Source organism: Saccostrea cucullata, unplaced genomic scaffold (assembly GCF_032062105.1).
Source record: "Saccostrea cucullata isolate Sc308-1 unplaced genomic scaffold, CSIRO_AGI_Scuc_v1 ctg1690, whole genome shotgun sequence".
Classification (NCBI taxonomy): Eukaryota; Metazoa; Mollusca; class Bivalvia; order Ostreida; family Ostreidae; genus Saccostrea; species Saccostrea cuccullata.
The window spans coordinates 15,853-86,068 of record NW_026938776.1 but is presented as its reverse complement, the minus strand read 5'-3'; the positions used below and the strand labels follow the sequence as shown (position 1 = coordinate 86,068).

The 70,216-nt window shown below is 33.8% G+C and overlaps 1 protein-coding gene and 1 long non-coding RNA gene across 3 annotated transcripts; one reads left to right on the top strand and one right to left on the bottom strand.

Moving 5' to 3' along the window:
• Positions 1-11,677: 11,677 nt before the first annotated feature.
• LOC134251233 (uncharacterized) lies at positions 11,678-44,987 on the top strand. The gene is made up of 15 exons (XM_062733619.1): positions 11,678-11,878; positions 15,259-15,348; positions 25,579-27,533; positions 30,099-30,182; positions 30,611-30,712; positions 31,058-31,886; positions 32,475-32,608; positions 35,326-35,474; positions 35,758-35,860; positions 36,099-36,175; positions 38,158-38,364; positions 40,030-40,140; positions 40,492-42,566; positions 42,839-42,916; positions 43,936-44,987. The coding sequence occupies exons 3-14, from the start codon at positions 25,610-25,612 to the stop codon at positions 42,885-42,887; spliced, it is 5,844 nt and encodes a 1,947-aa protein (XP_062589603.1). The 5' UTR covers positions 11,678-11,878; positions 15,259-15,348; positions 25,579-25,609; the 3' UTR covers positions 42,888-42,916; positions 43,936-44,987.
• Positions 44,988-49,609: 4,622 nt separating this feature from the next.
• On the bottom strand, positions 49,610-56,745 carry LOC134251231 (uncharacterized). Of its 2 annotated transcripts, none has more exons than XR_009988691.1 (5): positions 56,173-56,745; positions 55,145-55,399; positions 54,711-55,048; positions 51,547-52,364; positions 49,610-50,716 (listed from the first exon to the last, which is right to left on the bottom strand). It is a non-coding gene; the product is annotated as an uncharacterized LOC134251231 (long non-coding RNA). The 2 variants fall into 2 exon arrangements; XR_009988690.1 differs by having other exon boundaries at positions 55,145-55,402; positions 56,173-56,744.
• Between the last annotated feature and the right edge of the window lie 13,471 nt (positions 56,746-70,216).

Sequence of the window (70,216 nt, the reverse complement as noted above, 5' to 3'; positions counted from 1 at the left end):
AACCTTTTAAGAGGTGGCTCTAAGGTTTTATAGATTACATTTGTATTTCGCGTGAAAAGATCTTATTTTAGGTACCAACATATTTGACCTACATAAAAGAAAACTTAACCTTTGCTAAGTTGCCATACGGGGGCATCAGTGTTTCACAAACACATCTTGATATTATATTGAAATAAAAAAAAGAAGAATCTCATAAATCTCTGAGCCAGAAAAGTTGAAACTTATATGAAAACAAGATGTTTGTGAACTGAAACGCTGTGCTACCGCCAGTACCGGCGGCAACAAAATTTTTAAAAAGCTATTTTTGTTGCATGTGCGCGCTCTTGCAAGCTCACGTGCATGCGCATGCTTTTATGATAATTATGTTCCCCAAACGAAGTTGGGGAACATATTGTTTTTACTCTGTTTCTTATTATTATGTTCCCCAAACGGAGTTTGGGAACATATTGTTTTTACTCTGTTTCTTATTATTATTATTATTATTTTTTTTTTTTTTTCTTATTTGTTCTCCGGTACTTTTTTGTCCGCGAGTGTTCTCAGAAACTGTTCACCCAACTGAGCTAAAACCTTTTTAGGGTTAATAGGTGTGTAGTGTAGGTGTGCGGAACGAAGGTCATTTTGCGCGCATACGCCTGCACGTGCGTGCGCGTGAAATGAGTTAATTGACTGATATACTTAATATAGCTATAACTTTTACATTTTTTGATGAAATGCTTTGAAACTCATTACATAAGGATATATTAAAAGTGTTGATAATATGACACTGTCAAATTAGCATGAACTCACGCGCATGCACGTGCGCCTTGCTCTGATTGGCTGAAACAAAAATCTCAATATCTCTTTTGTTTTTTGACGAAATGCTTTGAAATTTTTAACATTGTCATGAATTAGGATATCCTACAATATAGTATGGAAAAAATTCATGAAGTCACGCGCATGCACGTGCGCTGCAATCTGATTGGCTGAAACTTTAAATGGCTATATCTCCTTTACTTTTTGACGAAATGCTTTGAAATTTAAAACATAGTCATGCATTAGGATATCCTGCAAGATGATATACAAAAATTTTCAAGAAATCACGCGCATGCACGTGTGCTGCAATCTGATTGGCTGAAACTTTAAATGGCCATATCTTATTTGATTTTTGACGGAATGCTTTGAAATTTAAATCATAGTTATGCATTAGGATATTCTACAATATGATTTAGGAAAAAATTCTTGAAATCACGTGGATGCACGTGTGCTGCAATCTGATTGGTTGAAGCTTGAAATGGCTATAACTCCCTTAGTTTTCAACCAAACAGGATGGGATTTAGAACATAGATAGATATAAGGGCCTCCTACAAGAAGGTATGGTCTTCATGCACGTGCACGCACGTGCGTGCATTAGGAACAAGTGAAATTGAAAATACACTTGAATGAGTGATTTTTAATACTTTTGGACTGAATGCTTTCATATATAGTATATTACAGGGAATATGGCACTAAAAGGGAGTTGGGGAGCGTTTGGGGAACATCTGTAACGGTTCCCGTTACAATTAGCACTAGTTATTATTATTATTATTTTTCTTCTTCTTCCTGGGTACTTTTTTGTCCGGGAATGATCTTGTAAACTGTTCGTCCGAGGTAGGTAAAACCTTTTTAGGGTAAGTAGACATGTTATGCAGATTTGCGGAATCAAGGTCATTTTGCGCGCACGTGCTTGCAAGAGCGCGCACGTGCAACACTTGAAATAACCAATATAATAGATATAGTCAGAACTTTTCTATTTTTTGATAAAATGCTTTGAAACTCATAATGTAAGGATACATTAGTAGTATAGACAAGATGGCATGGTCAAAATAGCAAGATCTCACGCGCATGCACGAACGCTTCGCTCTGATTGGCTGAAACTAAAGTCTCAATATCTTTCTTGTTTCTTGTCATAATCTTTTGAAATTTTGAACATGGTCCTACATTATGAAGATCTACAGCAAGATATATTAAAATTTTAATAAAAGCATGCGCATGCGCACGTGCTGTAATCTGATTGGCTAAAACTTTAAATGGCTATATCTCCTTTGTTTTTTGACGAAATGCTTTGAAATTTAAAACATAGTCATGCATTACGATATCCTAAAATATGATATAGAAAATATTCATGAAATCACGCGCATGCACGTGTGCTGCAATCTGATTGGCTGAAACTTCAAATGGCTATAACTCTCTTGTTTTTCAACCAAACAGGATGAGATTTAGAACTTGGATAAATATAAGAGACTCCTACAAGAAGGTGTAGTCATTATGCACGTGCTTGCACGTGCGTGCACGTGAAATGAGTAAAATCAAAAATACACTCGAATGAGTGCATTTTTTAATACTTTTGGATTAAATGCTTTGATATTATTAAAATTTAAGATAGTGTAGACAAGATAATATGGTCGTTACGCACATGAACACGCGTGCAATGCCTATTTTTTTAAATATATTTTGTATTTTTCTTGGAAGACCTTGATTAAGTCTAAATTCCATAAAGTATTTCTTATTTAATAGAGATAACAGGGAATATGGCACCAAAAGGGAGTTGGGGAGCGTTTGGGGAACATCTGTAACGGTCCCCGTTACAATTAGCACTAGTTCTTATATGTCATGCTGTAGATCTCCGTAATATATGACTATGTTCAAAATTTCAAAGGATTTTATCAAAAAACAAGAAAGATATTGACACTTTAGTTTCAGCCAATCAGAGCGAAGCGCACGTGCATGCGTGTGAGATCTTGTTATTTTGACCACGTCATCTTGTCTATGCTACTAATATCCTTATATTATGATTTTCAAAGCATTTCATTGAAAATTGAAAAAGTTACGTCTATATCATTTCTCGTGTTGCACGTACGCGCTCTTGCAAGCACGTGCACGCAAAATGACCTTCGTTTCGCAAATCTACATTATGTAGTTTACAAGATCACTCGTGGACAAAATTTTCCCCGTGTTTGTGACGTATATTGGTTTAGTGATATCCATTCCCCTGAAGGCCAGCTATCTAGAGCGGAAGCTGTCTCTGGGGTTCGAACCCTGGTTTGGTCTGTCGCACTTTCCCCCTATCTAATATTACGTTACATTTATGATGTTGTGACCATGGCTTGGAAATGACAGATAAACGAAGAAGAAGCTTAGGTTGGTGTCCATGGACAAAATGACAATCAAATTATGGGCCAGAAAGGTCAGTTAGTAGAGCATCATTGTTTTCCACGGTTTATGATAGCTTTATCGGGCCTGGGTAGTCCAACACATTTTCACCTCCCGTCTTACACATATGTTTAATTTTCATATTTCCTTTGCCTAACTAATTTTTTTTTTTGGTGTCAAAGTTTTTTTTCAGGAAAGATGCCATTTTTTTCTCTGGCAAAAACAATACCATGTGCCTGCACTAAATTCAGTAAATTGCATGCATGAAAATTAAGTGAATGAATAAATTTAATAGAAATGGAGGGGAGGTATAACATATCAGATATCAATTAAGCTAAGAAGTAATATATAATTGTTACATCTTTGTTTCTATGAGTCCTAAAGATATTGATTAATTAGCTGTCCAGATTAAAGAATTTTCTTAAGTATGAATAATGTATCAAATTGGGATTTGAACCAAGATCTAAAGATTTGTTTAGACTGCACTCTCTACCACTTGAACTTGAAAGTCACCGGTGAATGAACCTATCCAGACAAATTCATCCATATTTTCTCTCAATTTTAATGGAATATGCTGTTAAACAGAAAAAAGAATTTATTTTTGGCTAAACTTGAAATAGACAAGCTGCAAAATTTAAGTCATTTTATTGCTCAGAAAAACAGAAGTTGAGTGATTCTTTGAAAACAGGAAAATAATTCTCTGGTTTGTTAAACATTATCAGTGAAACTGACAGGGGCCAGTGAGTTTGGGGGGATTTGATTCATTGTAACTGTTAAGATGAAATAAACACTCTGGTCAAATTCTAAGTTAAGAAACTTTCTTGGTTTATTTTCAGCATCTTGTCCAAGACATTTGACTAAGATGCATTGCAGCTGAATCGGCCATTCATATCCAACATGCAATCATTCATGAAACAGTTGTGAATATTTTTAACCCAAAGATAATTGTCAATTTGAAAAAAATCTGTCTGGATGCATCAGGCAAGATGCGCATTTGTGTTCTTGTTTTAGTGTAAAAGACATGAAGCTACAGAGAGATGCATTAATGGAAAGATAAAATCCCACCTAGACTTGATATGAAGTGTGCGTGTGTTTTAATTTAGGGAATAATCAACAGGTATGTTTTCTTTGGAGGATAATTGGAAGGGAGGAATTTCCCAGTGTGGGGGATATTTCCGTGTGAGTTTAATTTGCTATGATCTGTAGCACTCAATTGAGACCTCCCTCAAAAAGTTGCGAAAAGTGGGTGAATAATTTTAACATTTTTTTTATTGTGCTACAATTCTGGATTATTTCAACTTTTTTATGAAAATTCAAATACGGTAAGATTTTTTTTTATAAGTTCAGGTATGTGACATTGTGCCCTTTTCTGTATAAATCAATATAAATTATTGCACAATATTTATGACATTAAAAACAAAATCTTAAAAATAAAAAATTTCCAGACATTATTCTATCTATTATTTTATCATTCTATCTTTTATTTATCTATGTGAACATAAATCTATCAGATATATTGCTGATTTCTAAAAAATTGTGTTATTTACTCTTAAAGAGAGATTTTACCAAGTTTCTGAGTTTTTGGCTTTACTAATTTTGCAACCTAAATATTAGCTACAAAATAAGATGATCAAATTTAATCTACTGCCATCACTTAGTGAATTTGTCATCATTGAATTTTCTTGATTTTTGAAATTCTGTAAATTAATATATACAGCAAAACTTGTTCAGTACGAACACGGATATTGCGAATTCATGGATATAGTGAAGTCATCTCGGATCCTCAATTATATAAATTTAAGGTATTCCTTAAACGGATATAACAAATTACGCATATAACGAAGTATTGAAAGCTTGAATAGTAATATGCATTCTCAATGTCTCTACCCAAGCAAGTTTGTTCATCAGGGAGCTGATTCATAAAATGAACTCCCAAGACTGAAAACTTGAATCACTCATTTCTTTTTGTAGCATATGAACTATTACATGGTTTTATTCTCTTAATTAAAAAGTATATGTATTGGAACCTCTTTGCAACCTTTAGAGCAGACATTCTTACCACTGCGCCATGCAGATGACAGTGGTTCTTAAGGTGAGAAAACAAAGAACAAAAAAATTTAACCCCTCACAGTTATCATAGCTCTTACATCTAAAAAAAAAAAAAGTTGGTTTACAGTTATGTCTTCCTTCCAGGACCTCTATAATTTTCATATTCCAGTTCCCCGAGAACAGGTTTATTTCCCGAGGCAAGTCCAAGGGTTAGTGGAGAGGATCACGAATCTTGCTTACAATCTCAAGGATAATACTGTTCAATTGTTTCATAAGAAAGATACATATTTTTAAATATTAAAATCTAGAGGATTATACAAATTACCAAGAAATTTCTTTCAAAATAATAAAAGAACTCAATTGACTAATGCAAAATGGGGTTTAGTCCATTCACATTTCTTTTAATCTTATAATCCCAGTTTGGTATTAAAAGCCACAGGCGCTTCTAAAATTTTGAAACAGTGGGAATGATGTATATAGATTTGTTATTCTGATTTAAACATATTATATTATGTCATTCTGTAATACTTGTTTAAAAATTTTAAAGAACAACTAATAAAAAGTAATTGAATCAAATGAAAATGTTTACAGTATTGTCAATGATAATATTGGAATCTTTCGCTTTCTTTTTCTCCTTCTTTCTCTCTCCCATTCTCTCTCTCTCTCTCTGCGTGTGTGACATATAGCAAATTATAAATTACAGGCAAAGGGAAAGAATCTAATATATGTTAATTTCTCAAGCAAAGATAGGTCATCTGTTAAAAGTATTCTCAGTATACTAAGGTTAACCCTTTCTTTAACGGTGTACTTTAGAATTCTGATATATTTGAAACTGTTTTGTTTTGACACAAGATGTTGCGTTGTGCACCAGAAAGCTGTGGCGGGGAGCATTATTCAGTGGGGGGGCTGTTGTTTCAGGCTGACTTTATTACTGGCTGTGGGAATCTCTGACATCTTAGAGTCTGTGATGGTTTTATTTTGGTACACGATAAACAATCTGGAGTGGTTGCCACATGGTTTCCTCTGACAATCACAATGCAGGACGCACTCCTTGCAAAAATGTGGCATCTCCAGTCGAGAGGGAGATTTGGCAACCTTTGATTTTGCTGGAGAGGTGTGAACATTATTTTCTTTCGTTATTTTGTTGTTGTTTTTTTCCAATTAATGAAAAAGTTTTCTGTTGAAACATAAAATATATACTGAAGTAAGTTTTTTCTGAATTCTTTTCATAATTATTAATTTTTTCATTATTAAATTTTCTCTCATATTTTAATATTATATATATGTATTTTTTTTTGGGGGGGGAGAGGGTCAGACAAAGGTGTAAATTAATTTGCTTGTTTTATTTTTGATTTGGTAGATGAGTGATTGAGATGAAAAATTTTAATTTACCTTTTAAAATTTTAATTTAAAGATTTATGCTACAATGAAGCAAAAAAGGATTAAGGAATGAAAATGATTAACAAGTTATGATAATCAAGAATAAAAATATTTATTGATACTTTTATGTCTGTAAAATTGAAATAATAATATAATGAAATAAATTTCCTTATTCTAATATATTTGCAATTTCTTATGAGAATGATTTGGCTCTCATAATGATTAAAAAATTACCGTAATTTCAATATAGGTTAACCCTTTCTTTAACCGCTGTACTATTAGAATTCGATATATTTGAAACTGTTTTGTTTTACGCCAATTTCAAAGATGTTGCCACTTTGCAACTTCAAAAAAATTAATGCTCCAGTAAACAATAAAATATTTATTCTATAGCTTTCTTTCAAAATAAGTGATTTATTACTGATGACTGTGGAAAACAACGTCTGCTATATCTATTAAATAATTCCTGGTTTTATTAACATTGGTACATCTTGTAAAGTTCTGGAGTGGTTGCCACATGTAAAACCGTTTCCGTACAAAATTTAAAATACACAATGTTGTGTTTTTACCATTTATTAGTAGCAAAAATGAAATAGTATGTCAAATATTTTTTATTGTCTTTGTTTTTTAAATGTAAAACATTATTTTCTCATTAGTTATTTTTTTTTTGTTAATTTTATTTACCGGTATACACAGATTGATTCTAAGAATTTTCTTGTCTGCTTGAAAAGGATTTACCGTACATAAAAAGGTTTTAATGATTCACTGTTGTTTAAATTTTTTCCCACGTGCCATTATTCTTTTCATACATTATTAATTTTTTCATTATTAAATTTTCTCTCATTAAAATTTATAATTAAACTTATATATATGTATTTTTCTTTACTGTTGCTTGATATATACATTCAATGGTCATTTGCGTGTTTTAGCAAATCCCTGGAGAAGAAAAATAAAAATGTAAATTAATTTGCTTGTTTTATTTTTGATTTTATAGATGATGTGTCCAAGTTGTTCTGAAATGAAAAATTTTAATTTACCTTTTAAAATTTTAATTTAAAGATTTATGCTACAATGAAGCAAAAAAGGCATTGAAGGAATGAAAAAATAAGATTAACAAGTTTTGATAATCAAGTATTTAATTGCTGTAAAAATATTTTCTTGATACTTTTATGTCTGTAAAATTGAAATAATAATATAATGAAATAAATTTCCTTATTCTAATTAATTTGCACAATAAGATTTTATGAGAATGGTTTGGCTCTCATAATGATAAAAAAATTAATAAAGAGGAAATATAAGTAATTTTATTTTAAGTTGTAACCAATGCAATTCATTTTCAAAATCTTGATATTAATTTTTTTCTTTAATACATGTACCTAAATGAACAGAATTCTTTTGGTTTATATGATTTGAAATAAATTGCCAATAATGAACCTTACTTTGCTATATGATCAGCACACATTCCTGGAATATGATAAGTCAGTGGAATAAATTCAGATTGCTTTGATAACAATTTTATATATGATTGATGTGTAGACATTTGCACTCAATAAATATCTGTTATACACTATGATCGCAATTTTTTGCAAAAATTGAAATTTAGTAATTTTTTTTCTTCTTTGATACAAATGGAGTTGGAAAATGTCCTTCTCTTCAATGATTTATTAGGAAGACTGATACAGTACGTGGAAATTGTATTGTACACCTAGTCTAATGGGGAAAGGGATATAACTCTAACTCTCTCTCTCTCTCTCTGAGACTTTCTCTCTCTGTGTAATTTGGATATTTTTCCTTAACAAAATATGCTAGCATATCTTTAAAAAGCATATTTTTGTGTATAATTTTTTGTTATCAACTGATTTACATACACAAACATTTTGTGGAAAACGTTAAATTCTTTATATATACATCACATTCAAAAGCTGAGATGATGCAGAGTGCATGGAGTTACAGTTGATCTTTATTTCATATTTTACCATTTGTATACTTTTATCAAAAATTTACATTTATTCTTTGACTGACAATTATAATTTTCCTTAAGGTTACATCAATTATTTATTTGTGTATACTCTTTCAATGGGGATCAGTTTACCGGAAATCGGATAAAGCATTTTCTCATCCATTCTCACTGAGGTAATACTTGCATGTTGTACTTCAGAATCTGTGAAAATGCATGGATCTATAAAAAAAAGTCAATAAAATACAAAATATTTAAAATAAATCACTGAATTGTGAGAAATACTCACTAGGAATCATTTTAAAAAATCCATTAAAAACAGCTGTTTTATGGCCCCATCCACATCTTATGGATAAAATTTGTTAAGAGGGTTCTTAACTTCAAAGCCTCTTCTTCAATTAGCCATGTCCATGTTCATTTCAAGGAATTTCATGGGGAATTGCCAGAAATCAAGGATTTGACCCCACTTTGCAGGGAACTCATTTGCAGTTTGTCACTTAAAATCTGAAAATGTTTTCCACATTGAGTTCTTTTCCACAATCTTAAACATTTTGACAGATGAAACTATAAGATAATGTACCTATTAAAATACATATGAATGCAATTTTTATATGTCAAAATTTATGTATATGATTTTTATTGTTTAAAGAATTATTAACTGTTATTGAGAATTTTGAAATTGAAGAATATATTATATATCCTCATATTAAATGTCTAAGCATTGGAACCTTGCATGCCCATTTAAAATAAAAAAGCAACATGAAATTTAGACATTTTGTGTGTTAATTTTACTTTGTTGACAGCATATCAATAAATGTTAAAAGTAACTCAACAGAAATATAAAACAGTCAAACCTTTTTATCTCCAACTCAAAATTTTGAGACTGAGAATTCGAGACAACAAGGGTAAAATATTTAAGAAATTTTTTAGGACTTTCTAATCACTGACATATCCATGGTATTCGAGATACTAGTGTTTGAGATATTGAAGTTCAACTGTAGTTTATTATGCAACTTTAATTTTTAGGAATTTTCTTTTTCGAAACAAACACAAAAAAAATTTTGATTGGAGAAACAAAGTTGATCTAAGGGCAAATATTCCCTAAATATTTGCATCATTAACATTTTTTATTCGCAAACTATCGATAGATATTTGTTCATTTGTGTGAATCATAAATTTTAGTTTGAGTTATCAATCTAAATCAACAAATCAGTTTAAGCTTTAATGTAATGAGAAATTAAAGCAGGAGTATATGTTCATTAAAGCCATATATGGTGTATGTATAATGAAAATTATTAGACTAAAATTATAAGAACTTATTATTTGTATCATTACTTTATATAAAGATAAAACTTTTCCGTAAATTACAAAATCTAAGTCAATTGCGTTATAAAGATATCACAATTTAATTTAGATTCCTTATTTTTCGCGAGAAAATACAAAAGATTTGAATAACACAGTACAGAGAAGATAAAATCGTATTATTAGTTGAAACGAGGTGTTCTCCGTGTTCAGAATTGTATGAAAAGTTTTAATTTAAATGTAAATATTAATTTTGTATTTTTCAAAAATATATTTTTTGATCAGTTACGCCATATATGGCTTTAAGAAATAATGTTTTGATAAATGTTATGAGAAAGAAAAAGAAAGACCTGAAGTAGAAGTACATGTATACAGCCCAATTTGACTCTTAAACATTGATCAAGACAGATTTTGTCCTACCAGATCAAAATTGTGCATAACAAGGGAATTTATTCGAAATTTATTTGATTGGAAAAATAAATGCTTGTAATTGAATAAACTATCATATGACATAATATATGGTAAATGTTTTACCTTAACCTTTTTAATTATTTGTTAATTAAGGCTGCATGTAAATGTAACAGATTTAAGCATGTACAGTATAGCATGCTTAATTTAAGGAAGTGACAGGGATGGACAATTTTGCTTTTTAATTACTGTAGAAGTACTTTTTTCCACGTGGTATTAATTTACGCTATGTACTCGGTCACAAATTTTCCGCAGAAATTTGTCCAAGCGTACTTAATATAAATGTAAGGAATGTAGTAACAGTCTAGGAAATCCGCATAATTTTCTATTCGTGGATTCCAAAGAAATTGAGATTCCATGGAATTATGACCCTTAATTTGGAAAAAAGTACGTCTATACAGTATTGTAAGCGTAATTCATTTTATTATATGATTGAATAATTTCCATCTCTCTGATTGGCTGAGATCCAACTATGTTAGAAAAATATTACGTTGTATTGACCTGCATGTGACGTTCCAGGTCAATACAAGGATTTATTTCCTCTACATTGATCTAAAAATAGATCGGGATATTCCAAATTGATACAAATTGATTTAGAAAGCTATTTAAACTACTATAACTTTTTTTTCATGTGAAGAAAACATAAGCGAATATATATTTTCGGGTGAGGGTGGTGAGAGGACACTCCTCCAACACTTTTACTGAACAACAAATTTTACTTTTTGGCAATCAGTTTTCCCTGATAAAAATCTATCATAATTCAAAAAAAAACGACCTTTAAGGTTATAACATTTTAATTCCTTCTCTCTTAGTATTTGGATTTGATTAAATATATTTTTTATCATTTTATTAGTGAATCATATAATAAAACAATTACTTTCAAGTAAAATGATTTAGCCATCTTATAAGTACTGTTTGACATAAGCATGTTTTACTGTAAATTTTTAGAATTACTTGTAATATATGTAATATATCAAAAATATATTTTTGAATGAAAATCACTTTCAATTAAATTCATATAAGCTGTGCTGGCATGTTTTACTGTATATTTCCATTAGAATTACTTGTAATATATGTAATTTAAGAAGAATTAAATATCTGTGCTGGCAAGTAAAGAATTTGATAAGACTAATATGCATCTTCTTAAAATTCAAAGTATTTTAATGCAGATAGGCGCATATATATACACTAAAGAGTACAGCCATCCCAGTTATTTCAAGAGGTGAAAAAAATTTGGTTTTTTGATTTATTAACAAAACGGAGCATTAGTTTAGTAATGCCTAAGGAGGGTATAAACTGTTTGTTACTGAGAGGTGAGGGGTGTTGGGTTACCTCAGCAGCTTCCTCTCTCAGCTACACACACAGCACACACAAACTTCCAACATGGCTCCTGGCAGTTAATGTAGAGAGAGGTGGAGGAATATCTTGGCACTTGGAACCTCCCTACCCACGATTTCTGATGACAACTTACACGAATCTGACAACCTCAATCTTGTAATTTGTTGTGTATTATTTTTGAAGTGTAAATATACTCTAGACAGCTGGTTTTTACAGGTAGGCAATTATTTTTTTTTTTGGCTTATACATTTGGTTTCAATGTTTATTTATGGAATCTTTCAGGATGTTTTTGCATTAGCTTAGTATCATTTTTAAGAATTAAAAGATTTGTTTTATTAAGCTGTCAAAATTCTGTCACATTTATGTGATGAATGGATGTCTATATAAAGTGTGGTAAAATTTAACACAAGTGGATGATATTTTAGCTGATAAAAATAGTTTTTCCCTCAAGCTTATAGCAAGAATATGTCTGTTAAGTCAATCAGTGGCTAACTCACTCCTCTAACATGTGCATAATCTTCCCTCTACATGTTTAATACACCTTTAGCTGCCATTATAAGGGTGATGAAGATCAACTAATTTAATTTTAAGGGTGATTTCAGTATATTTCAGTGCTGATAAGACATTCCAATGTATTGCACCTTGAATTGTGGTGCAGTCATTTGTACTTTTGTGGACCAGTTCCTGTTTTTTTTTTTATATAATGGCATCAAGTTTGGATTTCTTTGACACACCGCAGACTTCTTATTTAAAAGTGCAGTCCTTAGTTTGATTGGTTGTGACAAGTCAACCATTACTTTAGCCCAGTACTTTTGATTTCTTGCTTAGTGTTAGAATTATCAGGGAACACCCAACATACCAATGCTAACACATGTTTTCACGAGAAGGTTTTTACATGTTTTTCTGTACATTACAAGCTTTATCTTCTTAGTAGTGATTGAAATGTATAGAATCTTTGCTTTTTGGAAAAGATTAACATGTGTTGATGGCATGGCTACAAACAGAAGAAAAGGATTTGATACATTTTTGGTTCATCTTGCTCTAAACTTTTTGAGTTTTTTTTTTTTTTTTTTTTTTGGGGGGGGGGTCCATTTCATTGAGGTAATTGAGCCATGGGATGATTGGTCTTTCTTATTTCTTTTCACTTGCTATCACATTTTCTAACAGTAATACATTTATACTGATGAAATGCAATTAATAAACCCAGCGTCCTAATCCCCTCAGGGCTGATCTAGATTTCCAATTTAGTGATTAATTGAGGATTAATTAGATATTCTACACATCAGATATGTTCAGTAAACAGTTTAATTCTGGACAGTACAAGTATTTGATTGGCAGGGAGTTCAGAACTTCTGGACAGTATTAAAAAGAGATAATGGTTGCTCATGCAGTTCCATGCTCCTCTGTTGCTACTATTAAGCTGTTCGATATGGATTTGTATTAAAGTGGTCCCTCTATCAGACTGAAGAGAAGGTCTATAGGGAAACCCCACTGTGTGCTACTGGCAGCTCTTCATCCTCTGAAGGTACAAATGCTGGTTTATCAGGGCTAAACAAGTAAATTGGGGTTTTCAATGTATATTTTGATTTAAGCTCAATTTAAAATATCCCCCAATTTTTGCATATTCTGAGAATGAGTCATTATGCTAGGTTTTCTGGCATTTTTCATGATATTGAATACACAAAAATTGATAAAAGATTATAAGCCTTTTTCCCCTCCTCAGTGTATCAGATGCAGGCAAATATAAGTATGGTAAAAACATAAAAATGCAACAGTGTGTACATTATGTTAATGCTTGGATCTGATGCAGTAATGTGTATACAGAAGGCTTGTAATTGGAGAAGACAAGTGTCATTTTGAGAATGCTTCTGGCATCCTCTCTATACACAAAACATTCTATAGTAAGAGGAAAAATGGCTGCATGCTGTAATTATCTGTGAAGAAGCCAAAAAGTGTTGTACGTGTTTGTTGAAAATATCATTTGGATATTTGATTTACAGGTCAGTAAGCCAAAACAAGTTTTAATTTCTAAGGTTGAAGATTGCTGCAAGATTTTCTAACCAAAACTTGGAATTCTAAAATGGATTTTGATTATAAGCAATATTTGACCAAATTGCATAGGAAATAGGGATCTACAAGGTTGCATTTATAACTTAATCATGGGAAACCTAAAATACTTTAATAAGACCTTGACTTTTTCTTTCATGTTAATTGCAGAAAAAGAAAAGAAAAAACACCCAAAGAGCACTTACAATATACCATAAAGACCTCATATATTAAATTTTTTTTCTCAAAGTACTTTGAGAAAAAAACAGGAAGATGGGTTGCAAGGCCTGAGAGAGAGTCTAGGTGTTGCAGAAGAAGGAAGGTTGTTAGACTAATTAGTGCAGAGGTGAAGAGTTTGAGGGCAAGCTGGGGGTTCTGATATGATACTGTGATATATGAAGTCTAATGTTAATTACGCTCATCTGGCAATCTCCACATAATGTGAAGAGGCCCTCGGAATTCTTTGAATACTTCGCCAAAGCTGTGCCGACTACTGAGATGTGTGTATTTTTGGTCTGCAGTCTGTTATGTATAAGAAAAGTGTAAACAGAACCAGCAGAGGTCAATATGCTCATTAGGAGCTAAAAATAAATGGCTGAAGGATACCAGTTCCTGCAAGTATGACTAATGCTGCAAGGGTTCAACATCAGGTACTCGATGGTCATCATGAGCAAATGGGGTCAGAGTTCAAGAGAGTGGTGAAAATTACAGGGAATTTAAAGCCTCCTCATAATTTGCCTTTCTGACCCCTTAGAATCCAAAAAATAAAACATTTAAAAAATTGAAAAAAGGTTTTAAGTGTTTGAGGGATAATCCATATATTTTATTTTTTTTGCCTGAAGTATGAGCAGTTGTGAGTTCTTGTGAGTACTTGAGGGGCTAACCACAAGAGATGTGAGTTGGCAGAGCCAAGACTTTGCGCTTTTGCAGCACATTGCTGAGAAAAAGAAACGGATTTGTTCTGAGAAAAGATTGGGGCTGGCACTCAACAGTTGCTGGTGTCAGTCAGGTGAAAATGAGATCAAAGAGATACCACTAATTACCCCATCATACTGCAATCTTTAATGTGTGTCCAAATGTCTCCATTCTGTCACAAGAGGTAGATGCAGAGACTTGGCAATTCACTATAGATTGGTATTGTCTTGAATCTTTCAAATTATGACCACAGTAATTTTTATAAGCTCTTTATTATTATTAATTAATTTTAAGAGAAATACTTATTTTTATGACCATGATAAAACTATGCAAGTGTTATTAACCTGTTTAAAATAGTTTTATATTCCAAAAGACAAATTAAAATTAATTGACAAATAGAAATTCTTGTTTGAATTTAAATACAAGATACACTTGTCATACTGAAACAACAATTTCAAATCAAAATTCTTTTCATTTTAAAGCCTACATAAAATTGATAATGAAAAATGAAAAAAAAAAATATGCCTGCAATGTATCATAAAAATGTTTTGAAGTACTTGTCATAGATTGATGAATTTTTTATTGTCTGGGATAAAGCATTGTTTTTGCTATCATGTCTTTTCATTGTTTTACAGTGGCTAAATCCACACAATGTGAGTGTTCTCCCCTTGCTGTCGTTTAGAGTTGCTGCCAGCATTTGTGTCTGACAAGGAAACAGGATTAAAGTGAGTACTGAACAAAATCCAGATTTACACACAGACACACCAACAAAAACAATAACATTTTTTAAAATCTGCATCACTTTCATTTGGCTACGTAGAAAAAAATTTTAAGAACCGATGCAATATTCTTTGACTATAAGCATTGAAACAGTCTAATTGATTTGAATACACCAGGACAAACTCTTATGAAAATGGGATGCAGAGATGCTTTAAGAAGGGGTGTGTACTGATTAGTTTAATGGATTTAAGTCTTGCAAAGAGAGAGGTTATGTAAACTGCACAACTGCCTCTGACCTGCATTCTCTACATATCATTGCCTGGCTCTGATATGCACACATATGGTGGATGCTATAATGGTAATTAGGCATGTCTTTCTTTCTTTTTTGTGCAAGGTCTTATTTTCATTAGATCCCTAATAGTTGCCAAGACAAAATGACACTTGTTGAATTATTGCAGGGAATGCAAAAATATCAAAGATTTCAAATGCAGATATAAAATGTGTTCTTGTGTCTGCAGATTTAGCTTTTGTTGAATCATGTTCTATAAGATCTGTTTTCTTTGCATATATATCAACTTTTGAAAAATCTTTGTCTCCTTCTTGTTCATTCATTTGGCAATATATCATATATTAACTTTTTTATCTACTTTTTAAACTTTTTTATATACCAAGCCTCCCAGAAAGCAAAAAAAAAAAGTGTTTAGAATGTATAATGTACTTCTCTTCTGTATAATTGCTTTGGTTTTTTGTTGTTTATTTGTTTTGGAAACAAAAAATCTGCATTTACAATGTTGATATATGTGTGCCTCCCAAAATGCAGTAACAGTGCAAGTAGTATTGGAGGCTTGGAACTGCAGACTTCATTTCATACTATGGTTTGGGAAATGTATTTTTCAATCAAAGATGGAGTACCGGTATGCTGGTGTCCATATTTTTGTATGGCAAAAAATTGTACAGCAAAAATTAGAACAGATAGATTATGAGGCTAAGGAGAAACCTCCCAATCCCTGGCATTTTCTCATTATGACAAGTGTTTTTCTTCGCAGACAATATTGTCATGGTAACATGTTTTTTGTAACAACACATGATTTTGTCTATATTGATAGGTTCCTCACAAACTTCTGGTATTGCGTGAATTGTTTCAGTCTGTTTCTTGTGAGTTGATGCAAAATACATGTGGAGGGTTTTCTGAATTCAAATATGTCATTCTTTTTCTTGAATGTAAATATTCCAACTCCAATTTTGCCCCCCCCCCAAATGGAGTAGTTTTTGGTCTGCATGTTTGTCTGCAAAAAACTTTAATCTTGGTCATTACTTTTGAAGGGTTGTAGCTAGGGCTTTTATACTTAATGTGTGTATTCACTAAGACTGACCTCTTTACCTTGACTTTTGAATTTGACCTACTTTAATATTTGCAAAATTTTACCAAATTTTAACTTTTGCCATAACCTTCGAATGGTTGGTGCTAGGGCTTTCATATTTCAATTGTAAATTTCTTGTGATAAGACCTTTCCTTGGGTACCAAATATTTTGACCTTCGTATTTGACCTACTCTTTGAAAACTTTAACCTTGGCCATTATCTGCCTGTGTATTCTGGAGCATCATGCAATGTTTTGCAAACACATGTTGTCTTGATTCTTTCTATGCAATTGCAACTGACTACATAATAAATTGATTAGAGCACATAGTTACTTGTGAAAAGAAAATTAACATTTTAAAAAACATATAGTCTCTGCAAATGTTGTTGTCAAATGCATGATTTTGTTGGGGGGGGGGGGGGCAGAAAAATTGTCCTTGGACCTAAAGAATGATTTTCTCTCTAAAATGCAAAAAGAGGGAAAATGGTTAGAGCTGTAGCATTATGTACAGAACATATCAGTAAGTATGGTAGGCTTGGAGAGTAATATTTGTACAGAAGATAGCAGAATGTAAATATAATTTGTTGATGTTCCTGGAGATTCCACAAATAACAGAACCCTCTCAGATAAGATACATACCAGTGAATCACCATGCATTCCATAGCTCTCCAAAGGTTTCCCTAATCCCAGCCAGGGTAGAGCCCCCACACAGAGAGTGAAGGGGGAGGGGGTGTAGGGACATTTGTATCTGTCAAAGAAAGAAGATGAGAAATGAGGCAAGGAGATAAAATAGGGGATTCAGATTAAGTGTAGGTATTCTAAGATCTGTAATCTTGTACTTTAGTTTACAACTAGAAACTCAGAACTTGGAGTACATTTTTTTGAACATCTGTAAACTGAAGTGGGAATGCTCAGTGTATAGAGAAAAGACAACTGAAAGGGTTGTACCTTGGCTATCGACATCTGTCACTGATTAAGGAGTTTTGGGGTCTTCAGAATCAGACATGGTACCTGGTAGTCAGTCATGACCAGCTACATATATATATCTCCAAATAATTGCCTCACTAAGCGCTGTGTATTGTTTATAATATGATCAAGCCAGGGCTTTGGTACTACCAACTGATGTTGACCTTGCACTGTCATGTTGGACTGCCATTGCAATAGAATCATTTGTTGAAGCCATAAATGCTGTTACTTGGCCTATAAAGCCATCATTTAACTGGAGAAGAATAGTGAAGCTACTTCCATCTAATAAAACATGTCCACTGTGCCTAGTGTAGCCATTTGTTTTTCGTTAAAGATATGCATTTGACAACTGGTGTATTCACCTGTATCCTATGTGGAGAGGAGTAGGGCATTAAATCAGTCTTATTGAATCTGTTCCACTGGATGTATGGCATTGTTATCAGTGGTGATATACTCTGATTCGTGTTTGATCTATTTAGTGAAGCTGGAGGGGTACTTCTCTTATTCTGACCAAATGGGTAGGTGAAATTTTTCTAATTTGTAGAAAATATCATAAAATTTTAAACATGAAAATCCAAAAAAAAAAAAAAAATCTAAGTGAAGACAAAATTATTCATAATGGGGAAAGTGTAAATATATGCTTATCTTTTTTTATTTTTATGAAAAATTATCATGAAAAAAGCAGTTTTAAAAATTTATGTAATTATTATTATGCCAATTTAGCCTTTGAATTTCTAATCAAGGAATAGTTAATTTAAAAGCATTCATCTTCATCTAGTACTGTAGTACAATTTTCAAGGTTATGTACATGCCCAAACACCCCTCTCCCTCCCCTTACTTTTTTTACAAGCCTCTGTAACTCAGCTACTAGCTATTCAACAAAAAGAAATTTACCTTAACTCAGTGGTTAAGGAGTATCTGTGTAGAAGTTTTTGCTAGAAATGTATATATTTGACAATAAAACAGCCAGTCTTATATAACGAACATGCATCTGGCAATTTTTTAATACATAATTCTGACATGCTAACATTTTAATGTGTCTGCATGAATTTAATATATCAAAGCAACAATCTTTTATACATATCTTAAATTGAAAAACTCCATATTCTCAAGACTTTAAAGTGCATGAAAACATTGGTTGAGAGGGGTCAGCATAACTTATTTTTTATTAACTGTGTTATGTTTACATGTATAGGTGTATATTACACACATGTATGAGGGGTAATTGAGTGTAGTGTATTGATTTGGAGGTGACATATACTTTGGATTTGACAGTTAGACCTTGTCCATCTTTACTTGTCATTTATTGAGGCCCAAAGGTATGCAGGTAAACAACAAATTCATTCATGCATTCATTTCAGTTTACTAATTGCTCATTTTTTATTATCCTCTAATTGTAAATCATGTCTATGAATTTAAAATTATTTTTGTACCACCTAGAGTATAATAATTGCAAAAAAGTTATGCAATATAATCTTAATGCATATTCCCTGATTAACTTTGAACTTATTCCCGTCAAGGCAAATTAAGTGCCCTATTGAATTATCTTTGAATGTCTTTATTCAAAAGTGAGAAGTATTGGAATTGTCAACTGAATGCAGAAGCCAGATTATAATTACTGATTTATCACTTAATTTTGACTTATGAAGAAGAAAGAGATGGTGGACATTAATGACTCAAGATTTAATGCTCTATATGACAGAAAATGATTATTTGATTTAGATATAATCATCCAAAACAAGGAATTTCCCTTTGGTGACAAATTGCTTGCATATACTGATCAGTTTTTGTGCATTGAGCTTGACATCTTGGTAATTGCACTACATATGTTTTCTCCTTTGCAGAAGCAATGACTTATAGTCCTATTTGAATTCTCAGAGGAAAATCATTTATAATCAAGGATATAGGGAAAATTTGTAAAAATCATAGTGTACACAATATCCTCACGTTTATAAGACAAAATGTATGGCTGGAACAAAGATGAATGATTTTGGATGATATTGTTTCTTCTCTTTTATGAGTAAAAGCTTTTTCTTATTTCTTTGTTTGAAATCATCTTGCTCACTTTGAAGTAAGAGATCTACGGCTTCCAATGATGCCTATATTGATAGAACACATCGCAGCTAGTGTGTAAAAAAAAGGCTGTATTGGTGGTAGGGAAAATTATTCAAATCTGCAATTCTTCATCAAAAATGTAATATTGAATCATATTCTTCACTGCATATTGTTGATACAAAAAATGTCCCATAAATACTGTAGACGTACTTTTTTCCGCCGGGTCTTAATTCCGCGGAATCACAATTTCTGTTTAGTCCGCGGGTAGAAAATTATGCAGATTTCTTAAACTGTCACTGTATGCCTTACATTAATATTAAGTACGCTTGGACAATTTTATTCCCGCGGAAAATTTGTGACCGCGTACATAGCATAAAATAATACCATGCAGAAAAAAGTACTTCTACAGTATTTGGATTATCCTTTTAAAGGAAAGTTGGATCTCAATGGTGATTTGTTTCATCATGCAGGCAAAACTTGCAAGTGTACCAAGTTTGAGTTCCAACTGTAAAATAAAATTTCCCAAAGGGCTCAGTGAAGATTGTACATTGAGGGTTAGATTGATAAATCATTGTATTGACTATTAAGCAAAAGCCATGTCAAATAATTCTTTATTAAAATGATTTCATGTGATGAGCAAGACATGATATGCTTTACTTAATTTTGAAAACTCTAAAAGAAGGGATATGCTTTACTTAATTTTGAAATCTAAATGAAGGGATCTGTCCAATAAACTGAACAATTTTGACTGCCATCTAGCTTTTATGAGTATATAAGATCTCCCATGTAGAATTTAGCTAGGTGAGAGGAAGATTCCAGCTAAATGACTGTTATGTCAGAATGACATGAATTTGAAGGATTATGTTATTGACTTGCAGAGATAAAATTGAGCAATAGTTGTGGCATTGGTATAAACACAGATAAAAGTCTCAAACAGCCCTGAGACAAGGTTTTGGAATCTGACCTTCCTAATCATTAATGCCAAATATTTGCTCCAATCAATTTGATTTAGAGACTTCTTGCTAAGTGTATTGAAGGCAGTAATAGACATTTTTGCAATTTCCTGCCACAAATTTTTCTACTGCATCACATATCTTACTTTCCTGAGACATGCTTGCAGAGGGTCAATGCATATGATGTATGGCTAAGAAATTTCTTTGAACACTTTTCTCAAAAAAAAAAAAAAGTATGAAGCAACATTATACAATTGAAATGATGGTCTAGAAAAATGAAGTATCTTTATATAAAACAATAAGATCATATGAGAGGACTGGCAATGATTTAATTTTCATCAGGAAAATCGAGGAAAACTTGATTAAAATATCAGACTTTTGGACCCCGGTATCCATTAAACGACTTTCCATTTCCAGAAAACAGGGATATTTCATTGATTTCCTTGGGTAAAATGGGGAATTTTCAGTAGACTTTTCTGTGACACCTTAGTAATGACGCGGGGTCTTGTTTAACATGTTAGCTAGGATAGGAGGATGTGTTCCAACATTTGTACATGCCAATTTATTGCCTCGTACAGCTTTGATATCAAGCCACAAACTGTTCTTTTGTAAAAGGGGAAAATGGGCAAAACAAATATATACAATTCTCAACAAATTTTCGAGACAAAAAAGTGATTAAATTATCCTGCTTGTCACTTTAACCATGTTCATGTCAATGTAGGGAAGGGGACACAGTGTCTTTTAGTAATTGGTTCAGATCAGAGGAAGAATAATAAATTCTCAGGATGTAAAAATAGGTTTTTTTAAATCTGTATATGAATCAAAAATAATAATTACACAACATGTTAGCTTCATCTTAAGAAAATGAGGTTTGTAGGTCATTTCGCCAGCAACTTGTATGCTGATCTAAATCTCATATTAAGTATTTGTGTAAAAACATGTTCAGAGGTATTAACTTTTGACAAGATTTTTTATATCAGATGAGAATGAACCACAAAAACAGGAGGGGGGTCACTCAGGTGCAAATTGTGACCAACGCGAGTCTATCTATCTGACATTCCAGCTGTTGACATTTGTAATTGGACATCGGTTGGTGACAGCTACCACTGAATCAAGTCTTCCCAGTGTCCCCATCATACGTCCATTACTTATGGCTGACTGACCGGGCTACAATGTTCTAACACTACAGTAAAACATGCGTGTTATTGTGAAGTACCAGGGACGCACAATTCTGATTCCTTATTAATGTAGTATGTGATAGCCATTGAGTTCATATTATATGTGTTTTAAAGCTCAATTAATTCACTGTTAGCCTGAATAATCTATTACCCTGTTTTACTGTATACCAGGTACTGAAGAGCAAGTTAAGGTTAATTACTAATTGACCTTTCAAATTTTCATTTTATCTTAATCAGTTTTTTGCCTGAAAAGATTTGACAATAAGAATTGTAATAGAAATACATGTATCAATATAATGATGCATTGCAAATGCATGCACATATTTTGTATAGCAATTATTTCATGTTGTATTTATCTTGTCATTGAACTTATTTGTATATTTAAATAGCATGGAATGCTTTCTTTGTTTGTTAATGCGGGAAATGACAGTTTTGATATTGCAGAAATAATGCATAATCTACATAAGCTGGTTTTATATCTATTCCTGTATAAATTATTTGTATAAAAATTATAAAAAGGGGTCCAGGTATAATTGTAAAATTGTATTATTGGTCTGCATGTATATTTCATGGATGGAAGAGCTTACTTCTTAAGAAATCTTTCAAACAGATTTGTTTTTAAAAATAGTTTAAACAAGCTTATTTATTAATGATTTTCATGAGAAATTAAGCAGAAATTAGAGGTACTGTGAGCAATGAGCTCACTAAATGATATCCCCCACCTCCCATATGAATATAATGGGAGTGTCCATGTTTTGTTGTGGGAAACTCAAAATTTGTGTCGGATCGAAAAATTAAATAGGAGTTGCACAATGGCAATATGTAATAAAGATTCTGTGAAAGTTTCATTAAATTTCACTCAGTGGTATAAGAGGAGTTGCGGATAAGACATGGGTACCCCAAAGCGTAACAGACGGACGTACGGAATGACAGACGGATGGACATACCGATTACTATATACCCTCCCACTTTTCAAGCGGGGGGGTATAAATATTGTGTGGATGTAAATATAAATGAAACCTTGCTAACCCAGTACTAGAACCACAAGAACTGTAAAGAGAAATTGCAGGGAATGGGATACAGAAAATAACCATGTTTAAACCAATGAAAAACAAATCTTCCATAACTTTGGAAGATGTATACTGGTATACTACTTCTAATTTTAAGTAGTGCTTTGAGTGTAATTTTTAATGAGCATTTTTTGAAAGAAATTTCCTTTGGCTATATGAGCACTTGAAAGTTTCAAGTAATTTTACACTTTTAATGATGTATACTACAAGTACATGTAAGTAAAATATTGCTTCTATTTCCTTGACTTTTAGTATTCCTGGTGAAGAAGCTTAAAAAATTCAAAGCTTTATTTGAATGCATGTTGAAGTCATTAATTTGTATTGAAAGTGTCACACATTTATCCTGGAATCACACAGATGAGATGATCAAATTCCCCTCCCATCTAAATTGGCAAATGCAAAAGAATCTTTTGCATTGATCTTAGGCAAATTTTTTTATTTAAGAAATTCAAATCACTTCACATTAGATAATGCAAAATTGGTTATGACACACTACATATTCTTGGCACCAGCGGAAAGACAAAATCAAAAAATGGTAACTAGGGTATCACATGACCTCTGACAGACCATGCGTTTGATCAACTGATACACCAGCAAAAAAAAAAAATGAAAAAATTTCATTCAATCCAGCTGCCAAGGAATATGATTTTAAAACCAGCAGATCTGTAAAAAATGTACGGCATTTCAAAGCCATGAAAAGTCTGCTATATACCGAAAAATCCCAACCAGACTATGTTCCTTTGTGCTTTATGGGAGAAACAAGCACGTTATACTGAACAGAAGGAAAGAATGTTTTAATTAGTTGTGAAATATTGCAGTTTCTTTAATTGCTTCCTTTTAATTATTCTGGATAGGACTGCTCTACCACTTGACCTTGAATTTTTGGGTAAGTTGCACTCGCTCAGACGTTGCAGAATCCTGTAAATATATCTAAAAATGTCTTCCACTCTTAGCATCACTGAGCGTATTGCCAGCAGCTGATGCAGACGGCTTTTAATCTGGTCATGTACCTACCTATATCTATGATGTACTAAGGACATTATATCCACAACTTTTGTTGTTGTTTACTTTAAATTCCTGATGTGATTTCTTTTTCATTTGTAAGCATGCATGCATATTTGTATCTGAATGCATTGTATATGTATATTCAGGCTTTGGCTTGATCATCATTTTATTTCTGCCTGTTAAATGTCCGATGAATCAATGTTTCTTACTTAACTTATCAAAATCTTAAAATTCTTTGAAAGCCAATGAAAAATAAAATGATAAAAAATGAATACTTTCAAAAATAGCTAAAGTGATTTAAAAAAAAAAAAACTGGGTAACATCTCATACTGTGTATCATACATACTCTTATTCAAAGAATGTATTATGTCTCATACATAAAAGCTGTTTCAAACAACAGTTAAAAACAAATTAAGATGTGTCATATAAGCCATTTATAGAAAGTAAAAACATCTGAGTTTCTTCTGATTCATACAGGGCTTTCTTCTATTTTATTCTCTAATAACGACACCCTGAGGCCTCTTTATGCCTGCTGTGTATTAGATCATCAGATTAACTCTTTGGCTTTAACTTATTTGATACAGTGACTCTAGTAGTGGGAGGTGATGAACCCGTTACCCCTCCCGCCTCTTGCCTTGCTACCCTCGGGGGTAAGAGATTATACCTGAACTGGAAAGTCTATATGTATATTACATGGCAGGTGTGTTTCTCTGTGTTATCTTGGTTACATTACAGAGCCAAGATCTAAACATACTGTATGCCTCATATAATCCAAGCATTTCATCAGCACTGTGTTGTATCAATTTAATCTAATTACATACAGGCTAAATAATCAGCTGACTTCACTTAATAGGTTTGTGTATTGGGATTAGGAATCTATCACTGTCGTGTTTGGAAATTCAGAAAGGTTTACAAAATCACGAATTTAATTCCACATGGTATCTTCAAGCCTTGATGAAGATACATTGTGCAGTTTATACCTTTGACCTGAAAAATATTTTTACTAGATAATACAGTTCTTTTTTCCTTTTTTTAATGATTTTGTGATTCACAAGAGGCCAGGCTCCTTTACACTCGATTGCCTTACATCTCATTGTTTGTGTTACTTATTTAAAGTTTACTTTCGCCTCTCCCCTCACATGTTTCAATTTTGTTTATGGTTTAGGATGGTCTTAGGTTAAAGGAGAGTGCTAAATGGTGACTATTTGTTTTCTTGTATTCATTTTTTGTTTTTTGTTTTTTAGAAATTTGTTTTAGCAGTATGAATGCAATGTAAATCCACCTTTTTCCATGGCAGCAATTTTTACATCTTATCTTTAAATTTGTAAAGTGCATAGTGTATTGAGGAAATTAATGTTATACACATCAAAGTGAATGAGTAAAACGTAGTTTCATCCTTAAAAGCAAGACACCTAACACTGACTACTCTGGTGGTCCCAAGGATATTGTACATCACTAGCTATTGTAAACAATGGCTTAAATCATCCCACTGTAGATTATAGAGGAATGAAAATTTTTTGCTCTGACTCTAAGACTGGTGGGTTCCAAACATATTAACAAAAGAAAAATACATTGACTGACAGTGCCTTCCAGTTTATGAATGTTATATCTTGATGTTTTGTTATATGTTGCTTTTTTTTTCTTTTCAGGTCCAATGTAGTCGTATTAGGCTGTCCCTAAATGGCAGCACGGGGACCGCCAGAAGATGAAGACGACAAGAATCACGAGAGATTGTACGTTAAGGTTCAGCGGGAAGAACGCAAACTTATCCCCCCTGTCCAGCTAGCTAGACAAGAGATCAGAATGACCTATCTGCCCTCGGATCAACCACTGCCATGCATCATCACTACCTCATCATCCTCCGAGGGCAGACGACAGGAAACGGAAGGAATCGTGGGTATGGAAGTCAGTCCACTGGGATCGCAAAGCAAGGTCCGAGTGCCAAAGATGGCTGGTCCCCATGGAAGCCCAATTGCTACTTCGACTGTCATGGAGATGTCTTCATCTGTGATGGCATCATCCAGCAGACAGGCAAAAATGGAAGTGAAGTCTTCTAGCAAGTCATCCCAGCAAGAGGAACTTCTCAATGCTCAAGTGTTGGAATTTTTTGAAGAACACGGCAAGAATATTCAAGAACAACAGCAACACCAGCAGCAAACACAAGCTTTAGTTCCTCATTTTCAGCAACACAAACGATCTCCAAGTCCCAGTGCAGTCAGACAAAGCATTGGGCTGGATCATCTTGATAATCTAGTCAAATTAATGGAACAGCTATCAACCTTAAGGGATGAAAATCTCAAACTGAAGAAAAAATGTGATTACTTGGAAAGTACCAAACACCTTTTACAGATTAAAAGTGCTGTGGAATCCGAAATTGGATACTTAACACAAGGAGGCTCAAATTCACTTCCAAAGCCTAAATCCAAGTCAAAAAGTGTAGTAAGAGTCAAAACAAGACAAAGACTTCCCAGTGCTGAGGATGCTCAATGTTTGGAAAGGTTGGAGGTGCATTCAGAAAGCAGCATAAAGAGACCTAAGGCAGTTCCTCTCAGTAAACGAAGCTTCTCTACTGGTTCTATAGACATTCCATCTGATATCATGGAACAGTCAGGAGAGGAAGAGATCTCAGAAAAAATGTTAAGTTTATCCACAAACAAAAACAGGAGAAGTAGCCGCTGCAGCAGTAAAGCTTCCAAGTCTCCAACAACCAAACGCAAAGCAAAGACTTCCAACTGGTCCAAAATTATAAAAGTCATTACAAGGCAAAAGGCACCAGAACCATATACATTAAGTTTGAAAGGCAGTAGGAAATCCCAGCAAGGCAGGCCACATAGCAAGGAGCTGACTGTGCCTATTTCTGCTGTTGATGGCAGATCTGTAGACAGTGGAGTAGGCAGTGGCCTGGAGGCAGACGGCACAGAGGCACAACGAAAATCCACTTCCTCTGGAGAACCTATGAGTCCCCCTCCTTTCACCAAAGAGGAGCTAAAGCAAAAGGAAGAGTTGGATCTAACATCAGATATTTGGATGGGGCCTCCAGAGTGGATTAAAAAACATGAGGATGAATTTTCCGCAGTGACATCTGACCAAAGTGAAAAGGAAATTATAATTCTTAAATCTAATGACAGCAAAGATGATTCAGATTATCTTCTTCAAGTTCCGATCACACGCAGGAAATCGAGTCCGTCCTTGCTGGACCACAGCGACCGTGAGGAAGATTCCTCGGATGAGGAGGAGGAAGACTTCACTCCTCTGAGGAGATCCTCAAGTTACAAAGTACCGTCTACTCAAGAAAACTCAGACATCAAAGACGTAGTGGACTCACCAAAACTGATCAAGAAAACCCATAAAACACCACTAGGAAAAGTGGGAAAGATCTTCCATGTGCGCAAAGACAGTATAAAGAAGCAGTTAATTAAAAAACAAAGACATCTAGGAGAGGATTTAGACATGGATTTGGAAGGAGAAGATGAGGGTCCTATTGGAAGGTCAACACCTAAAACCTCCCCCTCAGTTTTAAGGCAGAGGACCCTGGAGCTAGCAGAGTCCCCACCCTCTAAAGCTTCAACAAGTCATGGAACTATCGATGTCTCAGCATTGATGGGTGAGTTAATCAGTTTATTTTTCACCTATTTACTTGAATTCACATAAAATGTTTTGGACCATTTATGGATATCCCGTAGAAATCAGTTTGTAGCTGTCCATTTTGTCTGTTGAGGTGCATCAACACTAAAATTTTCATCATCCATTTCCTATACTATTATCATTTTGTAGTTTAGTTAAAGGTAAGAATTCAGGGTAGATTTATAACTTTGAAAAATAAATGGTCAAAGAGAAACAACTGATGATATTTTTAATGGAAAAGATAATACTGTAGCCTCAATGAGTTCCTTTGTCTGTTGTAAAAGATTCATATCTTAATAGTTAATGGTGTCTTTATCTTTTGTATTAAGATTAACGCCTTTGCCTGCAAGTATATATCTATTTTGTTGTTCACATGAATTCACTAAATGTTCAATGGTTATTTTTCCATGTTTATACATGCTTCAGTGTGGTTGAAATAAATGTATTAAATTGGTTCATAAAAACTTCAAGGTAGTAAAATGATTTCATTACTGTCATATGTACAGGAACATACAAGCAACTGATTATGTTTAACATGTAGTTGGATCAATATTCATAAGTATAGCTGTTACATTATATTTATAAGAAAAAATATTGTTTAAATAATACCAGTATGTAAATTTGGTATATTTTTTAAAGGATAATAATATTCATTTCATATGATTAAATCTTTTCAGTTGTCTGCTAAAATCTATAAACTTTTCAGTATGTCTCAGGCACGGGTCCAGGAAATTTTTCCAGGGGGGTCCACTCCAGTGCAAAAAAAAATTCAAACAGGGATTTGTTGACAAGCCAAAAAAAACGTTATCTCGCCAAAGCATGAAAATCCTATTTTGTTTGGGAAGGGGGGGGGGGGGGGGGAAGTAGTCATTGACTTTCAAATCTTCTTCATACCTATGACTTTCCATACCAACTTAACCATATCCAAGTTTTTGAGGGGGGTCTGCATTTCTTAGGGGGTGGGTCCAAGGAAACTTTTTACTTGGTTTCGTATATATATTAAGTAACTCTGCAAATTCCAGAGGGGGGGTAGGATATGTGTCTCATCTATGCTTTAAAGACTTCAAAACTAATTTGGACAATTTCTTAAATCTTATATAATTGAATTCTTGATTTGATGAGGAAGCATTATACATTTAGTAAAAATGATTTTCCAGAAGAAAGATGCTTTGTGCTTCTATACAGCTGAATATTTCAATCAATACAATTCAATCTGACATTAATTTGAAGGGGAAGCGTGAATTTCAGTAATTAATTAAAAACATTTTCAATCAAATCGTAATCATATAATTCTAGAACCAATAATGGAGAGCCACCCTGCAAAACCATAGAACATTGGTCTATTGATTGGTTTGATTTGGATCAACCTTGATTTGCCTTTATTTCAAGTCGATAATGAAATAACATATTTGCAAAAAGGCTTACTGAACTTTTAAGGGAATGGAAGCATTTAGGCGTAAAGAAATGTAATGAAGAAAAAATAATCAATTTTTGAAATTTGAACATGATGGCAAGAAAGCAGGCATCCTGATTATCAGATGTCCAAATCAGAACTTGGCTTGCAGAATGTTTCTGTATCATAAATTTTTGCGCACATATTGAGTATTGTTGCCGAGTAATGACCAATTTTAGAGGGAAAAAACAAATCCGCAGTCGATAAAAGTCACAAATTTCCTTTGCTATCAGCAGACTATGTCTGCACTGATGTGAGCGAAAGCTATACAGTGTATGTATTGTGTTTAAAAGCAATTGGGGTACAATGTTGGGATTTTTTCGGAAATTCTGTCACAATCCTTGCAAAGGTAATTTTTTATGATCCTGTTTGACAAAAATAAATTTAGTTATGTATATAAAAGAGTTAACGAAGTTAAAATTGTTAAAAGATCAATGTTTGTCACCATTTTTCAATTAAAATTAAATTAGCATCAAAATCCACAATGACCTCAGTAATTAAGTTAACATTTCTTGTTGAATAAATAAAATACAGAAAAACTCGGCTATAACAAAATTATGGATATAGCGAAGTATTTGAAATCATTAGTCAAATCCTCAAAATTTTTGTGTAAAATTTTACAGATGTAATGATCTTTGGTAGAGCAGACTTAGGAATATAGCAAACTAATTTTGTATCCCCTAGAAATTAAGTTTAATAAATAACATGAATAAAGAGTAATTAACAGTAACATACTGGTAAGTACCATAAACAGTATTGTTGAATATACATGAATATCTGAAATCTCAGTGGCCTTTTGGATAATGTTCACAGACAGAACAAATGAAATTTTAGCCAAGGGTTACCAATCAATTTAAAAGCAACATGTACATGCAATCTATTCTAATTTGAAGATTTGGTATATGAATGGAAAATTCTAAGTATCCTGATTTAATTTTGTTATCTAAGATTTTATTTTAGGTATCCCATATTTTTCAGTTTTTGTCCATAAATTAAATATCTTGAACAATATTCAATTGGAGCAAGCGTGCATACTCAATTGCCTGTAAATATTTTCTTTTTTATATGTAAAAACTACTGCCAATATTTCAGGTAATGTGTCAGATGATTTTTCTAAGAAAATGAAAGAATGGAATGAACTGCAGACGACAAAGAGATTTTCAGCATCACAGAGAGGTGGGATAGCCCGATTTATTGCTTTTTTCTCCGTCATCCGCCATGATTTAGTATTGGCAAACTCGTGTTTCTCGGTGCTTTCATTTAGACTGTTTACTTTTCTTTACATTAAGAGAATAAAGAATTAAAAGCTCATGGTCATAATAAAAACAGAATTGATGACTTATACTCCCTAGATGTTTGCAGTTCTTAGCAAGAGCTGGGCTATTAATCTAAAAGCTGCGTAAAGAGTTTAATATGCATAAAAAAATTTATTTCCAATTTACCAATGGATAAAAAGCATGCCTCAGTAATAATGTTAGATAACTTTGTTTTATTTCACTTTTACCATAGTGAAATGAGCAGAAACTAAGTTTTCAGCCCCATTATTATCAGGCTTCACTGATAACAATATCGAGGTTTATTTTATATAATTTTAATTTGAACAGAAGGCGAAGGCATTGAAGCTTCAATCCCCGAGCAGATTGCCGCAGTGTCCCCAGAATTCCAGAAAAAAATGGACGAATGGGAAAGAACCAGGAGCATCAAATGTAAGTGTATTGCTGTACAGTATCTTGTAAACATTTGAAACCTAGCATATTTGAATATTTACAAATTGTGTGTGTATGAAATATTCTTGAAATCTGCAATAATCCTTTACTTGTAGAGTTACATTCACTTAAATATAAATGTTATAAATTTGATTAGATGTAAATACCCATATTGCAAGTTGAGTGAATAAAAGAAGCATCGATCTATTGCTAGAATTGACAGGAATTAATCTATGATCTAATATCAGCTTGCACTTAAAGTGTTGTTGTGCATTATAATATGATTTTGATTTGAATAGTTCAAATTCTCGTTAGCTAATTTTATATTTTTTTTCTCAATTATAGACAGCAGTGAAGATCATGACAAGTCGGCATCGCGAGAATCAAGAGAGGGATCCCCAGAAGCCTTCACTCCACCCGACTCCCTGTCCCAGCCAATCAACATCGAGGAAATTCAGAGAAAGCTCACCGACAGCTTCTCACGGAAAATGGAGGAGTGGGAAAAGCAGAAATACAAGGTTAGGGAGGGGAGTCCAGGCCTGATCCGAAGAAACAGTGGCGGAAAATCCATCACTCGAAAAGAGGAAAGACAGAAGAGTAGGAAAGTTAAGGAAGGGAAAGGAAAGCTGGAGAGACAGAGAGAAAGAGAGCTACAGAGGGTGGAAAAAGAACAACAGAAACTGGAGAAAGAAAAAATGAGATTAGAGAAAGAGAGACTAAAAGCCCTGGAGCGTGAGGCAAGGATAGAGAAAATGAAAGGAAGGCTTAGTCAATCGGATATGGATTCCAAATTCAAAAATCCAGTGCTCAGTCCCCTAGCAGAATACAAAGTTACTTCAGATTTTGCTAAAAAGTTACATCAGTGGGAATTAAAGAAAGGACCAGGATCTGTTTCCATGGCAACTTATCTTGAAACACAACAGAAAAGTCTAGGTCAAAGTCCAAGTCCTGATAGCTCATCAAAAAAGGAGAGTTTCTCAGTGGAGGACCAACAACAACCACAACCGGTTAGAAAACTTTCCAAAGGTCAAAAGCCACCACCTTTGACCCTCATGCCTTGCTCTGACTCACCAGATGAAGTGTCACCAGGTGCAAGGTCAAGGTCATCTTTGGACAGTTTTGAAGATGAGACCTCCATAACCACAGAGAGCATGACCGAGTCCAACATATCCAGGTAAAGTTCCGTTAATTGTTCTTGTCAGAAACTATTAAAACTCCCCTAATGCCAAGCTTTAACACACTGGCTCAGTAAATCAACAGAATTTGATGGACAATCGTAAACATGAGCATGGTTACTGGTGACACAGGTATTTACAGGTGACAGAGATGAAATTTCTCTGAAGCTTTTATTGCAGACCATTTATCCTGTGTGTGTCACTGCTGACCCAATAATACAGGCTATACATCTAACATATAGTAATGAGCAATTTGTGTATCCTATTAAGCAACAAGGCCACATACTTCATAACTACGTTCCATATCGCTAATATTATCATTGAAATTTGAGAAATAAGTAATGTTTATGAAGTTTTGGTGTTGAGTCAGAAAACATGAAGTAAATGGCAAGAGGTTGTCATTTAGATGAAGATAAAACCTTTGATTACTTACATTCTTGGATAGCAAATTCCAGCAAAGCATTTGGCACATAATGCCAAAAATATAATGGAGAATAAGATTGCTTCATTTCTGTGTATAGGTTTTTTTGTACTTTATGTGTAATGAACAATCACTGGTACAAGATTTTTGATTTGGCATGTTAAAGTCTGGAGAAAGCCAACGCTCGTTTGCTGGAGGAGTTGCAGGAGAAAGAGATGGAATACGCCAATCTACAGGAAGAGGTCCGCGACCTGAACGACAAACTGAACAAGGCCAGGATACAACATTCCACAGAGCTAGGTAAACTCTCCGCAGAGGTGCCACTAAATAGCAGGGAGAGTGTCTACACAAAAACAATAAAAACAAAAACAAAAAGCAAAAAAACATTTTTGTGTAGGAATTTGAAAGAAATTTTTATGAAAGAATTTTGTTTTGAAGTAAGCACTTCAGTAATATTCCCACACAAAGGAATTTATGATAAGGCCAATATGATTTTTAGAGTTTGGCAACTTTTAATTCAAGTAAAAAATTTTATTTTCTATATGAATTGTCTAAATGTTACAGCCCAGCACAATCTTAATCCAAAGCATCACTTGCAACCAATAACTTTAGTACTAATGTACGAATGGAACTGGAATAAGTCTTGTAGAATTAATGGTCTGGTGAAAAGAATTATCTGACAGTATTTTACCCATATGAAGTTTACACATACCTATGAATGCCATAAGTTTAAATATTGACAGTTATATAAAACATTGTTTTCTCAAAGAATAAGTGGTCGTGACTTCCAAATCTCTTAATCTTTGCAATATCCATGGTATTTGAGATATTGATATCAGTATTTGAGATAACAAAGTTCAACTACAAGGGCTGTTCAAAAATCGAAAATTATTGAGACGTGTATATTTTGCTTTCTAATTAACGTCTTTCGGTGAAATTTGCATATACGTTTGACATAAACTAAGAACTAATAAAAGCAAGAAACATTTTACAAATGTCAAATATTTTCTCTACAATGGTATATAAATGCGTCAAAAGTAGGGGTACCCGGAGCAGTCACAAAATCAGGTATTGGAAATATGCAACAACAATGTTCTAACTCTTGGTGGATCCATAATAAGAGCAAAAATAATTCCGTTTAAGTGTATAATTTTTAGGGATGTCAACAAATAATCGAACCACTATCGTTCATAAACCGAATTTCCTTTAACAAAAATGTGTTACCTTAAAGAAATTTTAAATTCAAAGTAATATCAAACAAACTTTGGTTCGTCCATTTTATTTATTTACAGATCAATGTTGTCGTAAGTAAAACTCAGGGCAAGGTATATTTTAAAATATGTCAGGATGGTAAAAAACAGTTAAAAGTATTATTAAGTTCCAACCTACAATTCCATAAGATCTGACTTAATGCAGCTTGTCATAAAGAATAATTAAACAGCTGTTATAGCTTGTAAATATGTGTAAATTGGGGGACAATTATATGAGCGTAATTAAATGTTTCTTTTTGTATATAATTATATATTGTTTGCACACAATCTCATAATTAGAATTTATCGCAAGCTCTCTGTTTTATTTATAAGAGGTAGGTTTTAATATTTCCCAGTCAAAGGTCACCAACACTACACGAATAGAAATGGCTTCAATTATAACGGGTACATGTACTATCATTATGAAAACAAAGGACAAATGTGAGCGTATGATATCCTGCATTTATATAAAATGAGAAGTCGATATCATTTTAAATTTTTACCTATTGACGTACACGATTAATTGTATACTACGAAAATGTTTACGATTCAGAAATCCGCATAATGGCGACAGACATAGGGTAGATAAATATTGTAGAACTAGTCTATAAAAGGCAAATAGTGAAATGACAAAAATTAGCTTAAATTGCAACGAATATTCGACTATCGTTCGACTAAAGCCTCCGACTATACGACTAAGGTGTCCGAATAAAATTGACATCCCTAATAATTTTTCAACTTTATTTCAAATTCATGTTGTGAAACTTTCATGTCATTGTCAGGTTGTGAAAGATCGTAAAAAAAATTAAGCACGGTAGAGAAATCTGCTAACCACAAAATTGATTTTGACGTCAAGGGCAAAGCAGCCAGCATACATAAAATTTGGTGTAGCTCTATGTAGAACTCTTTTCAAGGATGTGTTATAGTTTGTTATTTCATTGATATACATTCTTTTTTTTTTAAACAATTTCTTTAACCAGAGTAAAATTTACAGCCTTGGACGACCATGAGTTATTATGTACGGTATATCCTTAAGGTATTAAACCTGCGTTGCATAAATCGGCACTGCATGATTCTAAGTCATCCTTTCCCACAAATGAAAATTTTTCACTGAGGTAGCAACAGCATACAATTTTAAAGAATAGTTCAAGAAAAGAGACTGTTTGATTTTTGTAATGTTAGATGTAATTACAAAGAAAGACTGCTTACAAATGCGAAACCGTCTACGTTGTTAAATGACATAGCGATGCTGCTCCCGTCGATAGACATATGCATGTTTATTATTTCACCGAAACTTATCCAGTTATCATATGAATTAGAAATTTTGCATAAGTGTTTTATTCATTCTTTATAAAATGTTGATGAATTTTCATGAAATTATCTCTTTCCTCTATGGAGTAAATGTAATTGTCTCAATAATTTTCAAATAGCCCTCGTATATATCCTAACACTCCTGATTGAGAATGGGTATTAAAAATTGGTGGAGGTGAATTAGTTGAATATAACTTTTAATATACACCCATATATACAGTTGTTTAATATGGATTTGGTTATATAGAACAGCATCTTTGAATGTGTATATATATCTTATTAATAATTGGTATTTTGAATTCTTTATACATATCTTCTTTCTATCTCACTGTAGTTTATAAATGTATATCAATATTAATACAACCTTTCTATATAATCATATATTCATATAGCTAGCCTTAGTATATACCCATATATAACCGACACTAACCCACTAACCCCTCTTTCGTCCAACAGAACACTATAAAGAATGCCTTGCAGGTGGGAGCACCGTTCCCCCATTGTCCCCCTTTACAATGTCCAACCAGCTCACGGAACTCGAGAGCAAAATCCAGGAACTTAAAAGCTTCGGAGAAAACCTTGCCGTTACTCTGGAAAGTGCTGCGGTATGTCTCATCTGAAGAAATTATTACAGTATTACAAGCCTATAGGCCGCATGGATCAGGAAACATCTTTAGCTTAAGTCAAACTAAAATGTAGAAGTCAAGTTTAGGCAAAAATTTCAATATTGTTTTCAAAACTGCTTTACAAGAGTTGCTATCTGCAATGTATGAGATTAATTCTAGATTACACTTTGGAATCTTTTTCCTGATCCATGTCATTGCTAAATGACTTAGTATTCATCTGAAAAACAGTGGTGTTTCAATGATGAAAGACAATCTTTACTAGGTCTGTAAATGGCAGTCAATAGAGGGAGAGGAGAATGTGAACTCAAGACTGATGGACCTGCTGGAAAAGATGAGGCAAATGTTGATCCAAGCTTCACAATCAGGTAACTGCATCTTACTAAACTTTAATGTTCAATGAACTAACAATGTTTAAATCTCTAGACATGAACATGTATATGCACATTGGTATAGTAGGTTTTCTTGGCAAGCTACCATCAAAATACCAAAATAAGGCAAAAGTAGCACCCTCCTTAATGTTAAGTTGCTAGAATTTTCATAAAATATTTATTATATTTTAAAATGTTCTTTGTATGAAAAAATTTGTCTTCTTTTTGTTTGCAGAAGAAGTATACCAGAAATCCTCTGCTCTGCACAGTTTTGAGAAGCTCTACAGTCAAGCCATGCAGCTACAGGTGCAGGTAGAGCATGATTTGTGTGGCTTATTTTTGGCCCCTGATCTGTATGGCTAATTATGGGTCCCTGATTTGTGTGGCTTAAATTGGCCCCAATTTGTGTGGCTAATTTCGGCCCCTTATTTTGTTTGGCTTATTATGGCCCCTGGAATGTTTGGCTAATCATGGCCCTTGATTTGTGTGGCTTAATATTTTGGCCCCAATTTATGTGACTTATCATATTGCCCCTGATTTGTGCGACTTATTAATGCCCCGTTTTTGTGTGGCTCATTATGACCCCTGGAATGTTTGGATAATTATGGCCCCTGACTTGTGTGGCTTATTTTGGCCTCAATTTTTGTGACTTATCATACTGCCCCTAATTTGTGTGCCTTATTAAGGCCCCTGGTTTTGTGTGGCTTATTATGGCCCCTAGTTTGTGTGGCTAATTATGGCCCCTTATTTGTAAAGCTTATTTTAGGCCCTGATATGTGTGACACTTATTTTGGACCCCTGATTTGTATGGCTAATTATGGCCTCTGATTTGTGTGGCTTATAATGGCCCCCAGTTTGTGTAGCTTATTAATTGCCACTGTTTGTATGACTTATGGCCCCAATATGTATGACTAATTATGACCCTGATTTGTATGGTCCCTAATTTGCAACTGGCTCTGGGATATTGTGGCCTCTGATTTGTGTTTCCTTGGATAATTATGGACTTCTCAATTCTTGATTTGTGTGGACCATACTTTCTAAGACCATTTTACTTACTAACTGAGCTTTGAGATACAAGAGTCTATTACATGAAGGTCCCTTACTAAGTGCAATCCTGGTACTATAGCCCCTTATGTTGTGTGATTGTATCTTACTATGCCTGTTACATAGACAAGTGTGACAAATCTAGCTTTATCAGCTCAACACTGTTATATTGGTTGCAGATGCAAAATATGCTGCCTAGAGTGGAAGATTGCAGTGCAGACAAGTGTCTTGTATAGAAACTTGGCTATTAATTAGTGAGAGAATTTTGGTTGAAGTTATACATGTAACCTAGAAATGGCTGGTTCTAAGCTTTGTGAAACAATGGCTTTTTCTCCTATTCCCACTGATATTGTAAATTATGTCAAATTTGGTATCTGATCATTTATATTTGAGTATACTGTATCTGATGTGTCCAGTTAAAGTTCACAATTTTACAAATATTTGATTAAAATTTCAATTCAACATAGAATATCATTACATGTATTTAATAATTGTTGATCCAAAGATGACATAAGAATAATTTCTGATCCCAAAATGGCATTTTTTGTATTGTTAACGGTATTATCTTTAAATATTTGGTTATTTACCTCATCTGTAATCATAATTTCTGTAAGGAAACAAAAATCAATGATGTTTAATTGAATTAAGATTAGTTTCTTTTATTGTCCTTGAGGTCCGTGTGTTGAAACAAGAAATATGTTACATGGTTATTGACTTTGGTTAGCCTCAAACAAACCAGATTTCAGAAAAAAATCTCCCTTTTGATTTCAAAAACCTCTTCTCTTGAAGACCTCTTTTGTCTTTTACAAATATTTATCAACTAGGTCTTGAAGTTTCTCATTTGTCCATGTCAGGAATTGGACAGAGAGGACAATTGGTATCAATAACCATGTACTATAATTTTATGTGACTGATGTACTTTGGCAGCTATGTAGTGTTTCATTGATTGATCATCAAAAATGACTACATATACCAAAAAATGATAGATTTATCATTTATGGAAAAATGATTCTTATCTATCCTGTCATAGAATTTTACATTCAATATAAATGTTTACACAGGTACAAAAAAAATATTAAAAGACACTTTTATTGTCCAGGAAGAAAATTTGAAAATGATATCATCCTGTTTATGTAATTCAAATATCCATTTGAACTAAAAAAAAATTCTCATGGATAAACGTATGGTGATTATATTGCTCTTTTATAAGTGTAAAATTCCAAACATGAAGTTGCTAATGTTTGTTGCAGCTGAGCAACCTAAGGTTGAGTCAGATTGAGCGCAACAAGGAGATTATGTCCATGAAGAGGCAGCTATTGCTACAAGAGGCTAACAACCTGCTGCTACAAGCAGACATCACACGACGGGAGACGGAGCTACTACGCTACAAACAAGTGGCCAAGAAGAACCCGAGTCTGAAACGCTGGAACACGTATGGAGGCATGGAGGGCAGAGTTGTAAGTGTCATTCTGAGAGGTCAAAGTTCAAAAAAGATCATTTACCTTAAATATTTCATTAAAATGACAATCAAATGTCATCAAATTTCAAAAATCTAGTTGGAAAAAAGCACATTTAGGGTTTTTCACTGATTCAGGTAGTTGTTTTGATATGATTAACATCTTCATTTTTCAAAGTTTGATGTACATGTACATTGAGACAGCAATGTAATTCATGTTCAATGATGAAAATGTCATTAATATACTTGTCAAATTTTTGGAACAAAGAACAACCACTTGCTACGTTGTACAGTGTAATTATTTCTTTGATCATTCATAATTTTTATTTTAAAAATAAGTGTATAAATCAGTGTGTCATTAAACAAAACAGTATTTAATCGAAAAAATATATTATGAAATGCAGATTAATTTAATAAATTGGTAGTTTTTCAATTAAGTTGATAGAGAGAAAAGTACAAAAATTAATTGGTAGATTGCCTAAATTTTCAATTCTTAACTGATATGATTTTTGCTATCATTTTATTTTACTGCAAACCAGGATAAAAAAACCTAATTTTACATTGATGTATATTTTGTTTTGTTGTGATACCTGTATTAGTTTATTATTCAATTAAAATTTTTTTAATTAGATATTCAACAAACTATAATTTTATTTTGGCCTGACTCTAATCTGATGTTATATATTATACTTTAACCAACTTTTATTTGTGAGCGAAAAATATCAATGAGCTATGTGACTTCTTTTCACATACATGTATAAATATTTTAAACCAATATTTATATAACCTGATTATCTATATGTATTTATGTAGAAGTTTTCAGTACCAGGGGTTTTTAATATATGTAAAAGTCACAGCTGAATTTCAGATTGATTAATATCGAACAGGTGAAAACAATTGGGTAATTGTTGGCTTACATATATACTAAGCACTGGCTTATACTTTAACCAACTTTTATTTGTTAGTGAAAATTTTCTGTTTTTTTTCTAGTTTTTTTTATGGTTGCTTTCAAATTTGGTATGGTAATTCAGTAAGAAATATTTTTGATGCAATTTGGTTCCATTATCTATTTGTGTATTTATGTAAGAATGAACTTTTTTTATGGTTGTCCAATATATAAATTTGGTATGGTAGTCAGTAGGTGAATTTCACATTTTGATGCTAAGTTTGGTTCTCTATGTCTTCTGGTTTGGAGCTGGTGAAAAAATATACGTTGTCAAAGAGAGATAAGAAATTGTTGAATGTTTACATAGGATTATATACCTATAGAAAATCCAACTACTATCTGTCACATTGTAATTACACCTCTGTCTGCAAATCTTTATTTTGAAGTTAATTAGTCCATTTTGAAATCAAATGTGGATTTAAATATAATTTTTTATAATTTATTTTTGTTTAATTGTTATGATTTCATTGACCAAGGAAACATTTTTTGATTTTCCACACAAATACACAGCAAAACAAATGGTTAGCATTGATAAAAAATATTTGCAAGTTAAAGAAGGTCACAAGTCTTGTGGATATTTCTTGCTTAAAAGTTGTATACCGTTACATGTATATTTCCTGTATAATCTATGATATGTTAAAAGAAATTTTATTTGAGTCAATAATAAATTTATATATATATGAAATTTAAAAATATGCATTTGCCTATTTCATGTTTTAGGTGGAAGGCAAAGAAGCTGAGTCTGTTCCACCATACAAAAGATTCACCAAAAACATCGTCAACAAGTCAGTTGTGACAAATCTTGGAGATTTTTCTTGCACACAAATAAAAGTTGGTTTACTGTATTTATTGTCTAATCGAGGATATGTTTAATGAAGTTTTACTCAAGCCAATAATAAATATAACTGAAATTTTAAATAAAATATGCAATTGCCTATTTCCTGTTTAAGGTGGAAGGCTGGTTGTTAATTAATTCATTAATTAAAATTAAATAAAAAGTAATTTTCATATTAATTATGGCTACTGTTATTCCAACATATGTGATATTTGGAATTTTTTTTTTTTTGGGGGGGGGGGGGGAAGAAAAAGTCTAAGGGAGGTAATCCAATGTAAATTTAAAATATGTTTCTTTTCCTTCATGACATGAATTTTTGGCATATGAAAATGTTTAATAAGTGAAAGACATGTGTTATAGATACCAGCAAGGATGAAAGTATGAGAACAGATGATGCTTCTCCAATGATCACACGTCATTCAGATCCCAAAACTTCATCATCAGTCATCCATGTATCACAAGCCATTCATCCCATTCCACGAAAACCACCAACTCCCGAAGGAGTTCCCACCTCCCAGGATCAAGAGAGGGAACCACCAGAGACATTCGAATCCACTGTAGTTGTTCCAGCCAATCAGGATCCAAGAAAAATCATCCACACCGACAAAGGAGTGGAAATATCGCTCACCATCAAGTTACCTAAAGCTAACGTCAGCTTGCCTAGAGACCTCTCACAACATGAGCTCAGTGTACCCAGAAGCCAAAGAGGAAAATCTGTGGATGCTTCCAAAGTCACCATGAGTCAAGTCAGTGAAATCAGTGAAACATGTTCAGCGTCGGATATTACCGAAATGAAGTTCCCCGAGCTGTTGATACCCGAATGGAAAAAGACAACGGATGGAGGGCTAATGAAGGTGGGGAGGCTGGCAGTGGAGGAACCCGTTCTGAGTAACTCGGTCCCTTCAGTGGCCAGTCATCCACTCAGTGAAACCATTCCAGTGACCTCGGATTCATCTCAGTCAGATTCAGGTCACTACACTTCTGTTTCTGCCGATGTATCCAAGGAGAAATCTGTGGACCAAAGGGTTCCTGTTATCACTGAAGATCAGGCCAGAACTCTGGAACAGATGGCCCAGAACAAGAGACATACATTTACTGGAGTGATGGACACAGGGTCTGATACTGCCATTGCAGCTAAACCTCTCAAACAAACGTCAGTTACGATAAGTCCTATGATCTGTAGACGAACTTACGAGTCAAGTGTTCATTGGCCAAGGTTGAGAAATATATCAAATATTCACAGGATCAAACCAGCTGAAGAACTTCTGCAAGAAAGCAGGAGATATAGACAAGGTCAATCCATTTACATGACAAGAATTTTACAAAAGTATGCTCTAAGTGAAGAAACCAAAAAATATTTTGATGAAAGACAGTCAAGTTATGACAAAGAAAATTTTGCTCATCATGGCTATGTGAAAACCATAGTGCAGAGGTTATCGCGTGAGGGAACTCCTGATTCGGGAGGTAGCAGCAGTAATGTCTCCACCAAGCCAGGAACCTCAATCACAATACACAGGGCGGATTCCCCGCGAACAAAGTCTGAATTTGTACAACAAATCGTGAGAAAACTCTCAGCTCCCAGTGGACCAGGTCAATCTAGAACTGGTGTTGCTCCCTTAAAAGATTTAACCAATGGTGTTGGTGTGAAAAAATTGGCTCAGGCATTTGACAGTGGAAGAAATACCCCAGAAAAAACTCTCTCTGACACTGAGCAAAAACCATTCAAATCTGTGTTAGTGACAAGCTTGAGACAAAAGAGTCATGACTTAGGTCACATTTCCTTTGATTCATCTTCATCCACTTCAACTTTAACTTCTCCGAATACAACAGAAGATTTTGATCCATTTGATGGTAGAAAAGAATCAACTGTTAGTGAACATGTGATAAATTTTTCATCCATGCCATTGTTAAGTGTAGCAGAGGAGGACTCTTCAGATACAAATAATGGCTACAGGGAACGGGCAGCCACGACGTGCGAGGCCAGCTCATCTCAAGGAGCCAGGAGCAGTCAGATCGATGAGATCCATGCTTTCTCCGATAGCGACATTTCCTGTCCGTCTTCTGGTAAACGCCACATATCTCATAAGACAATAGTCCCAGCAGGTGCCACAAAGATGGAAATTGTGTTTCCCCAAAGACTCACAGAAAAAGGCAGTGGAAAGGTGAAAATGGGAACAATAGGACTGCTATGTCAACAGACAATGTTGTCGTTTGATCTCGGTTTGACAATGAAAGCAGAGCAGCAGCAACAGAAGGAAACAACGGAAGTGAGACTCCGAAAAAAGAGCGAGGGTGAAGAGGAAAGACCCCGGCCACTCTCTTCATGTTCCGACACCTCAAACGAGGAAAAGAAAAAAGCCAAATCCAAATTTTTTGAATCCAACTGGTTGCAAAGGCCAAGAAGGTTTTTCAAAGTTTCGAAGTAAGTGATTCTTTTTTTTATAATTGCAGATTTCAGGAGACATGGGAAATCTTAATCATGAATTTTCCAATAAATTTGAAAATTACTAATAATTAAACCAAATACATTTCCTTTTTATTTAACTGCATTTTCTATCAATTATTTATTATTTTCTATTGAGACAGGACATGAAATGTTAAGTAGATCTTACTAATAACATTTAATTATGATTCTGTACCGAAAATCTGAACCAGGAAAACACATAAAAATTGTTGAAAATCTGATCATTTTAGATGCTGCGATAGAACAGCTTCAGAAAATATTAATGTTTTTGATAGATGAAGGAGCTTTTGAAAATATTCCGGAGATTGGTAATTTAAAGTTTTGGCAATAACACCAAACATCTATGTACATGTAGTGTTGTAAATAATGAATGTCACTGAAAATTAAATTCTCTCATATTGCTGGGGTATGTCTCTTTGGTTTTCAGACTAGAGCACTTTCTTCAGTTTTTTTTTATTCTTAACATTTTCTATTCTTGGCTGACTGGCTATGTTGAAAGTTTGAAGAGTTCTCATTGATTGCATATCATATAATTTAAAGTGATATACTAATTTTGCATCAAATTATTGAAACTTTATTTCATCAATTTTTTTAATTTCATACTCCATCTTGATTTTAAACAAAGTACCTCAACTAATGAAAAAGTCACTTCATTTACTTTCCTACAACTTTATACTGCAATGTTTCAGCAAAATAACTACAATTTTTGAAGTACACATACATGTATAGAATATTGTAGGCAACTGAAAATCAATTCAACACACATTTACTTACACACTTCCAAAAGCTAGATATTAATTCTAACTGTGTGTTGTAAAAAAAAAATTATCAAGATAAAGTTAAAAGCAAGAAAAAAACTTATAAAGGAATGTCTATGTTATTTTGATGATTTGCAAATCTCTTACTATTCCATCTTTAATAAATCTAACACTGAGCTGTAATAAAAATTTATGTTTAGTAACATATTGGTGCATGGAAATGGTTCTGAATTTAATACTTGTCACAATTAATAATTAAAGTTCACTCTCAATCTGACACCAAAAATAAAAAGCCTATTAACTTCTAAACCTTGTAGAATGTTAATTAATCTTAGATCTTTAATTTAACTAAAATTACTGAAATAGCATATTTCATACCTATAATAAGAATCTTTACATGCATGATAAAATTCATGATTGAATGGGCTTTGAGATTGGCTGGAAATTTGACTGATGCTTTGTTGCAGTGTTCACATTTATTACATGTACAGTATCCATTCTGGAATTTACCAATACGTTTTTTAAATTTCAAAAAATTAATTTGAAATCTGTTTCTTGTAAATTTTCAGATGCTGACACTTATTGAGTGTGTAAGGTCTGACAAACTGGAGTTGTGTTATACAGGAAGGAAGCTACTGTTGTCATGGAGATGATCACCTGTTTCCATGACATCAAAGATGGCCGCACTCCATGAAGACGCCACAATGGGGACTCACTCAAGCCCCAAAGCAGTAGACGAGTAGAGGCCGTCCAGTTCAAGTGACCATTACTGGTCAAGACAGTTATCTGGACCATTCTCTAACTGCTGTCCAAGGAAAGGAACGACACTCAACTTGATAAAAAATAAAATCCAACTGAAAAAAAAAATCTCCATAAATGACCTTTATTTCAGCAAAATTGTTTTCGCAAATTGGCTTTGCAACCTAGTTACAGGACATTTTAAATCATGAACCTTCGGTAGAAACCTCAATTATAGTTTGTTCTTTCATATATGTTCATTGAATAAAGATTGCTCTGACCAAAAGGTGGTATAATGATCTAGTCTAATTTTCATCTCATCGGATAAAATCTGGACATTTTTATCCTGATTTGTGTATTTATAAATTCTTCTGTATTCAATGTTCTGCCAAATCCTGGTCATAGTCGTTTCATCCATTTAGTCATAGATGATATAAGATACATACAGGGCACACAGAAGATATTGTAGATATTTGGAATGAATTAATTTATAAAGATTTTAAAATAGAATAATATATTATTGAGAAAGAAAAATTATATAGAATATGGGGAAAAAATGTAATTTGATTTTAGACATATATTTTGTTTAGATATTTTTAAAAAAAATCTAAAAATATACCATGTAGATTGATGTAGCATTAAATGCATCTAGATTGGTACTATAACAGTATTGTTCTTGATGGTAGCATAAAATGCAAAACCTGCCAAAGAAAGTGTGCTAAGTCCATTCACTATACATGAATCTCGGTTATAATTCTTCACCCCTTAGAATTTTACTGGGTTTCTCAATATTTACAACCAACAAAATGGTGCTATATATATACAGATATCATGCAGTTTGTGTGTTTGATTAATGATGTCAGAATAAAAACAATGAAAGTTAGTTTGTTTTTGTATTCTTTATAATGTTGTATGCACATGGACCTCTTTCCATGAAATAGAAGAAAATCTGTTTTAAGGGGGGACCATCTTCGGAAACCCACGGGTGATCTCGTCTTTACTTATCACCGGGTGATAAGTAAAGACGAGATCACCCGTGGGTTTCCGACGATGAGGGGGGACCTATGTCGTTCTATGTCAAAGCAGCGTTATGTGACGTCACAATAGCGACGTTTGTTTTTACCTGTTGACTTTTGCAACTGTGGTATAGGCTTACCATTGTTAATAATCAATAGCGTACACAATTTACAAAAAGAAAATTTATACATCTTTCATGGCAGTTTTATTTGATCAATGGAGTGGTCATATTAGAAATCTCTTCCTTCGATAAAACTAGGAAAAATTTTAAAATGTACTTGTACCTATATTTGCTTATGATTAGTACATGTATAAAGTCATTCCTAGGATAATTCTTATAGGAGTTGGTTGTTGACGGGGAAGAGGTGTGTGTGTGTGGGGGGGGGGGGGGGGAGAGAAACAGAATGATTGGAATCAAAAGGAACAGATTAAATCAGTGTAAATTGTTACTAATCAAAACAAAATACTTCTTTTCCACAAAATAGTTTTATATTCAGATGTTTGCCAGTGCTTGCTTACCCTTGCCTTAGTGCAGAAAGGTCAATGTCTATGACACAGAGTACGAAAATAAAAGAAAACTTCACATTTCTTCTTTATTTTATCATAAAGGTATACTTTTTCTTAATGAAAATAAAGAGATAATTCATTTCTTTCAAAAAATATGAATTACAAAATTTTCACACAAAGACTTTTTAAGATATTATCTTTTAAGCATGTCGGAATTGCAAAAATACGACAAGAAAAATGGGGTAATACTTACTTTGTGTGCCATTATAATTTTTCATGCGAGATGAATTATAAAGATTTTAACTTCATTTTAAAGATACAAGTCAAATAATTTAAATACATGTTGATTTTGAATGTGATTTGACATTTTTGATTCTTTTTAGCACATATTTGAGGTAGAACAATAATATCTGAAGATATCTATTTTTAGCATTTCACACTTTTTGCACGTGCTCCTGTGTATAAGCATATAAAGGTATTGTTTTAAATACCTTAAAATTAAGAGCAAGTAGTCATGAAAGACATTGGTCCCCCCTTAATTCAAATTTTCTAGTATATTCAAGTTCTGTTGGTAGTTCCCTCTCGAGAATTTTTCACTCAGATGGAGACGCTAACACTTGCCGGGGGAGAGCAGCTGCTACAATTTGTTCATATACTCCGCTCGTATAGCTAAGAGACAATTATGACGTGACAATGAACTTAGAAACATTTTTTTTCCTGACCTTGCATCTTCACTAACTAAGGATGCTTGCATATTTCTTTGACTACCTGTGACTTCTTTATTGTCATTTACATTTAACTTACATTGTAACCCTGCCCTACCCCCTGGTGTCATGACTTAAGCAAAATTTAAATCAACACTACCTAAGAATATGCTTCCATATTAATATGACTATCATAGCTTTGCCATTTTTGAAGATTTTAAAAGATTTTTTCTTTAAATTTTATGTAAAACTTGGATACCATAATGGGATCTACACTACCTGAGGAAGCTTACATATAAATATGATCATTCCTATTGAATCTTGAATCTACACTATCTGAGGATGCTTCCCTATAAGTTTCATCTTTCCTGGCACAGTGGTTCTTGAGTAGATTTTTAAAGCATTTTCCTATATATTTCTATGTAATACTTTGATTGGCCACTGTGGCTCCGCCCTATTGCGGGGGTTATGATTTGAACAAACCTGAATCTACACTACCTGAGGATGCTTCCATATAAATATGATCATTCATGCCTTTGCTATTCTTGAAAAGAAGATACTGGTATTTAAAGAATTTCCCTATATATTTCTATGTAAAACTTTGATCGACCATTGTGGCCCCGCCCTACCCCCAGGGGTCATGATTTGAAGAAACTTAAATCTAGACTACCTGAGGATGCTTCTCTATAAGTATCACTTTTCCTAGCACAGTGGTTCTTGAGACATACCACCAAATTTTTTACAATTTCTGACTCATATCCCCTTGAATAACGCCAAGTTTGTTTGAAATTGGCCCAGTAGTTCTGGAGAAGAAGATGAAAATGTGAAAATTTCATGACTCCAACAACAACAACGACAAAGGTGACAGACAACGGACAAATTTTGATCAGAAAAGCTCACTTGAGCCTTTATAAAGAATGCTTTATATCACATTTGGTTAAAATTGCCATTGTCCCAGTGGTGATTGAAATGAAGTTGAAGGTGTTAAAAGTTTAGACGGATGGACAATGAGCTTTAGCTCAGGTGACCAAAAAATGACCATGTTTGAAAGCTGGTATCTTGATCTCAAATCTAAGCTATATGCACATCTCTGATATATGTACATGCACAATTAGTCTGGGAAAAGAAAGTTTCTAGCATGAAAACAGCAATAGTTATCTGGACAAAGGAGTACCTTTCTGGCAGACGCCTGCCATTTTCATCGTATTTTTAACTTTGGAAGAAACTGTTAAAATGACTCAGAAAAGATCAAAGAGCGGTAGTTTCATCAACTCCATAAAATGGCCCTTTAATATACCAATTAACTGATCTTACATCCTATTTCCAACATCAACATAATGTAGAGACTTAATATCAGATCCTTTCATTTCATATTTAAAAAAATTCTTCTGAGAACCCAAGTTTTGATACTCAGGCTATGTGAAACTTCAATGTTCTTGAATTTTTATGAAAATGGGTGAGTTTGAGCATCTTCAACTATTGATTAAAATATGAGCCCACCCCACGATCTAAAAATTGTTTCATAGATCAGAGTTTTCCAAAACAGTTCTTTCATTATATAGTTGAAAATTTTAGATCAGAGGTTGGATGTTATGCATTAAAAAACGGATTAAAATTTAGAAATTTTCAAGATTTGAGGTAAATGACGCAATTTATGTCATAATACATGACTAAGAAAAACAAGAGGTCCACATCGCTCACCTGAGCACATCAGTTTGGAAACTCACAAAACAGATCAGAATTGAAAAGTTGACTGAGGGGGTGGGGTGGGGGAGGGGGAGGGGGATTGAATTCTATTATACTACTTGAGAATGCTTCCATATCAATACTGCATATATAACTTTGAACAAGAAAGTTCTTGAGAAAAAAGATTTTTATAGATTTCTTTAACAATCTGTTTGTATATACTAGTATTACTTTGAAATAATTTGAATTTGACTCTCCATCATTTCCCTCCCTACCCCAAAGGGTATCCATGATTTGAACAAATTTAAATCTTCAATACATGACGATGCTTACATGTCAATGTGACCTAGCTAACATAGCTTTTATGTTATTGAGATTTTTCCCTTTATTTTCCTTTGTAAAACTCTGAACCACCATTGAGACCTTTCCCTACCCTTGGAGGTTATGATGTGAACAAATTTAATTCTATATTACCTGAGGATGCTTCCATATAAATATCACTAATATGGCTTTGCTATTCTTTAGAAAAAGATTTTTAAAAATATATTTTACTGTAACACTTGGATCCCCTATTGTGGCCCCACCCTATCCCTAAGGGGTTATGATTTGAACAAACAAGAATCTACAGTATCTGAAGATGCTTCCATAAAAATATCACTAATCATGGCTTTGCAGTACTTGTGAAGAAATTTTTTAAAGATTTCCCTCTATATTCCTATGTAAAACTTTGATCAGTCATTGTGGCCCCACCCTATCCCCGGGGGGTCATGATTTGAACAAATTTGAATGTACACTACCTGAGGATGACAAAATTTGAGTGTCATCTTTCCTGTCCCTATTGATCTTAAGAAATATTTTTCAAGATTTCCCTCTAAATTCCTATGTAAAATTTTGATCGGCCATTGTGGCCCCGCCCTACCCCCGGGGGCCATGATTTGAACAAACTTGAATGTACACTATCTGAGGATGATTTAACATGCCAGTTTCATCTTTCCTGTCCCAATGGTTCTTGAAAGGAATTTTTTAAAGATTTTTCCTATATATTCTTATGTAAAACTTTTACCCAAGGATACTTTGTAGCAAGTTTGGTTGAAATTGGTCCAATGGTTCTTGAGAAGAAGATGAAAATGTGAAAAGCTTACGACAACGACGATGACGACAACGACGGACACATTTTGATCAGAAATTAAAAGCTCACTTGAGCCTTTGGCTCCGATGAGCTAAAAATGTTAGACTTTTTTTCGTATAGATTTGTATAGTAACAAATTTTTTTTTTAATTTTATAACAAATCAAGTTGCATATGAAAATAATGATTTTGCATTCATTTCAGCAAAACACTGCTAGATTATTGAAGATACCATTTGCTAGAAATTGTTTGATAAGATAACTGATGCATTGTACATATCATATGAACTGATATTTTACAATGATTTTTAAAATTTTGATCATTTGAGTGTTCATTAAATTAGCACTCCATAGCACGCACATTCAGTAATGCATTTCATAAACACCAAAACTTCTCCTCTGCTTTTAAGGGCTTGGAACCTTCTGCTTGAAATAACAATTAATTGTTAATTCAAGCAGGCAGCATTAAAAGTTTTGTGCCTTTTTTCAGTTATTTTCTTTCTATCTCATTTTTTCTGTTGTTTTTTTTTTTTTGTTTTTTGTTTTGTTTTTTTTTTTTCTCTTTTATTTTTTTTTTCACTTATATATATATTTTTCCTTTTTTTTTTTTTTTTTTTTTTTGCTTGTTTTTTTTCTTTTTTCTTTCTTTTTTTTTTTTTGCTTGTTTTTTTTTCTTTCATTCTTTTTTCTTTTTTTTTCAGCACAAAACTTGCCAATGAGATTAAAATAATTTTACATTTACAATTCAAAATTCCATACTAAAATTCACAATTTGACACATCAACAATTCACAACTGCATTAAAATATATCACAATTTAACATTTAGAGACAAATCACTATATTACACTTTCAAATACAATATTATATATATTTCTTTCTGAATATCTAGTCACAGCAGAATATTGACTTATTGAGGGATTCAATTTCACAATAAACTATAATAAAGAAAAGGTGACTTTACAAATTATTCTTTCTACAACAGCTGACAGAATTTACACATTCTATGAATACTTATGTCATATTTAACAATCATTACATCTGGAACATATTTAACTTCATCAAAACAATTACAATAACAAACTGTTATCTCATTGGCATAAAAATAAAAAGATAATTAAAGACAAAGCAGCCTCCAACTAGTCCCTTTCAGCTTCTCCTCCCCGGGCCAGCCTGGCAACCGTGGCGGCGAAGGAACTTAAGTTCCAGCCAGTAATGCCCCAGGGTATCGTAAAAACCTACTTACAACTAGCCTTCAACTACTTCATCTTAACAATATGAATATAATTAGCTAATGAAGAAGAAAAAGAAAAGCAGGGGGTCAGTGTGGGAGGAAGACGGAGTACCCGTAGAGAACCCACGTGTCCGAATGGGCGACCCCATACCCTGACATATTCGGACACCCTTTACAAAAATTTATATTTTTAAAAAAGTCTTTGAAAAAAACATTGTTAATAAAATGGATTTACATCAGTGCTTTGAAGATGTGGATTAATCCTGCATTAATTAAGTCCTGCTTCTTCATCCACACAAATGATCTCAAGGATGTTCCTTCTAAAAGTTTCTTTGATTTTCTGTAAATGAACAAGGCAAGAGGTAATTGTCAGGTTTGAATAAAAAAAATTAAGAAGAAACCACATTGCTCACCTGAGCTCTAAAGGTAGAATAAAGTAGAAATCAATACGGTACTTTAGATCACCATATTTTCACAACACCTTAATTTGTAAAGTGACTTAGCTATTTTCACAACACCTTAATTTTTGTAAAGTGACTTAGCTATTTGGTATTAATTAATGAAACAACATTTTCGCTAGCTATATGGTTTCTGTTGTTTATAAACATTGGTAATACAAATATACATGAGAATAAATTTTTCACAAGCAGACAGTCCCTCTTGAGAAATTTTTACTCATAAATAGCACTGCAACATTTTTCAGGGGAGGGATACAAATGTAGACCTTTACTTGGTATTTAGGCTATTGAGCAGTGAGGGATTTTTTTTTGCACCTACTGCAGCATGGCATCACTGTTTATACAATCTCAGTGAAAAACCGGTCTTCTTGTCCCACAGTGGGATTCGAACCCACAATGGTAGGATATCAACTCCTTACTATGCTACTCTGTAGCAGATGCTCTTAAATACCACTGTCCCATGCAACAACAACAAAAATGTGAAATCTAAGTAGAATTTCACACATAAATTATATCAGATGTATCATTCTCGGGTATTAATTTATTGGTATGAATTAAGAGTTAGCATATATGGCTGAACACCATTACAAAATCCAGCTATATATATTGCCAACTACAAAAGAGTCCTGGACTAAAAATTTGGTCTACTAGTTAACTAGACCTTGCTTAATATAAACAATAAGATGATTTGGAATATGAAAATGTCATATACCTGATCAGTATCAGTTATCCACTATGGTATGTCTGGGTGGAAAAGTCTACATCCATCAGAAATAAATTGTCCTCCAGGTGTTTCCACCAAGTCTTGTTGGGAACATCTACATTTTGAAGATCATTGTCCATCAAGCTTGTCTGTGTTTATTGTTTCCACCAATTCCTTTTGGGTGTAGCTGGTGTTTTCACATATTGGAAAATCACTGTCCATCAAGTCTGCCTCAAGATTCATAATGGCCTTGTCTGCTCAAGATTTATTTCACTAAGTCGTTTTGGAAGTATTTGATGTTTTCCCTTCTTTCCGCCAATTCCTTTTTGGTGTAGCCCAGGTGTTTTCACATATTGGAAAATCATTGTCCATCAAGTTTGCCTCAAGATTCATAATGGCCTTGTCTGCTCAAGATTTATTTCACTAAGTCTTTTTGGAAGTATTTGATGTTTTCCCTTCTTTCCGCCAATTCCTTTTTGGTGTAGCCCAGGTGTTTTCACATATTGGAAAATCACTGTCCATCAAGTTTGCCTCAAGATTCATAATGGCCTTGTCTGCTCAAGATTTATTTCACTAAGTCTTTTTGGAAGTTTTTGATGTTTTCCCTTCTTTCTGCCAATTCCATTTTGGTGTAGCCCAGGTGTTTATACATATTGGAAAATCATTGTCCATCAAGTTTGCCTCAAGATTCATAATGGCCTTGCCTCCTCGAGATTTATTTCATTAAGTCCTTTTAGAAGTATTTGCTGTTTTCCCATCTTAAAAGAGGTTCATCAAGCTTGTCTACACTCCAGCAGTTTCCACAAGGTTCTGTTGGCTGCATGCAGCTGCAGTAAGAGTCAGAAGAAAATAAATGGAGAAAATACATCACTGAAGTTTTTTTTAAGGAAAATCCTCTTCAACTTTTTGAACAATTGTTATGTTGTCTCAACAGTTGTTTAACATATACAAAACTTTTTTCAGTTATGTCCCTTAGTTAAATTTCATCCCGAAAAGCGTCGCAGAGAACAGCCACCATTGCGTCCATGACGCTGCATTAACAATCTCTGTAGCAACCATTTCAGTAAACATGTGAATGAATGTAATTTTTCAACGCACTAGCAAAGTGTAATAAACATTTATGATATTCTTGTTGAGATTTTGTTTTTGCATAGAATTTGAATAATAATCGAAGACCATCGAAACATGATACTTAACTGTTATCAGATGATTTCGTCACTAAACTAAAGGACGTCAAACCACACATACAGTCACAAGCGCGGATGCATTAGTTTTTGCGTTAGAAATGGGGGAGGGGAATTATAGGGCAAGGGACTTTGGTATAGCCAGTATATATGTGTTTTCTTATTTTATTTAAGTATACATTAGATTACGACACAGAAGATATATATAAAAAAAATAACAAATCATTGGACAGTTATAATTATTTTAAAAGCGGCATTCTTCATTCTTTCATCAACGATCATTTTAAAATTAAAATGGCTCCTAATAAATTGTATACCCAGATTTTCACATTTTATATGCAACATTCGACTTAGTTGGCACTAAAGTTTGATTTTAAAGAAAAGAAGGTTTTCTTACATAACTTTGAATAGTAAAATGTATTGTCATCAGACTTGAAAAGTTAAACTGAATATGTTGTGAGGTTAGATCTAACACACATGTGCCTGGGTATTATATTCATATGCATAGAGCTACTGTCTGATTTTTTCAGTATACATAAGATCAGATGGTTAAATATTAATAATTATATCCAATTCCTAAACTGTAAGTTTTAAAAGGATCATAGCAAATACAGTGGACCTTCAGATATCCGGACGCCAGATATCCGGATGCTTCAATATCCATGGTTTTTATATTGGAATGAAATTTTTAAATGTTATTCTGTCTTGTTTAACTGGTGATTCAGATATCACATGTCCGGACAAATTGACTGGGAACCAAAGCGTCCGGATAAATGAGGGTCCACTGTAGTCAAATTAAGCATCAGATACGTAGTTCTGCATGACAAAATTAATGAAACAAACCCTCCAAAAAAGTATTTGAGATTGATTTCATTTTAACTTTTTAAATTATTTAAAAAAAACATTTTCAAAGTGTGCATGTAACCATGCATCATCATGCCAAAGTACATTTTCTTTTTATTTGCGAAAAAAATAATCATAAAAAAAATCTTGAGCGGTGCTGACAATGTTTTTCTACATGTACAATATTTTTTTTACATAAAAAATTATCAGTATATGTTTCATAATTGTTTTACATTCTTGATATGTGGTTTATTTATTTTTACAATTAGGCCTTTATTAATGATGAAGATAACGAGAAAATAACATTTTGTTTGCGCTTTATTTCTGTCTTTTAAAAGAAGTTTTATAAAATTTACATAACATGTGAGACTTCTAAAAATAAAAAATAAACATCAGTACATGTATTTATATCATAATTTCCCTATACCCCGAAATATATGTACGTATCAAATTCACAGCATAATTTGAACACTAGAAACCAAATGACCCTATTGCATGGTTAGAGGTGAAATTCAAGAGATAACTGAGGTATTTCAATTGTCAATAATTTACTAACCAATGTATTTTTACATTTATTTTAACCATTGAATAGAATCCTCGACCACAAGCCCTGTTGCATTTACATGCAGTACATATAGAATCTAAGTTTCCCAGGTGAGAAAAACTGAATTGGATTCCGTTTATATCCGTATAATTCAGAAAGTTCAAGGGGGGCCGGAGTGCAACACCGTGGACAAGCTATCTTGTGATAAATATATAATAAATCATAAATGAATTAGTAAAAAAAACTTTCTTTGTTTTTAGATAAGATTGGCAATTTAAAAAATATATATATGAGGTTTTCAATTTAATTTCAATAATCGTGTAGTACTAAGGCATTCACGGTTGTATGGCGGATGCGTCATGTGACTAGTAATGGCAACGCTCAGCTACTGTGACGTAATTGCGGGAAAAAAGTTGTGTATATGTTTTATATTATTAAGCAAACATTCAATATTGGTGTAAAGTATTGGTTTATCTAGCTGAACATCATAACAAAAGTTAGGTATTGCTGATTTTAAGAAACAAGATCAGCTAAAATTTTAGCCAGCTAGTTAATTTGACTTTGTTAATAAAATGATCTTAGATTATGATAATGTCACATACCTGATAAATTTCATATCAGCATCATTTGGCTATTCATCCTCCAGTTGTTTCTATCAGGTCCTTTTAGGTTCATCTGCTGTTTTCACCATGTACTGTTGGGTGCATTTGCTGTTTCCACATCTTGGAAGATCAGCAAATACTGGCTATGCATCATCCAGTTGTTTCTATCAGTGTCCAGTTGGGTGCAGCTGCTGTTACACAGGTCTTGTTGAAGTCATCTGCTGTTTCAACATCTTGGAAGATTAGCATCCATTGGCCCTGCCTCCTCCAGCTGTTTCAACCATGTCATGCCCTAGCTTGTTTACAATTGCAAACTTTTTCGTCTCTGACCAGTGGAGCTAAAAAGAAGCCAGGCTAAAAAGAATAAGTCAGCTAGTAAATTTGACATGGTTAATTAAATGATCTTTAATCATGATTTTCTCATATACATGTACCTGATCAGTGTCAATTATCTCCTTTGATATGTCTTGTTTGGAAGGTCAACATCATCAGGCAAGTCTCCTCCAGTTGTATCCACCTGTTGGGTCCATCTTCTGTATCCATCAAGTCCGAGGAGTGCATCTACTGTTTCCATCATGTCTTGTTGGGTCCATTTGCTGTCTCCAACATGGTCAGTAGGATACATCTGCTGTTTCCATCAAGGCCAGTGGAGTGCATCTTCTGTTTCCACCAAGGAGAGTAGGGTGCATCTGCTAAAAATATCAACAGCTTTTTTCACTGCATGCATTTTACACCAAAATACCCTAGTCAGTCCCTTTCAACTAAGATTTCATTTCCTTAATTTCTTAGATTTACATAACTTTTATTCTGTTTCTTAAATTTGTTGTCTTTAATTTGTTTAAAATGAACGCATACCTTAAATCTGGAAATTTTTACGTCAATTTTATTTTGCGAACCTGGGTCAAAATGCTGTTAATTTTTACGTTTCAAAATTTAGCGAATGACCACATCTTTGTTTACATTTCTTATTGTAAAATTATTTTTACGAAAAATAATTTTGCGAATGCATTGAACTCGCAAATTTGCCAAAAATTTATCTACAGCAAAAATTTCCAGATTTATGGTAATAAAGGTGACAATTTAATAAAGATTTATAGAATTTTTCATTGAAAAAATAAAATGACAACCTGAGAAAGATCTCTGTTGTTATAAGGATGATGACTATGAAACTTGGCTGTATATATTATGGATTTGAAATGGAATATTATAAAGCTAATTGTCTAACAACAATACTTCATTTCAGTTTTCTATATACAGCAAAACTCGTTTAGTAGGAACACGGATGTTGCCAAATCACGGTTATAGTGAAGTTATCTTGGATCTCCCAGCTTTATAAATTTAATGAATTCCATATTTGGAAATAACGAATTATGGATAGTGATTTTATAGTTCTGATGACTTCGTTTTAACCGAGTTTAACTGTATTTTTCAATTATTATCAATTCAATATTTTCTATCTTACCTTATCGATGATGGTTTAGAATTTGGCTTATTTCTCTTCATCTTTAGTGAACAGTGTCCAACTATAAAATACTAACAAAATTTTAAAATAGAGCTAAAATAATAGATTCAGTAAAACTTGTTTGGTACAAACACAGATATTGTGAATTCACAGATATAGTGAAATTATCATGAATCCCTAGCTATAAAAATTTTGTGAAATCATTTCAAGAATATAACAAATAATGCATATAGCGAAATATTTATATCATAGCTAGGTTCCAGCGACTTCTTTAAAACCAAGTTTTACTGTATTAAGGCCCTCAATAAGATGGATGTTTTTGGGTGAAACACACTGTTTCCTCATTATCCAACATGTCTAATGTTGATACTAATGCACAACACAACAATGAACATTAGACATATTCCTTGGAATAAATGCAATAACAAATAAAACTCAGAACAATAATAATTAACATAAATTCATAACTATCATAACAAATAACTAAAAATCTCAACTAAAGCAAATAACTAAAACTCATAACTATAAAAAATAACTAAACTTATAACAACTAGATAAAACTCATAACAATAACAACTAACTAACACTCATAACAATAACAAATACTTAAAAATCACAACAAAAGCAAATAACTTGAGCTCCTTACAAGTAAAATTCATGACTGCCTCAATAATAAATAACTGAAAGTCATAACAATGTCAACTAATAAAAACCTTGAAAACATAATGTAACAAATAACAAATTAAACATGAAAATTAACAACTTCTACAACCCTCATAAACAAAAAACTATAACAACTCAATAAACAAATAATAATTATAAAAACCTAATGATCAAATAACAAGAAATACTAACAAAGGAAACAAAATAGAAATCAAAAAGTAAGAACTGAAATAACAAAGAGACCTAACATCAAAATAATACAAAAAAACCCTCCAGTCCAGCGTTGTTGGCATGCTGTTCCAATATGCCCAGCCTCCTCCAACGATGAAAAGCCCGCCGCCTCCAACTGCATCATTTCCAACGATGATATCCCGGCAAAGAGAGAACAGAGAAGATTAGACAAAGAAAAAACAACAGAACAAAAAACAGAAAGAAACAACTACTACAAAAAATGTGTTGAGAGTGGGGGAGGGAAGAGAAATGTTAGTACAAATTAGTAAGAGTGCACAAATGATAATGAAACCAACTCACCTTTGCATTTCCTTAACAACTAAGCAATACCTCTACTCCAGCGTTGTTGGCATGCTGTTCCAATATGCCCAACCTCCTCCCAGTCCTCCAACGATGAAAAGCCCGCCGCCTCCAACTGCATCATTTCCAACGATGATATCCCGGCAAAGAGAGAACAGAGAAGATTAGACAAAGAAAAAACAACAGAACAAAAAACAGAAAGAAACAACTACTACAAAAAATGTGTTGAGAGTGGGGGAGGGAAGAGAAATGTTAGTACAAATTAGTAAGAGTGCACAAATGATAATGAAACCAACTCACCTTTGCATTTCCTTAACAACTAAGCAATACCTCTACTCCAGCGTTGTTGGCATGCTGTTCCAATATGCCCAACCTCCTCCCAGTCCTCCAACGATGAAAAGCCCGCCGCCTCCAACTGCATCATTTCCAACGATGATATCCCGGCAAAGAAAAAACAGAGAAGATTAGACAAAGAAAAAACAACAGAACAAAAAACAGAAAGAAACAACTACTACAAAAAATGTGTTGAGAGTGGGGGAGGGAAGGGAAATGTTAGTACAAATTAGTAAGAGTGCACAAATGATAATGAAACCAACTCACCTTTGCATTTCCTTAACAACTAAGCAATACCTCTACTCCAGCGTTGTTGGCATGCTGTTCCAATATGCCCAGCCTCCTCCCAGTCCTCCAACGATGAAAAGCCTGCCGCCTCCAACTGCATCATTTCCAACGATGATATCCCGGCAAAGAGAAAACAGAGAAGATTAGACAAAGAAAAAAACAACAAAACAAAAAAGAGACAGAAAGAACTACTACAAAATATGTGTTGAGAGTGGGGGAGGGAAGGAAACTGTTAGTACTAATTAGTTAGAGTGCACAAATGATAATGAAACCAACTCACCTTTGCTTTTCCTTAACAACTAAGCAATACCTCTACTCCAGCGTTGTTGGCATGCTGTTCCAATATGCCCAGCCTCCTCCCAGTCCTCCAACGATGAAGAGCCCGCTGCCTCCAACTGCATCATTTCCAACGATGATATCCCGGCAAAGAGAAAACACGGAAGATTAGACAAAGAAAAAAACAACAAAACAAAAAAGAGACAGAAAGAACTACTACAAAATATGTGTTGAGAGTGGGGGAGGGAAGGAAACTGTTAGTACTAATTAGTAAGAGTGCACAAATGATAATGAAACCAACTCACCTTTGCTTTTCCTTAACAACTAAGCAATACCTCTACTCCAGCGTTGTTGGCATGCTGTTCCAATATGCCCAGCCTCCTCCCAGTCCTCCAACGATGAAAAGCCCGCCGCCTCCAACTGCATCATTTCCAACGATGATATCCCGGCAAAGAGAAAACAGAGAAGATTAGACAAAGAAAAAAACAACAAAACAAAAAAGAGACAGAAAGAACTACTACAAAATATGTGTTGAGAGTGGGGGAGGGAAGGAAACTGTTAGTACTAATTAGTAAGAGTGCACAAATGATAATGAAACCAACTCACCTTTGCTTTTCCTTAACAACTAAGCAATACCTCTACTCCAGCGTTGTTGGCATGCTGTTCCAATATGCCCAACCTCCTCCCAGTCCTCCAACGATGAAAAGCCCGCCGCCTCCAACTGCATCATTTCCAACGATGATATCCCGGCAAAGAAAAAACAGAGAAGATTAGACAAAGAATAAAAAACAACAGAACAAAAAACAGAAAGAAACAACTACTACAAAAAATGTGTTGAGAGTGGGGGAGGGAAGGGAAATGTTAGTACAAATTAGTAAGAGTGCACAAATGATAATGAAACCAACTCACCTTTGCATTTCCTTAACAACTAAGCAATACCTCTACTCCAGCGTTGTTGGCATGCTGTTCCAATATGCCCAGCCTCCTCCCAGTCCTCCAACGATGAAGAGCCGCCTCCAACTGCACATTTCCAACGATGATATCCCGGCAAAGAGAAAACAGAGAAGATTAGACAAAGAAAAAACAACAGAACAATAAAACAAAGAACTACTACAAAATATGTGTTGATAGTGGGGGAGGGAAGGGAAATGTTAGTACTAATTAGTAAGAGTGCACAAATGATAATGAAACCAACTCACCTTTGCTTTTCCTTAACAACTAAGCAATACCTCTACTCCAGCGTTGTTGGCATGCTGTTCCAATATGCCCAGCCTCCTCCCAGTCCTCCAACGATGAAGAGCCCGCCACCTCCAACTGCATCATTTCCAACGATGATATCCCGGCAAAGAGAAGACAGAGAAGATTAGACAAAGAAAAAAACAACAAAACAAAAAAGAGACAGAAAGAACTACTACAAAATATGTGTTAAGAGTGGGGGAGGGGAAGGAAATGTTAGTACTAATTAGTAAGAGTGCACAAATGATAATGAAACCAACTCACCTTTGCTTTTCCTTAACAACTAAGCAATACCTCTACTCCAGCGTTGTTGGCATGCTGTTCCAATATGCCCAGCCTCCTCCCAGTCCTCCAACGATGAAGAGCCGCCTCCAACTGCACATTTCCAACGATGATATCCCGGCAAAGAGAAAACAGAGAAGATTAGACAAAGAAAAAAACAACAAAACAAAAAAGAGACAGAAAGAACTACTTCAAAATATGTGTTGAGAGTGGGGGAGGGAAGGAAACTGTTAGTACTAATTAATAAGAGTGCAAAAATGATAATGAAACCAACTCACCTCTGCTTTTCCTTAACAACTAAGCAATACCTCTACTCCAGCGTTGTTGGCATGCTGTTCCAATATGCCCAGCCTCCTCCCAGTCCTCCAACGATGAAAAGCCCGCCGCCTCCAACTGCATCATTTCCAACGATGATATCCCGGCAAAGAGAAAACAGAGAAGATTAGACAAAGAAAAAAACAACAAAACAAAAAAGAGACAGAAAGAACTACTACAAAATATGTGTTAAGAGAGGGGGAGGGGAAGGAAATGTTAGTACAAATTAGTAAGAGTGCACAAATGATAATGAAACCAACTCACCTTTGCTTTTCCTTAACAACTAAGCAATACCTCTACTCCAGCGTTGTTGGCATGCTGTTCCAATCCGATATGCCCAGCCTCCTCTGAGTCCTCCAACGATGAAGAGCCGCCTCCAACTGCACATTTCCAATGATGATATCCCGGCAAAGAGAGAACAGAGAAGATTAGACAAAGAAAAAACAACAGAACAAAAAAAAAAAAACAGAAAGAAAGAACTACTACAAAATATGTGTTGAGATGGGGGAGGGAAGGGAAATGTTAGTACAAATTAGTAAGAGTGCAAAAATGATAATGAAACCAACTCACCTCTGCTATTCCTTAACAACTTAGCAATACCTCCGGTCCAGCGTTGTTGGCATGCTGTTCCAATCCAATATGCCCAGCCTCCTCCAAGTCCTTGTAATGACATCTCCAACGATGAAGTCTCTGCAAAGAGAGAACAAAGAAATCCATTCCAGCGTCGTTGGCAAAGTCAGAGTTCATGTCATTCTGTCTTAATGTTAAAGACTCTCTTTCCCTCGAAAGTAAACATGTTAGACTAAAGGCTACTGAAATTTATATAGGGCATTTTGGTGCTGTTATTCACGTCTTTCTCACCATCAATTTAAGGTACATGTATCTGGTCTGACAAAATATTGACTGGTCCGAAAGAACATTCAACTTGAACAGATCAAATGTCCGAGAGCAGTTAAAAAATTTCGACAAGTCTACTGGTCATCAAAGGGTTTATAGTTATACTTGGAAATGAGAACTGCACTAAAAACATTAACCTGTTCATTCATACGGAAAATGTAGGTCAGATCCAGCATCCGAAGAAAGTAATAGTCTGTTGTATGCATCCCTAGATCTATCATTCATGCAAGTTTGGTCATCATAGGGCTCACAGTTACTTGGAAATGAGAACTGCACCAAAAACATTAACCTGTTCATTCATCCAGAAAATACAGGTCAGATCCAGCATCCAAAGCAAGTCTGGAAGCGTGCATCCTTAGATGTATCATCCATGCAAGTTTGGTCATCATAGGGCTCATAGGTACTATGAAATGAGAACTGTACCAAAAATTTTTACCTGTTTCATTCATCTCGAAAATATAGGTCAGATCCCGCACCCTAAGCAAGTCTGGTTGTATGCATCCTTGGGTGTATCATCCATTCAAGTTTGGTCATCATGGGGGTTATAGTTACTTGGAAATAAGACTTAAAATTTCACCAAAAATTGCACCAAAAAAGTTAACCTGCTCCAAAAACATTAGCCTGGTCATTCCTTTGCTGAAATTACAGCATATCTGAAATCTCATTTCGTACAATAAAACACACTAGAAGCATGTTCCATGCATGTATGATCAATATAGGGCATAGAACTACTTGCAAAGAAAAGAGCTCCAAAAACCTTAAACTGGGACACGGATGCCGGGGCCGGGGTATCACATAATTAAGCTCCACCAAACTTCGTTGAGGTGAGCTAAAAAAATCATACTTCAAGTTCTTACAAGTGCACAAAATCACAAATAAAATTAAAAAGTTCTACCTTTACTATTCGGTTATGACTAAAACATAGGTAATCAAAGATTACGAAGCTCACCTTGACAAATGTTATCAGTTTAATTAATGCAAATCCTACATCATATTTTCTTAATATTAAGTATTCATCCCAACAACAATATTCTTGCAAGTTGTGCTTAACCCTCTACATGGCATATACACATTTCTATGCGTTTAGTGTGAAAAACATGTATTGTGTAAACAAATATTCATAACTGTTAAAACTGCAGATATCAAAGACTTCAAGTTCATTCGGATTGATCTGTTCCCAAAACTTTAACCTGGTCTATTGTATGGAAAACATAGGTCAGATCCAGCATCCCAAGCAAGTCTGATAGTGTCCATCCTAAGATGCATCATCCATGCAAGTTTGGTTTAGCTAGGGCTTATAGTTACTTGGGAATGAAAATGTAGGTCAGATCCAGCATCCGAAGCAAGCCTGGTAGTGTCCATCCAAAGACACATCATCCATGCAAGTTTGATTCAGGAAGGGCTTACAATTACTTGGGAATGAAAAATGTAGGTCAGATCCAGCATCTGAAACTAGTCTGGTAGTGTCCATCCCTAGGTACATCATCCAAGCAAGTTTGGTTCAGGTAGGGCTTATAGTTACTTGGGAATGAAAATGTAGGTCAGATCCAGCATCCGAAGCAAGTCTGATAGTGTCCTTCCCTAGATACATCATCCATGCAAGTTTGGTCCAAATAGAGCTCTTAGTTACTTGGGAATGAAAATGTAGGTCAGATCCAGCATCTGAAACTATTCTGGTAGTGTCCATCCCTAGATACATCATCCAAGCAAGTTTGGTTCAGGTAGGGCTTATAGTTACTTGGGAATGAAAATGTATGTCAGATCCAGCATCCAAAGCAAGTCTGGTAGTGTCCATCCCTAGATGCATCATCCATGCAAGTTTGGTCCAAATAGGGCTTATAGTTCCTGAGGAATGGACCTGCTCCAAAAACTTTAACCTGGTACTCTGTAAGATTTCTATGTCTGAGTCACGATTAAAATATTAATTAAGACTTTTATTTGTAATTATTTCGTCTTAGTGTAACATTTGCGATTTTCAGTTTGTGGAAATTCTGTAAGAATTGATACATTTTTTCTTAATTAAAGTCTCAAAATTATATTGGCCTAGATATAGATATTTACTGTTGTTTCATCGGGGAACCCTCACTTAATATTGAGGCTGCCGCACAATCAATTTTCAATAAAAAATTTTAAAACACAAACAAATTTTATTTTGGAAGGGACCATTCTTTATGCCTCTAAATGTATGTGATCTCAAACTCATGTTACAGCAGAGGCAGGTTTCTCCACGAATTCACTCAAATATTTGTTGTCCGCGACACCATTACCTGACATCATCAATCTATTCAAACTTCCTTGAAAAAAAAAGCGCACTCAAGGGAAGCTTCTCTAAATCATGGAAATAGTTGCAATAAAATCTAAGGATTTCACGTATCAGCACCGGCAAAATCCTAATGATGAAAATTTAATTCATAGTCAGCAAAATTTAATTCTCCTACAGGCGGTTAATATATAGCTACTATTAAAAACTAATTAAAACACTGGTGTTGCTGCAATGTTGACGTATTATAGCAACAAAATTGCTGCAAACATTTAAATTTACTTTGGTAAGGTTTTTTTTTCTTTTATGGTACCATGTAATACTATTATCCCCTATTATAGTCCTACCCTACCTCTGGATCAACGTATGATTTGAACAATTTAGAATCTATAATACCTCAGGAAGCTTTCAAAAATTTGCTGATTTCTGTGAGGTACGTTGGTTCTAAAATTTTTTAAGTTTTCCCAAAATCTTTAATTACAAAAATTTGATCCCCCATTGTGACCCCAACCTATCCCCAGGGGTTCATGACTTTAAACATTTTGAATTTCTTGATCACTTAATTTCCCATGAAGCTTCCATTTCATCTTAAATTGCCCAGTGCATGATTCTTGATTACTTCACACCTTTTCCCCCATTTCTTTTTGTATTCTCCTCTTGAAAGGACAAAATTTGGACCTTGATTTGAATAATTAAGAATCTTCTTTAACCAAGCAAGACTAGTCAGTTTCTTTTCAAAAATCCTTTCTTAATTAAGATTTTGAGTTTTATGCCATAACGAAATTATACTCTTGCTGATAAGATATACCCACTTTTTACCATTGGAATGAAGGATCCAAAGAAAAGTAATAAACATAGGTAATCAGAGATTACAGAGCTCACCTCAACGAATGTTGTCTTTAAGTAAGACAAAGTCACACAATTACCCAACAAAAAGTGTACATTCAAAATTGGAAATTAATTTATGTAATTTTAAATCTGATACTTATAAATAGACCTATATAAAAACTTCAAACTAGTTCTTCATCACAAAAATGTGAATAAAATCCAGCATCTGAAGTAAGTTTGAGAGTTTTCATCCCTTGATGCATCATTTGGGCAAGTTTGGTTTATATAAGCCTAATAGTTTCTTGGTAATAGACCTGCACCCATAACTTTTACCTGGTACATTAGGCCAAACAAAAAAATATCTTTGTTTACTGTTACATGCTGAAATAAAATAGGGTCGGTAGGTAGGAATTTTTTTTTATTTTATTAAATTTTTTTATACTCAAATTTACATGAATTGGTTGAATTACAAAACAGTTTTACCATTGTATGGTACCTTACTTTTGTTTGGCTTGTAATATGTGTGGTTTCTTGCCAACTGCATTACAACTCAGGAGTGTGCAATTAAAAAAATCAAGTACTAGCCCACAGGCTTGTAACACTAAACAGCAATAAAGTTACTAGCCCGAAGTTAAAAGTGAGCAGTCCAAATATAGGGGCAAAAAAATGTAAAAACAAATATTGTAAAAAAAAAATTCATTGTTGAGAAACCGTTCACAGTAGCTCAGTCGGTAGAGCGCTCGCTCCGTGACCGGGAGGTCGTGAGTTCGCATCTCGGCCGCGACCGACCTAGTCGTTAAAATGGGTAGCAACTGTTCCTTCGACATGCGCTCGGCACTTTGAAGTGAAAGTTGCGGGTCCTTCGGATGAGACCTTAAAAACCGAGGCCCCGTGTCAGCGGCAGGCGCTGGCACGATAAAGATCCCTCACTGCTCAATGGCCCTGAGTGCCGAGTAAAGGTCAAAATTTGAAGCCCTTCACCGGCATACGGTGACGTCTCCATATGAGTGAAAAATTCTCGAGAGGGACGCTAAACAAAATACAATCAATCAATCATTGTTGAGAAAGTCAGGGTCCTAAGCCATCCCTTTTAAAGTTGAAGTTTAAAAATTTTAGGAAATTAATATATTATCTTTTCTTTTCTGAACATATTGTACTAGTGTAGCTTATCTAAAATGAAGCAAATTCATTTTATTTTCATTTCAAACCATTAAATACAATTGATATATATTAAAGTTTAACCACATAACACTTAGCTATTAGTTGATTGGGGACCGTAAGTAATTAAAAGAGATATCTGCATGTAATTACCATTAACAGAGGAATGGAAGAAATTCGGATTAGGAGAAAACGATCGTTTTTTGAAGTAAATAAGTCAGGTAGTACTTAAAAATGGATAAGGTTAAAGTAATTTAAGAACAGTTGGAGCATGCTCCCTGGAAAATTTTCATCAGTTGGAAATTAAAGAGCAAAACAATGAGTGAAAATCCGTTTGTATTCCTCATGTATTATATGCATAATTTTAATAATTTTTACTACCTCAAAAAACGGTAGCACCAGGCATCAGGCGATGCTAGTTGCACTCCCCTGCAACTGCCATGCAATGGTAAGCAAATTGCAACGAACCCGTTGGTGTTGAAATTGAACTCACTGGTTTTGTATCTGTACTTTCAATTTCGATTTCAAAGATGAATGTAAAAGTTAAACCGACCGGCCAGTAACTTCCGGATTTTTACGACGAAAAAAATTTTTGGGTCGGCGATTAAAATTAGGGTCGGTCGGGTAACCGTAAACAAACATAATTTTTTGTTACGCCTTATCTGAAAGATGTATGTTGAATTCAGCATCTGAAGCAAATTATGCATAAGTGTGCATCCTAAGATGAATCATTCATGCAAGTTTGAACAACATAGGGCTAAAAGTTACTTAGAAATGAAACTTGCATGAAAATTTAACCTCTTCACTCATCCACAAAAATGTAGGTCAGATTCAGCATTCGAAGCAAGCCTGGTAGAATGCAACCTTAGATGTATCATCCATGCAAGTTTGGTCATTATAAGGCTTATAGTATCTTGGAAATGAAACCTGCACCAAAAACTTTAACCTGTTCAATCAACCGGAAAATGTAGGTCACATTCAGCATCCGAAGCAGGCCTGGTAATACACATCCATAGATGTATCATCCATGCAAGTTTGGTCAACATAGGGCTTATAGTTACTTGGAGATGAAACCTGCACCAAAAACATTAACTTGTTCACTCAACCGGAAAATGTAGGTCACATTCAGCATCCGAGTCTAGTAGTATGCATCCTAAGATGTACCAACCATGCAAGTTTGGTCATTATAGAGCTCATAGTATCTTGGAAATGAAACCTGCACCAAAACAATTAACCTGTTCACTCAACTGGAAAATATGGGTCAGATTCAGCATCGAAGCAAGTCTGGTAATGTGCATTCTTAGATGTATCATACATGCAAGTTTGGTCAACATAGGGCTTACAGTAACGGTACTTGGAGATAAGACCTACACCAAAAACATTAACCTTTTCACTCAACTGGAAAATGTAGGTCAGATTCAGCATCCGAAGCAAGTCTGGTAGTGTACATCCTTAGATGTATCATCTGTGCAAGTTTGGTCAACATAAGGCTTATAATTACTCAGAAATGAGACCTACACCCAAAACTGCACCAAAAATGATAACCTGCTCCAAAAACATTAACAAATGTAATGCATAAAGAAGATAAATGAAATGTGTATAAATTTCTTTCAAGATTAATTAATGTTGAACATAATCTTAGGATTCGTCAATTTACAAATAAAACAATAATTTTTAAATTTTAAAACAATTCCTTTTTTCTGAAAATGCAGTGTGGAAATCGGCCATGATGTATAATGATCTGAAACTTAATTAATTCAATTTTAATTTTCTGTACAATGAAACACACAAGTAATTCATTTATGTTGGTGTGTAAGCTTTATTCCTTCAATAAATATTATTTCAAATTGTTTCAAATCTATGCGGGTACTGCTCATACATGTAAATGACCTTCGCAACATTGGAAATCTTCCACTGCTGCACTGCTGGGACCGCTCTGGGACTGCTGTGGGACTGTCTAATCAATAAAGGACATGCACCAAAAATGATAACCTGTAAAAACATTAACTTAAAAATTGAAAAACTTTGACTGCTCACACAAAAACTTAACCTTAACCCAACACCAACACAGAGGGTATTATATAAGCTCCCCCAACTTTGTTGAGGTGAGCTAAAAATATACAAGGCTCCCCTTTCTTATATATTCAATGCAGCTTAAAGAAAGATGTTATTAATCCCCTACCGGTGAAAACACCGGGGAACATAGGTTTCCTCTGTGTCCGTCTGTCCATCTGTCTGTCCCCGTCAGTCTGTCCCACTTGGTTTTCCAAACTTTTTTTCTAAACGCTTGCAGATATTGAGCTGAATTTTGGTATGTGAGTGTATCTTAATGAGTTACAGATCAAGTTTGAATATTATTTTGCTTCATTGATTTTTGACAGAATTATGGCATTTTGAATATTTTTCATAATCGCTAAATTAAGATCGGGTTCGAACTGCACTAACTTCCGATTGTCGACAAAAATATGAAGCGAAGAAAGGACGGTGGAGAAATGAGTTGAATTTTTGTCTTAATGTGGATTATTTTATTAGTTTTAAGGCATTTACAACTTGAAAATCTTTCAGTTTTACCTTGGACATGACTTTTGCATATTATAAAATGACATCCTGAAGAAAAAGGCGAACCCGGTAGGGGACATGTATTGCTTATGCAATACTCTTTGAACGCTTGTTTTTCATTTGTCATTGACAAATTATGATCTAGTTTGGATTATTTTTTAAGTATATACGTATAGGATGGACCCTTCTGGAAAAGTTCTTTAATTTTCGCATTTAAGGTCATACGCAACGTAGTTTGAACTTTATTGGGTTCTTCCCTCGAGTTGAAGAGTTCCACTAAATGAAGGACCTGTGTGCAATACTTTTAATGTCTATATATTGCTTTGTACACTGCTTCAAAAACAAATTTTGATGAAAAAAAATCTTGAATTTATGTTCTGTAATTTTTGTACATTTTTCTTTAAATAATGCAAAAAGTTTCATAATTTGATATCTTTTTAATACCCCTGGTAACACATGTTGATTTTTTGTCCATGAACATGTAATGGTAATATAAGTTTGAATTTAGAATATCTTGAAAAGTTATCAGTAGGTTAGGTACATTGCGTATGTCCTTAAGGGGCAATATCCCTCTGCTCCAAATTTCACGGCTCTTTTTTTAAAATCCAGACATTGATTTTCAGCAACAACTATAGCATCAAATTCAAATGGAAAATAGTTTGAAGTAAGAGCGTTGCTTACTTTTTCAGAAATGAATACCGCGTTAATATGTCAAACCTTGATGTGAAGAAAATTTGATATGGTCAATAGAAAGTTTAATCATTTTTTATCTCACAATTGAATTAGAAATATGAGGTAATTATAAAAATGATGTTTTTATAATTATTAATTTATTAATTAAATGTCTATAAACAATACTGCATCTGAAATTTATGTACAATTAAAAGAATTATACTTTAAGAGATAGAGATTTTTCAATTTACACTGTTTAAAGGAACTGAGTATAAATGTTTTAAGTAAACTATTATAAATAATTAATCAGTATACTAGCAATAGAAACTAGATATCAACACTAGTACCATAGAATAGGTTTGATTGAGTTGACTATAAAATTGTCCTTATGAATAAAACTTGTAAACTCTGATATGACAACTCACTGAATTTCATGACAAAATGTCTGAAGAAAGTTATCTCTCTTATTAGAAGAGTTATCTCTCTTATCAGAGGGATATTCCACCTTAAGAGTGTTATTGAGTAATAAAAGAATCCTAATTTTCGTCAAAAAGACATTAATTTTGATAATATGATTTCCATTGCTTTACTGCACACATATTTTAAAAACTGTTACTTAAAGGTGTACAAAGATAAGCAAAACATTTTTTTTTATATTCTGCTTTAATGGGTTGGCTTTTTGAAATCCATGACAAAAAATATTAATTAGGAGCTACATATGCATTCTTGAAATATTATTCCAATATTAAAATATACATATGCATTCTTGAAATATTATACCAATATTAAAATTAGCCATTCAGTTTGTGGGGAAAAAACTCACTATAGCTAAATCAATCTATTTTGGATAAACCAGAGAAAGAAATATAACTAATTCAATGTATGTGGCCGAATCTAGTGATTGTAACAGACCTCTGTAATATTGATTCTTGTGTCTGACCATAGTGTACTCTTTGTTATCTTCATGGCCATAGCAAAGTCCCCCCCCTAATTTTGCTGATATATTATACTATAGAAAACATACAGTATATAACTACAGAAAGCATGTAGTAATAGTAATACTATAGAAATGATTGCTACTATATGTTCTGTCCCCTCAATTAAAATGCTCGATGACGTTTTTTGTGTGCTTGTTAAAGATTTTTTGATGGTTGATAGTACCCAACTGAAAATAAAAAATATGCCCCCAGGATTTCCGATGGGCCTCGTCTTCATACTCCAAGTAACTACCAAGAACTACTAAAACAGTGTCGATGTTGTTCACTTTGTAACTACTAACTATCACATGAACTTACCTGCTGAGGACTGCAGAGACAAATTTCTCTGGTCGTTTAGGGGATCGCCGCTCGAATGAAGAGATACTGTCAACTGGGCATTTCCCATTGCACCACATCATCTGATAAACAAGCAAAGATCATTGAACATTTGCCCAACTGTCCTGTGTCCACAGTACTGATAAGTTTGGAACCAAAAATATCAAACTTGCACAACAAAATGGAACAAAATGCATTCAAGACAACTCACCCGGTGTAAGAATTTACAAATCCATGTCAACTTTAGAACAAGACAATGGATCCCACACGCAAATTCCGCAGGTCGACTTTTCAAACGAAAGGACAACAAAAATATTCCCACCAAAATGAACACGTGACTGAAGATCAAACGACCAAAGTGTGTCCAATGAAAACCAAGGTTCGTCAATCGATTATTCTATTTATAGATATCAAAGTGATTTGACCTAACTGT

Bases quoted from the DNA above. Each gene is read 5' to 3' on its own strand.
- LOC134251233 (XM_062733619.1), top strand. From the start codon at position 25,610: ATGGCAGCACGGGGACCGCCAGAAGATGAAGACGACAAGAATCACGAG. The intron at 32,609-35,325 runs GTAAACTCTCCG...TTCGTCCAACAG, and splicing joins ACAACATTCCACAGAGCTAG to AACACTATAAAGAATGCCTT. The intron at 35,475-35,757 runs GTATGTCTCATC...AATCTTTACTAG, and splicing joins TTACTCTGGAAAGTGCTGCG to GTCTGTAAATGGCAGTCAAT.